This window comes from Anser anser, assembly GCF_964211835.1.
Source record: "Anser anser genome assembly, chromosome: 1".
In the NCBI taxonomy this organism is placed as follows: Eukaryota; Metazoa; Chordata; class Aves; order Anseriformes; family Anatidae; genus Anser; species Anser anser.
Window position 1 is genome coordinate 21,389,930 of NC_139720.1, and position 60,948 is coordinate 21,450,877.

General features: G+C 38.5%; 3 long non-coding RNA genes across 3 annotated transcripts; 1 reads left to right on the forward strand and 2 right to left on the reverse strand.

The window, feature by feature from the left end:
* The first annotated feature begins 13,558 nt into the window (after positions 1-13,558).
* LOC310892205 lies at positions 13,559-17,929 on the forward strand. Its single transcript, XR_014577944.1, has 3 exons — positions 13,559-14,359; positions 14,439-14,485; positions 17,001-17,929. It is a non-coding gene; the product is annotated as an uncharacterized lncRNA (long non-coding RNA).
* Positions 17,930-19,508: 1,579 nt separating this feature from the next.
* On the reverse strand, positions 19,509-46,640 carry LOC310892195. Its single transcript, XR_014577934.1, has 3 exons — positions 46,555-46,640; positions 42,611-42,789; positions 19,509-21,379 (listed from the first exon to the last, which is right to left on the reverse strand). It is a non-coding gene; the product is annotated as an uncharacterized lncRNA (long non-coding RNA).
* Positions 46,641-49,176: 2,536 nt separating this feature from the next.
* On the reverse strand, positions 49,177-56,821 carry LOC310894033. The gene is made up of 5 exons (XR_014579512.1): positions 56,701-56,821; positions 55,572-55,665; positions 55,281-55,374; positions 52,094-52,298; positions 49,177-49,416 (listed from the first exon to the last, which is right to left on the reverse strand). It is a non-coding gene; the product is annotated as an uncharacterized lncRNA (long non-coding RNA).
* Between the last annotated feature and the right edge of the window lie 4,127 nt (positions 56,822-60,948).

Genomic DNA, 60,948 nt, shown 5'->3' on the forward strand with positions numbered 1-60,948 from the left:
TTCAAGGCTTACTTAAAAAGTACAGACATTAAAAAGAAAACTCAATAAAAGAAAACAGTCACTATAACAGCTCTGTATTCAATATACTGATATGTTGTAAACTGCGACAGAATTAAGGGAAAAACTGAGAATAAGCATGTTATATAGGAGGTGGCGTACAGTAATTTGGGTGGTTATAAGTACACATTAGAGTAATTGCAATGGAGGAAGAAACTAATTATTTACAATATTCTCTTCTCAAGCTAGTTGATTCTGTGGTTTAAGATGCCAGAGTTAATTTCAACTGAATATCTGATGAACAGCTCATCACTGGGCTGTATGTATGACACGTACTGTACAGTGATAAGACACAGGATAAGTTAATTAGCAACTACTGACATGACCAAATGACATGCATACTCTGCAGTCATCTTATTTCTATCCCTTCTTTCATCTTTGATATTCTGCTTGTGTATAATGATGACAAAGTTATAAAAATGTTGTGACGGTCTGATTGAAGAGACTGGGACAAAGAGACAGAAAGATAGAATATGTAATAATGAGGCATGTTAGGTCTCTGTTTCCCTTTGTCTTTTAAATTTTTTTTTCTGAATACATTCAGGAGGAGTGCACATTGACTTCTTTTAACACAGAAAACAAACACTCCATACAATTCACACATGGATATGTCAACCTTTTGTGTATCTGCTTGGCTTGCTGTCTCATAACCTCTACATCAATTACCATACAAGTGTTATCTTTGAATGACTTCCAACTTATGGTTTAATAAAAAGATCAGCTTTTTCCTTTTCTCTTTTGATTGTGTCTTTTTCTGTAGAATATCCAATTCTGAAGAAAAAAAATGTTTTAAATTATATTCTGCTAATAATAAATATGTATACGGCTTATTTTCTTTGTCATTAATAGAAGTAATGATTTTTAATTACATTACCCACTGTGAATTATGAGACAGTGCATAGTCATTTCTAAATCTTGACAGTCTGCATTGTGTTTTCTGATATCTGATGATCTGTTCATAGAACAAAACAAAAATGGAGTGAGTTTGCATTGTGTTTGTGGTTTCAAAATATCTATTAGTTGCACTCATTATCCACTAATGTGTAATACACAGAGCATCTAATAGTGTGTAACTTAATTTGCTTACCTCTCTGTCATCCAGCTCTTTTTTATACTTATAGTGGCTATAGATTTATCTGAAACTGTCACATAGAAGCTCCCCACATGCCTTTATTTTTACTTTCTGAAATTTCTGGTGAGGAATAATAGTGTTATATCTCTGCCAAATGAGTTAGTTATGTCATAGACAAAATAATATGACAAAATACTAATATAGAATAGCAGACAGAGTAATGTCCTTAAGCCTTCCTTGGCCTGAAGCTAACTAGCTTATTAAGGAAATTTATATTTTCTGTGAGATGCAATTGGGTTTTTTACTTCTTTGACAAGAGCTTCTGCTCTGAATTCCACCTTGTCTGAAGAATGTCATTACAAACATGATCCATTGCCAGTGTCAAGACTTTCAACACTAACAATGCTAAGGTTGTGATATTTGTCCTTTCCATTAAAATAGGTCTTTTTCTCCCCAAGCAACTAATGTTAGAACAAATAATCTACAATTGCCTGTATAAATTCTATGCCCAGTACTGATCCCAGCTTTTCAGTTTCATGACAGAGCCGGTCACTTTAATGTTGCCATGCAATTGCTTTTTAATTAAGATAGGATGCCCACTTTCATGTTATTTTCATATTTTTTGTTCCATATATTTTCCTAGCACACAGAAACAAAACTTTTTCAGTAATTTTCATTACTAAAATCAAGAAGTATTCTAGAACAAGGATGCACACAGATTCTCAAGGAGTAATCCTTAGCTGCATACTCAAACATGCCATCTACACAAAATGCACTCTAAGTACATTACAGTATTTTGCTTTAACAACTCTGCATCTATCTATTGTTTTTATAACAATATCAGCTAATATGTAAAAAAAAAAAAAAGTTCATTTTCAAAGTATATTGCAGCCTTTGAAGAAATATTATATTGAGTCTTGAGACAATTTTGCAAGCGGCAATGTTGCTTTTTACCCTATTGACTACATTTACATGACTCTGTCATAAAGTTGACATCAGTAACCATTTTCAGTTATGCAAAATTTGTGTCTACTATCATACCACAGCACTTGTTATAAACCATCTTCTGGATGGGTGATCCATAGAATAGTTATTATGTGGCTTTTTTTTTTCTTCGTTGATATGTACAGAGCTATAATAAACAGTCAATCTGTCACATTTTTATCAGGAAGCAGAGAAATAGCCTTCAGAGCTATATAATTCCAGCAACTATGTCATGAAATAAATTGTGAAGAGTTAGGATGAAAGTCATTTTAATCAATAGTATAAAATAGACCTTCATGCTCAGTTCAGTTGTCTACACATAGGTAGTCCTGTTTGAAATGCTTGTGTCTGGCAGATATGACACAGTAGCAACAGAAGACCCATGCCCTTCTGGTGCAGTGTCTGGATACTAGATAAGAAACCCTTAGGCACCTCAAGCATCTGAATACCTGTGGATGAGCAGCAAGATCAAGCCTTTGGTCTGAGACAGCCTAAAATAGGGGTCAACAGCCTATTTTGGGAATGAGAACATCCTTCTACAAGACCGATCACTCCCCGTTGATAGCAAAGAGAAATCAGGTCATAGTTTAGGCTGAGCATCCAGAATGAGATTCATTTCAGTTAACTGAGATTTAGTCTATGCTCTCAGCTCACTCTAAAACAGAAACTGTCAGGTCAGCTGGTCAGTTGTATTGCTCTTGAGGTTCCCTGGATTATTTTGAGTAGTTCTCTATTAACTCTAATGAAAGCCTTGATATCTCACCCAAGTGGAGACACCTGAACATTGATGTTTTAATTAGCAACCTTGACTCTATTCTTCACCTTTATAGAGCAAGGTCTATCCACCCTTCATGACTGCTAGGAAAGCTTTTTCTTTTTTTTTTTTTTTTTCATATTTTGTCACAGAATCATAGAATGGTTTGGGCTGGGAGGGACTTAAAGATCATCTAGTTCCTACCCCCCTGCCATGGGCAGGGACACCTCCCTCTAGACCAGGTTGCTCAAAGCCCCATCCAACCCGGATGAACACTTCCAGGGATGGTCATGTGTACAGTACTGTTCTCCATTGTGAACTCCAAGCTATTACTCAAATACTCAAACTTGCAGTCATATTCTTAGCTTTCTCCTAACACCACTTAGCTTTTTATACCTTTGTTTCATACCTATTCCTTCCAGACACTCAGCAATTCCATCACCATTGCTGGCTCCTTCGTGCAACAGCCTGGTTTCATTCTGCAACATGCTCCTTCATGTCCCAGCAATGTGCAGCTCTCGTCCCATAGAGACACTTTTTCATGGAGAAAACAGAAATCGTTTCTTCTTTTCTTTAACCTCCATTATGAGGTCAGCTTTGAAGAGCTAGGTGAAGACAACAACTGCAAAACTCTATGGAGAAAGGAAAAGACAAATAGTTTAGAAGTAGCGTAACTCTGGAAAAATTCAGGGCATCATTATTTTGTTTGACATTTAATAGGTTTGTCTTTTAAATACATGAACAAAGGAGTATAAGGAGTGGAAGAAAATATTTTTTGTTCACAGGGTTTTGGTTCCTGTCTCTGACTTTCACATGTTTAGGGTACTGAGTACTTAGCTAGTTATTGTATCCATGAACCAGAAAGATGTATGACGGCACTCTGATCTGAACCTGGGCCTGATATTCCTGGAAGATCAAAACTCCACTACAGAACTCATTTTTTTGAGAAAGGTTTGAGATTTTTACATGTAGTGGCCAGATGAGTTCATTTAGAGAACAATTTAGGCTGTTCAGATAGTCATGGTTAGTGTCTCTACCCTCATTCCTGGGGCTGAGCTGCTTCAACATAATTACTGAGACTCCTGAAAACAAGAACTGCCAACAAGTTGTGTGTAACTCTCTCTGGGAACCGGAAAACATAATTGAAATGAGAAGGTAAAAAGACTCTGAGTCATTGATTTTTTTTCACCACCAACAGGAAACTAATTTGACCTGCTAGTCCCTGCCATCTGCTACTATTTGGAGAAGTAACATTATGCTTTTTAATCCCTTTATTCACCTTCTTCCACATGGTGCAGCTTCACTGAATCTTGTGCCTATGTGTATGGTTCCAACAGAGAGATTTTACTGCTGTAAACTCTGATATGCCTTTACTTGATGCACTAAATGGAGAAAATCCCTACCAGCTAGTGTGCCCGAGAAAAGGAGGAGGAGGGCGGATCCATCAATTCAGAACTATAGAGACATAGGAGAGAAGAGTCCTTAGGTACCAGTATGTCATGTCTGTGGTACTTTGAATATTCACCTGCAATCAAGCAGAATTGCATTTCGCTCCTTCTTGTTGAACATTTCTCTGCTGGGAGAGAACAAAACCAGGCAGGAATGAGAAAGGCACAGCCTTACTTTCCCAGAACTCTGCCTCAGGAAACATGAGGGAAGAAACACAGTTAGAAAATTATTATTTTACAAAACTTACAAAAAATATGTCTGTGTTTCAAATATATTCTTTAAAAAAAATTTTTAAAAAAATCTATCCTCTCACAGAAAAATGGAGAAATATCATCGAAAGATATGACACATATGGTTTAGCTGATTTTTGCCTGATCCACATGTAGCTTCCTGCTTGAAATTCTAAACAAAGGATGTGCCTATTTAAATACACTTGTCATCCAGCTTAGTTTAATTTTGTCATACTATATGATTTCTTCTCAACTGAATTATTTGTGTAATCATTAGAGTTTACATCTACTATGAACATTCTGCTGCCCTACTTTTCCTTTAGCCCACTTCCTTTTCCTAAATTAATTATATGCAAGTCATGCACAGGCTCATGCAGCTAAAGGAAAGAGATTGCACCTTTTTTATGAAGATCATACCCCCCAAAGTAGGATTCACACAGGGAAGCAAGATGCACTATTTATAGTCTTGGTCAGATGAAGCACTCAGCATCTTCACCTAATTCTTGCTGATATTAGCAATATGTAGAATGCCAGGGTTAGATACTCTTTTCTAAAAATGGAAAAGCAATTTCTATCAACATGGAGAACTGGATTCAGTGGTCCCAGTCTACATAAGTCTGGCATTTCTCTAGGGAGCACACAAATTACCCAGATTATCCATTTGTTGTATGAATTGCCACCTTGTGCCAGTTAGTACCCTGTGGATTTTGTCTCCTACATCATACTTCGCTTAATTCAAACATTAACAGCTTACATCTCCAGAAGAAGAGGAAAAGATTTCTAGTCTACTCTTCCTTAAGAGGAGAAAATATATAAAATAGCAGCAGGAATAACATTCAGCCTATACCACAATTTGTTCTCAACAACTTTAGCAGTGATCTCATCAAAAAAACAGTCAAGCATTTTCTGGAAAGTAATCAAAGGTCTGCTGCAAATGAATCAAATATTTCATCTGCTATTTGCTTGCAAGTGTTGAACACATGGTGCTCAAAAGCATTTTTCCTCCATTGGAATGCAATAAAAGCCTCAAACATTTTGATTAAAGCATTGATCCAGTCCACTGTCCCATCTTCACAAGTGACTGCATTGCAATCCGTCTAGGTCTCTTTTTAAACTTACTGTGCAGTGGCAAATGAGATAGGCTCTTAAAAATTTATATGTATATCTATCTTGTTGTAGCTACAGTCTCTAAATTCTGACACATGTAAAGGCCAGAAAAATCACTTGATGTACCTGATGGCTGAGTTCTGCCAGAAGGGGAAGGGCGATGCCTGGCGATGCATGTAATGAGGCACAGTTTTCTCCCACAATTGTGCCATAGCTCCTTAAAACTTCATACACACACTTGTCTAAATTCGTAAGGAGAGCTCCATGTTTGCTACTGTTGTTCAGTCCGCTGTAGGACTTAGATCTCCTGTGCACTGGATTTCATTGTTGAGGGCTCGTCAATATCCTGCCCTGTTCTCTGGGGATATAGGCCAATACTCAAGCTCTGAAAAGAGCCGGACTTAGCTCATATTGCAAAGTATATCACATGGTCAAGTGAACAGCACCAATCCTCAAGTCACGGCTAAATTCTCTTCCACTTACACTGTTCTAGCTGTAGCACAATTAGGTCAATAAGCCATCACACACACTCCATAATCAGGCTCACGGGGTGGGATAAAGTCACTGGCAAACTTTCGAACAGCAATGCACTGCTCTGTAGTTTCTCTATTTTGTAAACAATAAACAGAGAACAGAAGCAATGCATGCATGTGAAATGCCCAGGTAGTGCAGCTTCAGTTCTGCCCCGAGCACAAGAAAGAGGACAGGGTGTTAGCAGACTGCTTCACACTGTGCTGTAATCCTGTGCTTGCTGAGGTGTGAAGAATTACAAGGTTATGCAAGGTTAAAATTAGTGGCCAAGTTCTCTATCTCTATGCAATTAGGCTACCCTAAAACACGTTCTTTGAGCAGGTTGACTGACATACAGGAGGGAACGGACTCATTTGAAGTTTTCTGTGCTAATATTTGGTATTGAATGCAATGAAGAATAAAGTTTATTTAAGGGTTGTAGTAGAAACCATGGGAGAAAAACTTCAGCCTAAAATAATAGACCACGGCAACTTACTGCTTCAAATTTCAAAAGGTGTAATGGCTTGAAGGTGACTGAATTGAGCCTTTGACATAATATTCTTTGTCCACTTAAACCCATGGAAAGTCTAATAGTTCAATTTTATACTTCAGTAGTTTTAAATTAAAAAATACTTTAGCCTTTTGTTCAATAACATTAACATAAAATCCTGGCAGCACTGCAAAATTAGCATCCACAGTAATCGGCAGCTTAAGCCAGCTACCTTGAATGCCTCTACACAACATTATTGGTTCTTCCATTTAAGATTATATTTTCCAGGTTCCTTGAATAAAAAGGCATGGCAGACCTATTATCAGCTAGCTTAGGCTAGACGCTATTTCAAATGTAATGCCAATACTTTCTTCTCGGAAGGGATACTAGAGCTACCTGCACTAACTGAACACAACAATATATATCAGATGGCCAAACTTGAAAACATTTCTCTGTATTCTGTATGTGCCTATTTTTGAAACTAAATAAAACATCTGATTATTCGTGGTTAGAATACCTGATTACTATTAAACTGCTGAAACATGTTCATACTTATCTCGCAAGTTCCATCAAAAGTTTCAATTATTTTGGACAAGTTAATATTTGTTGTTGATTTTATAGGTGAAATCTGAAGGTTACCAAGGCTCCCTGAGAAAATCCAGAATAAAGACTCCTTCCCAGTTCTTTTTAACTTTGATATCCATACATATATCTGTCTGGAGGGAAGGGGAGCTGTCACTGGCTCTGCAGTTTGTTGTCTGTGGAACAACTTCAGGAAGTCGTCACCTCACTGATGAAGTCTAGTCTTTTTCCCCCTTTAGGTCAGTGATCCATGAAAGTTATTTGTTTGTGAAGTTTGTGAATTGTCAGAGGCATTTTAAAGGGAGCATAAAAGATTTTTCTAAGTTAAAATTCTTGAAAATTTTCACAAAAGAAGCTGTAGAAGCAGACACAAAAGAATCTAGAGGCTGTAAGAAATTCTTCTTCTGTAATGAGTCTAGAGGCTGGACAATAGTACCATTGTCCTTGGAGGTTTTCCAGCCAAGATCTGCCATAAAGAATTTCTCTTTGGTCATGTGAGGAAAAAACATATGTCAATTAAAGAGTTATCTTGGACACCTTACTGAAGTGTTTTAACTAAAAGGAGATTATCCAGACAGAAATATTTTTTGATCATTTATGATGACATCTATAAAGACTTACCTAGGATATGGTAGCATCTAATTGTGTAGTTGACACAGGCTTGTTCTGGCAACATACTGCTAAGTGTGTGTCAACAGTCAACAAAAAATAAGAACGCAAGCATGTTTGATATTATGCCACAAAGATGCATTGCTGTTCTAAGTGCCCACAGAATAACACTTCCAATAAGTTCTGTTCCCAGTCAGAAGTTATTCCATACAAGGAAGTCCATCCCCCTCCTCAGCTGCAGCCTTTTTAGTCACGTCTCACATATTTCTCCACTCTTTCATACTTTCCATAAGATATAAAAATGCCTGGTTTTACACATAACCCTGGGTCAGCTCTCCTGGCTTGTTGGACATCAGCCTTTGTGCTAAAGGCATGCTGGAACTGCCACAGAGTCAGCCCAATATTTGCCAGACCTGGGTGGGAAGCATTTATCCCACCCCAGCTCCCAGGTCTGGGTGGTAGGATTCCAACACAGCAGGGGCAGGAAAGCCAGACACACACACCTATGAGCAACATATCGTAGCTTGCCTGCTTCTCAGGAGTTTTTCTTTGAATCACATAAAGCTTTAGAATTTCAAAATTGCCTTGCTGCAAGAAAACCCAGGACTTGACATGTCAGAATCAATCCTTTAAAAATTCATATATAGAGATATGTGGGAAAACATATCAGTTTCTCTTTCCAGCAAGACCTGCTGTATCTTGCTTTTTCCTGTTACACCTACCTGCAATCAAAGGAACTCTCAAGCTGCTGTCTAGAAAAGTTGGTATTGTAATCAATACAATATCAATAGAACAGATGCTGCAAAAAATATCTGGTCCTGCCAATATATCAAATTCAATGTGAAAAAAAATGGGCTTCTCTCTTCATGACAACTTAACTTCAAACTTGCCTATCTTGGGGCCACAGTAGGAGGGACAATTTCATTACCCAGGAAAGCATATAACATCTGGAGTGCACTGACTGGTCTATGACGAGAACTTTCAGTAGCGTGTATAACACAGAAAAGTTGGGGATTAACAGAAAAATGTGATCATAATCTTGGAAAACAAACAAACAAACAAGAAGAAAAAAAAAACACATTTCTGTGAAGGCAAGATCACTGCAGGAGGCAATTCATGTGAGAAGAGAATTACAGAGACCACCAGCACAGTGTTCTGATAGCAACAAAACATCCAATTTCAGCCAAACTCAGCAGCTTCATTAAAGCACTGATTTCAGACACCTTTTATTTCTGCTCATAAAACTGCTCACATTTTACCATGCCTTTACAGGATCATACGTGTATGCACTAAGGAACAATATCTCCCATTGCTAATCTTAGCTACTCATTCTTTCCATGTACTGCTCGCAAATGCATGTTTGTTTACATTTTGCTCTCTTTTCATGACAATAGGTATGTATTGTTTATCAGAAGTCTTGGTCTCACATCTTCCTGTATGCTCCATATTTCTAACCTATTCCTGTAGAATATAAGCTACTTAAAATGGAAAATCCATTTTAACACTTAGAAGAGAATGCAATACTTTGCCAGAAATGTCCAGGTGGCATTGAATCGTCAAAAAAGTAAGACAGCGTTGTGCATTGCTGAAGTAAACCAATGTATTTGTTCTTAAAATCAAAGGGGTTATGGTTTCATTTAATATTTATATAGACAGGGATAAAAAAGATATAAAGGAGAACACTGTTTTAAGGAATGCATCAAACTCAATGCAGAAAATAAAGATTAAATATATATACTGGAAAAACAACATTGAAATGGCTTTTTTTTAATATAGTTTGATTAGCCACAACTTGACTTTAGCAAGCTTTATATTTCTCACCCCTTACTTATATTAAAGTTAATTCCTCTAAGACAATGGCAGTGTTTAATTGAAAGAATGTCCACATTAAGAGTCCAAACTTTTCTGCTGTCTGCCAAATGTGTCAATGTTTACCTACCTCTTGGGCTTCTGGCTAAAATTTATTATGGGATTGGTTATGAGTGAATATATTGCGTGCTTGCAAGAGTGAGGAAAACAGATTCACCGATCTCTGACTCCTGTGATTAATTGATTCCTTTAGGGAAGGTAAATATATTTATCACCTTTACACTGCAAGGTGTGTACAAAAATTGTCATATCATTATAATGTACAAGGGAATATACTACAAATACACTGTGCTCTGATCTTGAACAACACTGGGAAAAGCCTAGAAAGGAAAGATTAATATAAGACTAGCAGGTGAAAAATTATGAATGGCTAGAAGTGCACGCCTACCTGTTCAGCTTACTCACACACTCACCATTCCCTTTTCCCTACAGTATTTATGAGTGAGTAATTTGTAGCACCTGAGCACCAACAGTTTCAGTGAGTAGACAGCAAAATGAGTGGAAGCTGCTTAGCTCTGTGCCAGGTTTTCTATATCCATTACTTTTCAGGGGAAAAAATATAAAAATAAAAATATTGACATTTCACCAGAAATTTTATAGCTGACCAGAAGAAAATGTTTCTCTACACACCTGTAATGAATGCAGTTGGTTTACAGAAATTCAAACATTTGAAATTTTATCATCATGCAACGTTCAAAAAACATCTAGCAAATTAAAGAGGACAGATGTTTCATGTATATATTTAATCAAACCTTTTTTTCTCTTACTTTGAATTTATAAAGCTAATGACCATCTCAAATCACAGAATCACAGAATGGTTAGGGTTTGAAGGGACCTCTGGAGACCATCTGGTCCAACCCACCTGTTCAAGCAGAGGCACCCAAAGAAGATTGCCCAGGACCACATCCAGGTGGCTTTGGAACATCTCCAAGAAGGAGACTCCACAACCTCTCTGGGCAACATGTGCCAGTGCTCAGTCACCCACACAGCACAGAAATGCTTCCTGATGTTCAGACAGAACCTCCTGTGTTTCATTTAGTACCTGCTGCCTCTCCCTGGCACTGGGCATAACTGGGAAAAAAAAAAAAAAAAAAAAGAAAGAAAAAAAGCTCCATCTTCTTTGCACCCTCCCTTCAAATGTACATTATTGTGTGAATGTACATATACGCTCATCAAGTTGTCTAACTCTGTTTTGACATCTAAGGAGTAGATGTCTAAATGAAACTCATTACATTCCCCTACAGTTTGCAGAGAAAAATAGCTAAATGCCCCCACCTCTAAAGTGCCATTTATTACATCTGAAACACTAATCTAAGACAAATCAGGTGAATTACCCTCTAAGGATACCCATGTCTTTCCATTTGTTACAAAAGGAGCATAGGGCAACCTGTTAAGCCTTTTCATTCAGCTTTCAACAACTAAAGGTGACTGAGGTGAAACACACTCACAAAGTCATATAACATAGATATTTTCCTTTACAGAAATGCAGATCTGAGAACAGGCACACACTGGAAAGCGTCAATCATGTGGCTGGCAGCCACACTTCCACAATGACTTTCCAGGGTCCTGCTCAGCTTCACACACCAAGCGTTTTAACTGCTGAATGGAAAATAGTTAAACTGTTATTTATTGGAACAGACTATGATATAATGTGATCATAAAATGCTCCACACAAGGAAAATTCCTTGTTTTTCTTTTGAATTTAAATGAATTAAGAGGACATAAAAAACTAATAGTTTTGAACCTCAATCCTTGTTAGGGAAAATGTCCCTATTTGAGAGAATATTTAAACAGATGTTTAATATTAGGTCTGTGTTTAAATCCCATTGAAATCAATAGGATTTAAATACATGCTTAAATTTAGTCTTGTGCATAGGATCTTCCTGAATAGATATTGATTCAGTGTGTACTGAAGAGTTTTCCTGAACTGTAGCCTTAGAGATTAACTTAAATATGTTTTCAGCTGCCCAACCACAGGCACCCTAGCGGGAAAATTTAGTTATAAGCTTTATCTTGGTATAGCTTAATGCATGTTGTTTATCTCCTTGCTGGACTCACGCTGTTCTTGTAGAACTATATTTTGTGAATCTGTTGAGGTTTGGGTTTTCTTTCTAATAACTGTGGCCACATTTGCTTTCAGCCAAAATATCACAGGAATGAATTTTATTCCAAGTGAGAAGCAACTCAACCATTTTCTCCAATGCAGCTTCATACAGCTTTTCCATTCTGAATAGAAGTATAACACTTAGCTTTGCTTTTCTTATCCATGCTCCAGGGAACAGCTTTCACTTTCTTTCTCTAGGCAATCTGTACTGCTATTTTGACATGTAGGTTATTAAGGTTTTATTTAATTAATATAATATGGATAACACCAGCATTCAATCATTAGGGCAATCTGTTGCTCTTAGTTCCATGCCCACTTTGTGCTCAGTATCTTGGCAAACTCAAAAAGGAGTGTGTATTCCCATTTAAAAGTGTTTTTTGCTCTGGATCAAGGATCCTAAATGATAAGTTTATTAAAAGAGACCAGAAAAACACATGAAAACAGAATTTTTACTATTAGAGATATTCATTTACACAAAAACAAAGCTCTGTGGTTCACATTACACTTGTCTACTTCAGGCACAAATTCTAGAAATCCAGTGGGGTTTTTATATGTTCCATACCCAGAAATAGCCCAGCTTGTTCAAATTTCCTAAGAAAAAAAAATGACTTAATTGGTACTGTTCTCGTCTTAAAATAAATAAATAAATAATAATAATAATAATAATTCTTACGCATAACATTCTCTATTACAAATAAAGTAGATTCTTTGGGGCTTTTTCCTCCTAGTTATCTCTATAAGTGACAGTGAGGTACAACCAAAAATATTTCTGATGTATCATGACCACAACTGTTTATTAAACTTAGAAGACTGGTGAAATGAAATCTATACCAACTCTTTGAAGGCTTCAAGATTTGCATGTTAACTGATGGTAGCAGAATCTTACTGCAAAGCTTTCATTGAGGATGCTGCAAAATATCACTGGGATAATTGTGACTTAAGGTTTAATTTTGGAAAATAAACTCAGCAAGTGTTTTAGTCCCATATAAATTACTGGAACTTGATATAAACAAGTTTTAAGGACACACATGAAATATTTTCATGAATCATATCAGATCATTGGAATTTGATTCAAAGCCCTTCCAGCTTGGTCACTGAAGTTTGAACCAGGATGTTAGACTGTGACAGGTGCTAAAATCTTAACAAAAAGCATGAAGAAACTAAATACTCAGAGAGGGTTTCATAGAGATAAAAACTATTTCAGTAAAGCACATGAATGAGAATATGACTGTTTATGGGATGATTACAAACCTAGTGAATTAATGTATCTGAAGGTTAAGCAGTTTTGTTTATAATGTAATGGTCATTTTCAAAGCATTTTAAAACCTCATTTATGGCTGTGCCTTTGAGTAGTGAGTTCATGATATTTAGATAGCCTTATTGTTCCAATATTTTGCCTTGCTCCTCCACTAAACCCATCCTGTTTAGCAGATCTTTTGTTTTTACTTAGAATTATAAAAGCATTCTATAATATAAGGGTTCTGATTTATTTACTGGAAGATGGCAAACACTGCAACATGCAGTATTCTTAATTCTTTTAATGGCACTGATACAAGAAAATAATATGAACACACTACAACTGTATACATTCCAGAATATGTCTAGGGCAGCCATGGTCCTGTTTTTTGTTGTAAGATAATTTGTGTAAATTTTCCTAGCGAGGTATGAAAATCACTGATATTCCACTACAATTACTGTATGGTTAAGCTACTAACAAAACAGCTATTTTCATTGGAATGTATCCAAGTGCCTTTTCTAAACAGATTACATCTCTTTTCCTAATCCTTTATACTGAAAGTCTTTACAGAACTGAAAGGGTGACAGAATTCATGCAGAATGTATAGTAGCAAGGTGAACCATAAGATATGTGAGCCACTTTTTTACTTGATGAATAGATAGGATTCATGTAATAGAAAAATTTAAACCGCTAAGAAAAATCCAATAATGTAACCATTGAAGATGATGGAGTTGAAAACCTGTTCCTTCAATGACATTTAAACTAATGCTAAGATGATATAAGATTTCATATTTATCAGGTTACCTTGTATATTTTAAATATGCCATGTACAGTATTCACAGAAAGCACTTGCAAAAATAAAGTAACAGTAAGGAAATTTAAATATATAATCTTTTTCTTAAATATAATAATAATAATTCCATTCTTTAATGTGTATTGTTCTCAGCAATCATCTTAAATTTCTTCCTGCACAGTTAAAATAAATTAAAACACTATCACCCTAACGGCCTTCTGGTTCAGCCAGCTAGGCTTGAGTGCATTTCTGCCTTTAATTAAGTATGGATAGATAATGTCCTTTGTTCTTTTTCTGCTGTGTTTGACACCTGCTGTCTTGTAATCAGGGAAATGAGTCAGGAAGTTCCAGCAGAGAGGCTTTTAGTCAGAAGCAACACCTGGGTCCCCATCTATGCCTTCACTTCACAGTGCACCATCCTACACTGACACAAGAGATGAAAAGCTGAGCAAGTGGTGAGCTTTCAGCTCCAGATATAATATAGGTTCAATGGACTGCTGCTGAAATCGATGGTAAGACTCAGGCCATATGCTAACCCCTTCTTTTGCTCAAGTGATGGAAAGATGGTTGTTTTTTTTTCATTTATTTTAGGACAATTTATGAAGGAAATGTTGCTGTATTGCAGTTAACACAAGAAGGTAGGGTCAAATCTACCATTTTTTTAGCCAGGTCTGTCACAATTCCTTATAATGTGATTCTTGCCAAAATCACCATTTCTGTGGACTGCCTTCACTTCTTGAGTTATAATTGTCCCTACTTCAAGTTTCTTCCATATAGTAAATTCCTCAGCCTGGTGAGATAGTTAAAAAGTGTGTTAAATGAGTGTGTTAAAAGTGTAACACAAGCTTTCTCTCCACAGAGGGTATAGGCTAGAACTGAAAGATTGAGATGTCAGATCTTTAAGAAGTTACTTCTGCCTGATCATTTTTCAGTCAGCCCCTATGTTCACCATGCAAATTCAGATGGGATGCACATATCAGAGCCACAGGGCACAGGGAAATAACCTTTAGAGTAACTCAGTGTATGGCATCTGAGAACAGCCATGGGATATACCAACAGGTCCCAGAGGCTTCATACACTAGTGGCTGTAGTCCCGCTATGAAAGTAGGTAGTATTTCACACTGACAGTGTTTGTTTTCACTCAGACTATTTTTTACTTGAGAGAAACTGTTCATTTGTGAGTAAATTTAAGCTAACTACAGTAAATGTACACCCAACAACTGCATTAAGCTCCTGAGCAGAAGTAAAACAGGTGATAATGAGGAGAAGGTTCCTTTCAGAATCATTAGCTTCAATTACAAGGTCATCCAACTTCATAAAACATTTCATTTCTCAGTTTTCCTTTTATTCCTGTCCACCCTGTGTGTACTCATGTGAGCAAGTAAAACTTTCATTTTGCACTCTCACAGACTTCTTGAGAGAGGAGGTCTGTGTCCTTGGCACCATAGCAGGTCTAAAGCTCAAAATCAGTCTCATCCCTTCAGCCTACATCTCAGAGATTCCCTTTTCTCAGATCTAGCCCAGTCCTCCATGGTGGTCTTTCCCCAATGTTCAGAGGCTGGCAACAGAGGTTTCCCCATCTTCCCATTAGCACTTCATAAAGAGAGGAATGGAATGAAAGAGACATCCCCAAAACCCACTGAAAATAACAGTAAGTGGGCTAAGATGTTCAAAACTGCTGTTTTTTTTGTTCGGTTGGTTGGTTGGTTTTTGGTAAAACTTTCCTCCTACCTTTTTCTCCAATGTACTAGCTGATTTTGAACATCCTTGATTAGCTGTTGGACTCCCATGAAGCAGGCAAGTGATGCAGGCAGCTGATCAGAGGACAGATAAGACTATAGCTGAACTGGAGAGACAAAGTTTTTTCCCTTATCAAGCCACTGTACAAAATCCCACCAATCACAAAATCTCTATGAGCTCGCAGCCATGACATAGAGGCTAAGGCTAAGGTTATTCATTATTGTTTAGAAAACATTAAGAGAAAACTGTCTAAGGAAAGATGCCACTCTATATGAGTGGTGTCATCAGTGCCTAGCCTCCAGTTTGTGGTGTTTCTTGGCTTGATTTAGACCCTTGTACACTCTCAGACCTCAAAAAGAAAAAAAAAAAAAGCTATCTCATTGAGATTCACAGTATGTTTTCATGTCTCATCAGGATGAAAGTAAAAAAAAAAAAAAAAAGGCTTGAGGTGAGAATATTCTTCTGAGAGTAAATTAAAGTCAAGTAATGGGTCTAAGCCAGTCTGAACACTGGCCTCTGGGTACAAGTGCAAATGCAGCCAGTGCAAGCATAATGCTAACCACGTACAAGTACCGAGGAATTAGAAAGCATAGTTGGTTTGGAGAAGGGGTTAACAGAGGTTCCCCTGTAACCTTAATTTGTGAACAACACGCTAAAATGTTGTTAGCACAAAGCATTTTTCAACACATTTTACAGATATTAACTAATTAGTCCTTTTAGTGTTGAAAGCATTACAGTATTATCTCCTTTTCTTCGGAACTGATGAGAATGAGGCAGAGAAGGTTAATAACTTATAGGAAATGACAGTGAAATAGCATGTTACAGTGAGGGTTAGAATTAATGTTTCCACTTCATGCTCCCGTGCCCCAATTTGTATATCATGGATTTCCTTGTTAAAAATAATTTAAAAAAAAATCTGTTGTATAGGCAAATAAAATTATATTATTTTTCTAATTTGACATTTTCAGATTTAAGGCACTTTTAGATATTTGCAGTGTAATTCCTCTCTTTCCCTATTTCCTAAATTTATTTTACAACCAGTAGCTCATAAATACTCCTAATTACTGAAGATCTCCATGAACAGCTTAGATATTATTGTGCATGTATTGTAAACACAGGGTTATCACTGCTTGCTTTGATGTTCCTACGCACTGACTATTCTTTAAATATAGCATTTTATTTATATTTACTTTTTTTTTGTCTTTAAAAGAATTATCTGCTCATGCATCCTCTTTCAGCTCTGGATACAGCTGATTTCAGCATGCAAAATTTTCCAGTGTTTCCCCTTCAAAATGTAGACCCTGCTTTTCATAGCTTTCTAGATTACCCTGAGTGAAATTATGGCAACTTTAGAAAGCTGCTGTAATGCTACAATGCCACCAACTGGTTAGAGTCAATGATCTGATCTTGCAGGTGGTGAAGGCACTGAGCCTCAAAGAATTCAGCGAGACGCCACCGACAATATAGACGGGATATGGAACAGATGTATGCACCAAGTTGGTCTTGTTTATTGAGGGATTTTGATTAGCTAGAGATTAAGAGTAGTATTAAAGAGCAAGTAAAGCATCTGCTTTTCCTGTCTTACTCTTTATTTGCCACATCAGTTCTGCCTAAGAGGCTCTGAATCCCAAATAAATCATACATATATGTGTGATTGCGCATAGTATTTAAAGAGCAGTTTGCATCCTTCAGATGCCCAGGCAACCTTCCGCAGGGATTCCCAGGGGCTCAGTGCTGGGGGTGGTCTGGGAACTGAGGGCAGCCCTCCCTCTGCTCTGGGCCCTGCGTTTGTGAAATCCTATGCTGAAAACCAACAGCATTACCAAGGACATTCCAAATATTTCAATCACTGTGAACTTTCTTTAGAAATAATATCATGGGAAGTAATGTCACTCTTCTTGGAGCACAGTGCTGTGTTTTCATGCTTTGGAAACATTTGAGCAAGTGGGAAAGAGAAGAAGCTGGTGTGGGAGCATAACGAGAAAGAAAACCAAGATAAATATGAAACTACATATTCTTTGAATAACAGTCACAGCCAAAAGGGGTGTCTTGCTTCAGTATCTAAACCTGACTAGCTGGAGCTTGATCTTACATATGTTGACTACAGGCAGCATTGCAACATTTCTGCTCAGTTCTTGCACTATCATAAAATGCTGATCGGGAGAGGAATGCCAAGCAGCCACATTTCTCTCCTTGCAAAAGAGAGAAAAGACATTAAACTGGTTTGGAAACATATATTCTAATTTGTTTCTGCACTACTATTCTGAGTGCTGATCTTAAATCAAAACCATTTGGGACTGCTTAAACTGATTTCTGCTGAATATAAGTAAAATGTGAGATACAGTGGAATAATAAGCAGCAGAAGCAAATCGTAAGTCAAAGGGCAGTTTCTTATTGCAACCCATTTTCATGGGCTAAATAAAACAGAACAATAATGTTAAGAACATAAAGGGAAAGAGAAGAGTTAACAGTGGTGTCTCAGAAAAATATATTTTCAAATACATTTTGGAAGATTAAGTCATAAAACCATCTGCTCATGATAATCATCAAGGCAGAATTATTTGTATTCCATATTTTTTTGTTGGAGTATCAGTCTAGAGAGCAGAGTATGTAGGACCTGGCACGTGATATATCAGGACCAGGAAATTACATCCTACAAAAAAGTAAAAACAGGAGATGAAGGGGGTGGGGAGGGATCTCATTTTTCTATCAAAGTTAGCAAAGGACAGAGAAGTTGTTTGTTCAGATTCATATCTAAAACACATGGTTATTACTGGTATCTAGGTAAACTTGCTATAACTAGATGTATATTACAACATCAGCAAAATATACATTTACATTCAAAATATTAAACAGCCGCTGGCAAAATTGGCCTAGGATCCTTGCTATATGAGCTCAAATTGTAGTAATTGCTAAAATTCTGTCCATAAGATAATGTTAGTAGGAAACCCAACAATGACCTAGGAGGAAATATAAAGCTGTGGATAATTATGTGCTTTAACTTCCATTACAACTAGAAGGTGAGGGGTTGTCATGGAATATCCTAAAAGTGCAGTTGATCGTTGCTTTGTACCTTATGCAAACATGAACATCTAAGCAACAAAGGCATAAAAACATAGCTCTTTGAATGTAGCATTGTTTGCACCATGTAGATGAGAATATTTGAGCCAATCGTTTCTTGAACAAATAGATGTGTTGGATTCATACCTATTGCCTTACCAAAACATGTGACATGTTTAGCTTTTTTGTTGTTTCAGAGGCTGTGTTAATCCCTCTCTCTCACAGCAGCACCTATTTATGCAGGCATTGTAGACCCAGTGACTTTCAGGACCACTGAGGTAAATCAGCTGCACAAAGCAGCTGCATGGAAATATCCTTGCCTTGTGAAAGAGTTTGGTTCTGAAAGAGGTCATCAAACTACTCAGTAAGTCTGCTGTCAGTGATCCACTTCTTCTGGGCAATTTGAGAGTGGACTCTGATGAAGTCCTTTGGCAATAGCCCACCTTGGATTCATCACTTGAGCTTGCCCTACTACATGACCTGCACTCTTCTGTAAACACCTACACAGGAAATCCTTACTCCTATAGTTGTTTTGTGTTGATGTGTGCATTTTAACACAAAGTGAAATCAGAATATACTTTTTAAAAAATTGCTTGCAGAAACGTTTTTGATATGATTGTTTCCACGTTCAGCATTTCTGAACAAACAACTTAATTGCCTGACACAGACATACTGCACCATATGAGATACCCTAGCTGCCTTTCCAGTACAGGTATTATCTCATAGTTATTAATGGCACCCACCAACCCCATGTGGCTAACTCAGGGTATCTTAAATAGAAACCTATCTTTAGGTGATTGAATAAAGCCCTGAATATTTCAGAACAAAAATTGTTGTTGTGCAAACACAGATAGGTAGTATATTCAGAAGACAGTACTGCCTAATTGCTTAGATAATTCATTTAAAAATAAAATTAAATTAAAATTAAAAAATAAAAATATAAAATAAAATAAAAAATAATAAAATAAAATAAAATAAAATAATAAATAACCACCTGAACCACCATATTTTTGCTATATGAAGTTTGGTGAGTTTAATTATCTCCATGCAGCTTTAATTCAGGCAAGAACACAAACTGCTGGAGTAGAGATTCCTTTCATATCTTTCTTGAACCAAATGCAGTCATAAAACAGAAAGACACAAAATCCAACTGCTAGCAATAATTACAAATGATTACTATTTACAGAGTATTCATCAGCACACACTTCATCAAGACAGTTACCACAGCTTTCACTTGGAATAAGAGATTGAATTATGGTATTTCTGATGACACAAATCTAGTTTCAAGTCCTTATCATGCAGCAAACAAATGCCTTATTTTCTGCTTTCTGGGTTTCTACATTCTGCTAAATATTTGTTTTCTAGACTACTTTTTTCTTGTATTCTTTCAGTCTCATGTTATAGCTTTTGTTTGGTTTTGTTGGTGGTGTTTTTTGTTGTTTTTTTTTTTTATATATATATTTCTAGTATCTTTCTATGCAGACTTTTTTGTATTACCTAACCGATGCTAGTTTTTCTAATAACTCTCAGTCTGGTACTTAAAGAATTTTATTGTCAAAGCACTGTCTATTTTGCTTTTATTGTTAAAATCTTTGTTAAATGGCCTGGCACTGAAAATCCTAGCTAGACAACAGTCCTTATGTATATGCCTACTAAAATTAACTATGTGATTAAAGACTTCATAGTGAAGCTACAGTTTCCTAAGTGAAAAATACTTAGTGCTGACTACATGGTGTCCACCAGACATTCTCCCATCATAAGTCATTAATCGTTATATAATTTGTTGTAAAATAGCTTGAAATAAGAAATAGTGTGAAGATGTTTGAATCTCTCTTGATTTCAATTAATGCCAGAAACAGTGTTTTATGAGTTCTTAAATCATTTACCACAACCTAAATCATGCAACTACATTTTCATATCAGATAAGTCTATATACTTCCACCTATATTGTAATGCACATTTTAATTTACTGGTAATCCTGTCATCCTATCTAAATGGGATAGGTAGGACAGAAGTACCATCCTAGGATATGCTTCCAGAACAAGGGAAAAATAGCAATCCAGTGACAGGAATTTTCAGGGGAAAAAAGCATGGGACTAAGTATAACATGAGCCTCTATTTAGAGGCAGACGCCCATGGAACACCTATGGAAGGGAAGCAGGTAGAGGGTAGCTAAAATCAGGATCAATAAAAGCTGAGCTCTGAACAACACAACCAGGGAAGAGCAAGCAGAGGCACCAGGTAAATAATATGTACTGATGAGGGCCCTTCCAGGCAAAAGAGGGATGTGGTATGAGCAGGAGGCCACAAACTCTGACACTGAACAGCAGCTGAGTAGTACCTTGAAAATGTCTTGTCCCTTTGAGCAGGGATCCATGAAATCACATCCTTCATGCCTTCCTGGAGCTGTTATGTGTTGAAGTGCTAAAAGAAGAGGAACTGAGATCACCAAACAACCTGCATCTAGCCATGAAAGGCTTCACAAAGCAGTCCAAGGGCAGGAAGGAGAAGCCACGTAGGGCTAAGTTACTGATACTATGTGCTGATCTATAAACTATCTTCTATTGCTGTCTTGCTCACTGATTTTCAGCCTTCTGTCTGCCAGTTGGCTCTCCAGTGAAGGGTCTTTCTACACTTCTTAATTCCTCCAAGGCGGTCTTTCTCAGCTTGTAGTTTGCAGACTGTTAGCGTTCAGAAAGGCAGAACAGTAGCCCACAAATAACTGGTACCTACTTCATATGCATGGGAAAATGAGCAAACACAAAAGAGAGGTAAATCAACTTTAAAAAAATGTTATTTTCAGGGCTTAAATAACATTTGCTGATAAATGAAAACATATATAGTAAAGGATTTTACCTGCACAATTCAAACCTCCAAAAGTTAACTGAAAAAATCTGATCCCTCATAGGAAAAAAAAAAAAAATGATTATAGCCCTAAAAATAATTATTAAATTCTTCCTCCTCTTTTTGAAAGGCTAACTCGTGAAACTGCTCATAGATCTCTATTTTATAAAAGTACATAAATATATGTTTATTCAAATGTTCTAGTTCTGGACAGGGAGGAAAAAATTCCTGTCTATTTATTTATCTATTTTCAAACTCAGCCCAAATCCTTTATTCTGTTTTATCAAATTAGGTCCCTGCATCAAGACAGAATAACATGAAGCATTAGAGGCTCATTATTCGAAGCAAAACCTCTCTTATTCTGTAAAGTCAAGGCATTTTTTTATTATTTTATTTAAAAAAAAAAAAGACTGTCTAGTGGAATAACATGTTCTGATGCCATTTAACTGCAACTACATTTTTCCTATTCTGGGAGCACATACTGCTACTGTAGTTAACAGAATTTCTGTCCACTACAAGACAATAAAGATAGCAGATGTGGAGTCACAAGACCCAGGGACCTCTACCAATTAAAGGTCAAAATCTGTCTCACTTCACAGAATGTAGCATTTGAGAGTGAGGTCTTGTGTATATTTGTCATCTTGTTCAATCACAAAGATATGACAACAAATAGCTGGTCAAAAGCTGTCAGGGTCAAACCAAGCTTGATAGAGTGCCCTAGGTCACCTCTGTGATTCCAATCGGAGACTGCACCCTGGTGTCAGTTTGTATTGTAGTCAAATAGTACGTGGCATACAATACAACTGTATTCCTCCACTAATTGCTTCTTTGACCTTTCTTGTTAACCAAGCATTTTGATTAAGAATATGTACTGCGTTATCATGTTCCATGGCAATGTAAAAGCTGCTTTATAATTGATTTGTAGTATTGAACATCTCACACCCAGAGACACCACAGTTAAGGCTGTGTTAGAGTTTTTGTTTGAAGCGACAATGCAAGAAAATAATAAAACATTCTGTATGAAGGAGGGCATACTCCAGAGATTCTTCACATTTAAGTGTCCTCTTGGCAGAATAGGAACAGATTTCACATTTTTTACAGTTTTCAATTATTTTTTTAATATTGATTTGGCCTGTAGCTAGGCAAGAAAAAAGAGAGATGATTGGGTAAACATTTCAACATTTTCTAGCCAAACGAGTTTCTCACTTCTAGAAAAAAATTAAGATCTGCAATTTTTAGCATGTCCACAGACATGAACACTGGGGAGATAAAAAAAAAAAAAAAAAAAAAGTCACTTGCTACTGCTTTGGAATTCAGAAATGTGATTTGCTAATTATTCCAGTAATCACGACTGCAAAGAAGATAGCTTGGACTTATAACACTCCAGGCTTGTCCAAGAGGACTTTTTCTTCAAAGAAGTAGAATTCTCTTAATCCAAATTACAGTTTCCATTCATCTCTTTCCCTTCCCTATTCTACAGCTAGCATTAGCCAACTACAGTTTAATAATTTCAGAGTAATAACCCTGCACACTTCTTTTTATGAGAAATTATTTTTTTCTGTGCATGCAATAGCATGTACATATTAATGCATGAAACTTTGAGACTTTTAATACAAATTTCATCTTTACTTATCTTTTGAAAAAAAAAGAAAATCAATTTGGGCATAGTTTAATTAGAAGGTAAGATATACAATTTAAAATCAGCATTTTTTAATTTTCTTCACTTGTTATTGAGTGTACTGACAAAAAGCGTATTTGAGCAGCCTCAATTCCACAACTCATGTTGTGGAAGCATTGACAGCAAGCCAGTAGGACTGAAGCTCATTTACACTGAAAATTGTCACATTTTTTGAATGTTTTTCTCTTATTCCACTATTTTTCTTTAATTTTTCTTAGCAGTTGCATTTTGTAGAGGTAGCCATATTTTGCTTGGTTGTGCTGTTGTGAATATTTCCAAAGCATGCAAAAAAACAGAGGCTACCTGTTCAGCAGAATATATGTTTCATTTTGAAAATGTATGTAATTGGAAAATGGAAGAAAACTTATATATGGAGTGGCAAGTACAAGAAGACTGATAGAGATTTTCCCCACAGCATCCTTTGTGCAAGTAATGCATTTGGCTCTGGTAGTGCATACCCATGGAATGAAGCATTGCTCCAGATTCCAACTGCTCTAACTATGGCAGCACCCTCATGGGAAAGACCTTGAGCAGGAGACAATTGTTCTGCCATCCTAGCCTTGGGAAGAGGTGCAAAAAGCTGCCAGAGACTGCTGAAAGCATTGAACCATTGTGCCATTATGGTTCAAGTGTGCAACTCTCTTTTTGCTATGGTGACCTCATTATTCCATGCACAGTGAAGAAAATATTTTAGCAACCCTGTTTCAGAACCACTGGGGAACATTTTATTAATTTCCTTTGAGCAAAATGTTTACCTCTGTGCCTTCACAAATTGCTTTCTTGGCCCCAGGAACCTTTGCAATTTTAATGAAGGAGCTTCATCTATCTATCTAAGTGCATTGTCTTTTTACAGATCCCAAAGAAGAAAAATTATGAAACTGTAAACACTTTGATTATTTCCCTTTACAAAAAGCATATACTATTGGGATGCTCTTTTGGTTGCTGTTTTACAAATTACAAACAGTGAAAGTCAAGCTGTGGATAATAGTTCTTGGAATTGCTACTTGTGTATGAGCATAACCCTCATTTTCATAATTCTGATGCTAAGTGAACTTGCAACATAGGAAAAAGATAGAATTATTTAAAAAAAAAAGAGAAGAAAAAAAAAACCACAGTAAATCCTTGGTTCTGAAAAGATTTTCAGACATATTTAACTTTATACATCTAATTAGTGCCATAATAAAAACACTTTGATACCATTAATTTGCTATAAATAGAAATCCAATATACCTCAAAAACAACCTACTATACTAAAATAAGCACAAAATCAATCATTCACGCTTTTTTACTGGAGCCTTGTTATCAGACACAAATTATTCTACCAGTTCAGAAGTAGCCAGTGCAATTAAGACACGCTGCAAGATGTATAAATTTTGTAATGAGTGGAAAGAAAAGGTAAGATGGTAAATGGAAGAAGGGATTATCCAGGTCTTGCTTCAGGGAGCATTAACATGATGTTGTGTTAAAATATATACTTACATAAAATCTCCCTTTAGAACACTTCTGGACTACCACAACGGGAATACGTAATAGCAATGATGCTTATCAGGGTAGTACAGGACAAGCAAGTAAGGGAACTAAAGGGAGATGACAGTTCAGAAATATACACAGACAAGATCCAGAGTGATTAATGAAGCTTATGTATCTGGAGGTATATTGCTACACAGCTATACAGCTGTGGAGGTGTATTATCTGGAGGTATATTGCTATACAGCTACATTTTAAATGATGAGCCCTGAGTGGCTTACAGTGGGAAATGTTAAACTGAAGTTCTTCCTCTGCTGTCCCCATCTGCTTAAACTTGATCCTGGGCAACCAGTGCATGAGGCCATGTTCTGCATTTTCTGTTCGTTCAGCAGACACTTAAAAGGGCATGAAAACAGAGGAAGCCACTTGGCCACAGGACAACACAAGTAACTTGGGAAATCCAGGGAGAATCCAGATCATTTATAGGATGAAGGATTACACAGAAAGGTAGCACATAGGGATTATTCATTCTGTAGAAACTGAAATCCTCATAATGTGACAAAATAGATAGGCTCTAAGGAGCTTAATTTTGTCCTTGTCCAGCAGTGTTTAATAACCTGTGGTAACTGAAGTTAAAACATTATTATTAAGGTGACTATAATTTAAGTATTTACGTACTTAAATAATCTTACATGCAAATTGCTGGTGAATTCTTACCAACTTCTTGTATCTTCCACTTGTACTTAGAGGAAAGCCAAAGACTTAAGGTGAAGTCTTCAAAAATAAAATGTGCAGCACTGAGCTAGTTGTAAAAGTTTTCTTTCCTAATATTACTAATATATGTTAATCTGTATTTCAGTTAAATAACCAGGATAACTTTCTAAAACTTTCAGGATCTTGCCAATGAAGATAAATTCAGAAGATATAGTGTCCTGGAGAAATCACTATATCTAAGAATTATCCCCATTAGAGAGCTAGAGTTGTCATTAATAATAAAATGTATTGTGGTGGGAGCAATACGCTGAAGAGCCATTGTTTTAATGGTCTTTAATCCCACCCATTTATCAATACACTGAAGTTACTTAGCAAACCATCTTTTTTAAAATCTCACTCTGATGCAAAATGTACCATGCTGCACATAAAATGAAAGTCACTCTCATGCAGATTAAAAGAAAATTAACATGATCTTTTGACGTACAGCTTGTTAATAATTTACAACTTTTGCCCTAATAATGAAATCACTGGTCTTGCACCAGCCCTGTTTAAGGCACAGTGGTTTACAAAAACTAAAAAGAATATCTTTCAGGACAGTTGGATAAGAGGGTCTACTACACTGAAACTGCAAAATCAGAAAGTGTTATCTGCAAAGAGCCATTGCACACATGATGTTTTCTAAAGCACAGAAAAATTTCTTCCTTAGTACTTTGGAAACCTACAGATCAGTTCTCATGCTCTAGCACCAGTATGGTTCTTTCACTTAACATTCGGTGTGAGATCGTTAGCTGTTTTATGAAAAATCCTACATTACTTAGATAAACTGTCCGTTAAATCTGCCTGCTTTTTCATGATTCAAGCGATGGCTGTGTCAGGATAATAAATGCAAAAATAATAATTTCTGTTAAAAACAAAGCAGTTGTAGAACATAAACCTGTAATGGAAAACAGCAGCAAATAGCTTTTATTTCATAAAATGTCTCCCTGTTGGCTTCTCAGCCAGACTACACAGTTCAATTGTTACTCCCCATTAGCTCGTTTTCTAGCACCAGTTGCACCACACCGTTTTTCTTCCCAAACAATTTCTTCTCCCTGGTTCTACCATCTTACCCTAGCTTTTCTGCACCATAGTTGTGCCTGACTCCATATCATAACTAAATCAATGCAGCCATTAATAGAATCTAGACTTTAATCCTCATACTAGTAGTCAAGGCATATATCCAGCTGATTAACCATGTCCATCCACCAAAAGCAGACATCTCTCTAGTCAACAGATTCTAACACCTTTTTCACATTAATCACTTCCAAGTCACTGGCACATCTCAGCCAAGACAGTCAGTTACCTCAGTCAAAATCAGACTGCAAAACAAATTCCATGGAATTGATAGAATTTAGACAAATAAACAGGAACATACTGTTTGCATATAGAGGCCAGGAATTGTAAATTTCCTATGAAGATGCAGAAAATTTACTCTTTAATATTTAATACAAGTATTTATAATGCCTATTTTACAGAAGATGAAATTTATTACAAACATTTTGTGCTTTATTATAGTTCATATTTATGTATGATATGAAAGAAGAAAACTATGGCAGGTGAAGTTGCAGCTTAAAGTTCTTCCACCTTAGCAATATGAGCGAATGTGTTTTGCAACAAAAGGAATTGCAAAGTGCATGTATTTCTCCTGCTTCTCCCTCAGCTGGAATCTGAGGAACAATGTTATTTTATTTTTCAGGTACACCCAAGCTTGTTTCTTCCACTTACGCCATTTGTCTGATTTCCACAGCTGAAGTCAGCTTGAGCTGAATTTGAAAAAGTTTGAATATTCAGAATTAAGAAATCATTCATAGTTTACTAACAGACTACAGAATAACCTTTTTCACATTGATGTGCTTTCTCATATTAATAATAACTCACTAAGCCTCTCATTAAAACACACCTTGTCAATCAATAGTTCTGTACTGTATGTAAGAAGAAGGTTTACAGGATATTTAATGTAATAAAAATAGGCTTGGCTAACTTTAAATTAATTATCTTGTCCATCAATGTCCTGGTTCCAGTTAGGACAGAGTTAATTTTTCCTCATAGTAGCTGGTAGGGTGCTATGTTTTGGATTAGGATGAGAAGAGCGCTGATAACATGCTGATGTTTTAATTGTTGCAGAGCAGTGTTTACACCAGGCCAAGGACTTTTCGGCTTCTCGCTCTGTCCTGCCAGCGAGCAGGCTGGGGGTGCAGCAGGAGCTGGGAGGGGACAGACCCAGGACAGCTGACCCAAACTGGCCAAAGGGGTATTCCATACCATCTGACGTCATGCTGAACAATATATAGGGGTGGCTGGCCGGGGTGGGGGGGCCGGCTGCTCGGGGATAGGCTGGGCATCGGTCAGCGGGTGGTGAGCAATTGCATTGTGCATCACTTGTTTCTTACACATTATTATTATTAATACTATTGTCATTATCACTATTATTATTATTGTTATTATTATATTCCTGTCTTAATAAACTGTCTTTATCTCAACTCACAGGCTTCACTTTCCCGTTTCTCTCCCCCATCCCAGAGAGGGAGGGGGGAGGGTGAGCGAACAGCTGTGTGGTGTTTAGCTGCCAGCCGGGTTAAACCACAACAATCAATTACACTTATCAGTATTTGATGTACACACTAATAATCTATGAATATGTTAGGTCTTTAACACAAAAAACAATGTCATTTTAATTAAACTACAGAGCAGCTCACTGCTTTACATATTTTCTTTTCATTCCTCTGCTAAATGAATGTTAATTAGTATATGAAAGTATAGGATAACATAACATTGACCTTTAATCCATTTTCAGAAATGAATGTTGGTTCAGTGGCAAGTTCAGCTGCAGTAGAATTTGTGTGAATCATCTAAACTAGTGAACAAAATCAGTTCATTAATCCTTCCTGACAGGTTAATTTCATTCCATTTCTAAGTTGTCAAGTTAGAACATGGAACAAATAATCAAAAACCTTTAAATCAAATATACCAAATCAAGACTAATTGAATATGCTTCAAGTATGTCAATAACTAGATTCATTTTTCAAACTCTAATAGGAAAGCTTGTTAAACTATAAAAATACATGCCCTGCTAAGTCTGGGAGAGCAGAAAAAAATGTTTTTGTTAACTGTATTCCCTAAATTCATGACACAATTTTCATACTGCAAATATATATACACCTCTTACACATCCCTTTCAAATGAACATTGTGTTTGTATCAAATACCCATGTAAAGTATTGAAGTAAAATACAATTGTTTCATGAATTAAGAGCTCTTGAACTTCACATTCTGTATAATTACACTGTTCTACAAAATCACATTTTTCTGCTCAGACCATTAATTCGTCTAGAATTTGGACTGTCTTTACAAGGAAATGGGACTGGCTTTCAAATTACACTGAAGATTAATGACTATTAGTAAATTGAATAGGGCATAAATTTCCAAGTATTTGATCTCCATTCTTAGATCTGATGTAAAAATTCCTTTTCCATTTAATCACTAATAACAGAAGTTTAAGAAAAAGGCCTGCTCAAGACATTTGCCAAATATTCCCAATGTTGCTTATACTATATCAGGTTTATTTATATTAGTATTGGTAGCAGTCATACTGCTGGATGAGAGTTGTCAACAATCACATGCATTTGAAGAAGTGAATGGAGCAGTTTTAAATAAAGACTCCTAAATACACGAATCTATGGAGGAGCCATTTTCACATGAGGTATAAGTTTTCATTCTGTTGCCCACACACATTCCTGTAGCCAGGAAATTATTCCTTGCTGTTCATAGGCTGCAAGAACTTATTCTCCTCCTTCTAGCTGAAAAGCAGTCAAGTTACTACAGTCTGAATCCTGTTGTCACCACCCCAGCACCGCTCGCACCACTTGGGGCAGCACCTGTCAATGAGGCCACAGCCTGTGATGGGCTCACCTGGGGCACCCTCCTTATCCCCCCTCCTCAAAGGTTAAATCCTATATATTAATTTCATTGTTAACTTCATCCCCATAAATTATTTTAATCAAACAGTGTGTATTATTGGTGGATGGGTGTCATTTAAATGACAGAACACATTACAGAATCGTCTAGGTTGGAAGAGACCTCCAAGATCATCTAGTCCAACCTCTGTCCTAACACTAACAAGTCCTACACTAAACCATATCACTAAGGGCTACATCTAAACGTCTTTTAAAGACCTCCAGGGATGACGACTCAACCACTTCCCTGGGCAGTCCATTCCAATGCCTAACAACCCTTTTGATAAAGAATTCTTCCTAATATCCAACCTAAACCTCCCCTGGCGCAACTTTAGCCCATTCCCCCTTGTCCTGTCACCAGGCACGTGGGAGAATAGACCAACCCCCACCTCTCTACAGCCTCCTTTAAGGTACCTATAGAGAGCAATGAGGTTGCCCCTGAGCCTCCTCTTCTCCAGGCTAAACAACCCCAGCTCCCTCAGCCGCTCCTCGTAAGACTTGTTCTCCAGACCCCTCACCAGCTTTGTTGCCCTTCTCTGGACTCTCTCGAGCACCTCCATGTCCTTCTTGTAGCGAGGGGCCCAAAACTGAACACAGTACTCGAGGTGCGGCCTCACCAGAGCCGTGTACAGGGAGACAATCACTTCCCTAACCTGCTGGCCACACTGCTTCTTATGCAAACCAGGATGCTGTTGGCCTTCTTGGCCACCTGAGCACACTGCTGGCTCATATTCAGCCGACTATCAACCAGTACTCCCAGGTCCTTCTCTGCCAGGCAGCTTTCCAACCACTCATCTCCCAGCCTGTAGCGTTGCTTGGGGTTGTTGCACCCCAGGTGCAGGACCCGGCACTTGGCCTTGTTGAACTTCATACAGTTGGCCTCAGCCCATCGGTCCAGCCTATCCAGATCCTCCTGCAGAGCCTTCCTTCCCTCAAGCAGATACTATTAGAGTGCCCAGCCTTCCTGGACTCCTTTGCCCTTCAGAACCTCCTTCCAAGGGACTCTGCCAACCAGTGTCCTGAACAGCTCAAAGTCAGCCCTCCGGAAGTCCAAGACAGTGGTTTTACTGGTCCCCTTCCTGACTTCGCCAAGAATAGAGACCTGAACCATTTCGTGGTCACTCTGCCCAAGACCGCTCTCAACCACCACATCTCCCACCAGTCTGTCACTGTGTGAACAGAAGGTCTAGCGGGGCACCTCCCCTGGTAGGCTCTCTAACCAGCTGCATCAGGAAGCTATCTTCCACGCTTTCCAGAAACCTCTTAGACGGCTTTCTCTGGGCTGTGTTGTGCTTCCAGGATATGCCTGGGAAGTTGAAGTCCCCCACGAGAACAAGCGCTGACGATTTCACGGCTTCTGCCAGCTGCCTGTAGAACTCCTCATCCGTCTCCTCATCCTGGTTCGGTGGTCTATAACAGACCCCCACCAGGATGCTTGCCTTGTTGGCCTTCCCACTGATCCTAACCCATAGAGACTCAACCTTATCATTCCCAGCCTCAAGTTCCTCAACATCAAAACACTCTCTAATATAGAGAGCCACACCACCACCCCTTCTGTGCTGCCTGTCCCTTCTGAAGAGCCTACAGCCAGACATTGCAGCACTCCAGTCATGAGAGTGGTCCCACCACATTTCCGTGATGGCAACCAAGTCATAGCCTTCCTGTTGCACGATGGCTTCCAGTTCCTCTTGTTTGTTACCTATGCTGCGTGCATTAGTGTAGATGCACTTCAGCTGGGCCATTGCCTTCTCCCCCGGCTTTGCCATTGTTCCCCCGGTACAGTTCCAACAAGCCTAATTTCAGCCCCATCCCCCTTCTTTCCTAGTTTAAAGCCCTCTCAATGAGCCCTGCCAGCCCCTGGGCTAGCATCCGTTTTCCCCTTATAGATAGGGACCCGTCTGCGGTCACCAGGCCAGGTGCCGAGTAAAGCGCCCCATGGTCAAAAAACCCAAAATTTCTGTGTTGGCACCAGCCTCTGAGCCACATGTTAATCAGGTGGGCTTTCCGTGTCCTCTCGGTACCCCTCCCTGCCACTGCAGGGATAGACGAAAACACCACCTGTACTCCCACTCCATCCAGTAACCATCCCAGTCCCCTAAAGTCCCGTTTGATAGCCTTCAGGCTTCTCTCTTCAATATCATCACTGCCAGCCTGGACTATCAAAAGAGGGTAGTAGTCAGAGGGGCGGACCAGGTTGGGAACCTTTCTGGCAACATCCCTGACCCTGGCCCCAGGGAGGCAGCAGACTTCCCTACGGGTATGGTCAGGTTGACAAATAGGGCCCTCTGTCCACCTGAGAAGGGAGTCGCCTACAACGATCACCCTTCTGTCTTTCTTGGTGGAGGCAGTCTTGAGGCGTGGAGTTGGCTTCCTCACCCTAGGCATCCTCCTGGGTAGACTTTCTACCTCGTCCTTACCCACCGGTCTCTCAAGCTCCAGGGCCTCAAATCTGTTATGTAAGGGCACCTGGGAAGGTGGGGCCGGTAGGGGGGGGGCATTGCCTGCGAGGTCGAGCAGGGACCTGTCTCCACTCCTCCTCAACTCCTAGGTCGCCTCCCTCTGCCCGACAGCGACAGGGCAGGGGGTCCATCCCCATTAGGGGTGTCTCACCCCGGTACCTCTCCTTCAGGCCCTGCAGGGAGTCGCTCGACCAGTCTATCTCCTGCTCACACTCCCTGATAGCCCTCAACCTATCCACCTCCTCTTTGAGTTCTGCCACCAGGCAGACCAGGTCATCCACCTGCTCGCACCTCACACACACGGTGCCTCTGCCTCCCTCAGATGGCAGCAACAGGCTCAGACACTCCCTGCACCCAGAGACCTGAACTGCCGCATTGTTGAGCACGCGGTCAGTCTGGGTGGTTACAGACTTTCTAGAGAGAGCGCTCTGCCTGGTGTAGACCATTGCAGCCTAGCTAGCAGTTGACAGCCGTTAAAGGTGTTGTTCTTATGGGCGGGGGGGGGGAACTCTGCCCTATCCGCCCTCCCTGCACAACCGCGCAAACTGCCGTGCCACGCCCTGTTTGCCCGCCCTGGTCGCCTCGCTCCTGGTCGCTCGCTCCCTAGGGGCTGCTTTTGAACGGCCAGGGAGGGGGCGCTGCTGGCTCCTCCTACACCTCGTCAGCCTCCCTCGCGAGGGCTGCCGGGTCCTGGCGGCTCCCTTGAGCGGCGTCGATGTCGGAAAAAAAGCCCTGCCTGTCCCGATCCCCCGCTCCGCTGCAGAACGTGCCTGCCCCAGAGCACCGGGACTAGAAATGGACTAGCATCTGCTTTCATCCTATTTTACTTGGACTGGTAATAAATTCTTGGATTCATATACAGAACGTGCTCCTTTTTTGCATGTCATAAGGCATTTAAGATACCCCAAGACATTCAGTAGCACCATACCACATGGGACTGACTAGCAGACATGAGATGGGAACTATAGAAGGCCTTCTGGATCCTTCTGGAGTGTCAAGAGAAAGCCAGGCAAGATACCCTAAGGTATCTCGAGCTGCTCTAGGTATCTGTTTGTGGAGAAAGAATGCAATACCAACTGTATTTCAGCATGACCGAAATAAATTTTTAGACTCAACTGATAGCCATACACAGGCTAGAGTGAGAGCTCAGATAGCCAACCCACATGCAAATACCATGTAGACTCCTGCTTTTTCTTGCCTTCATCTGCAGCAGAATCCTCCCCTTTGAATCTATGATACTTGCATTGACACAAACTGTGAGATACAAAGGCCAAGAATACATCTGTCAGTTACTTTTCCCATTGTGCTCCAAATAACATAACAGACACAGACCTGAACTGGCGTCAGCAGAGGTGAAAACTTCCTTGGTTCCATTTGCGTCTGTTCCCTGTCTCCAGAGATTTCTTCCAGTGTGTCTACACCACAGCATTTTAATGAGTTTAAATGAGGCTGCAGACTTTTCTTGGGCTCTATATACAGGAGTCTGTTTCATGGCAACTAAATAATTAATGAGTGCTACTCTGCAATTAACCAAATAATCTCAGATATTACAGTAAAATTAATGAACTTATTTCAGAATGTATTTTATTTTATGGGAAACCAGACAGTTAAATTTCTGTTTCTCTAAGTACTTATGTTTTTAAATAAAAACAAATCTTCTAAATCACTTGTCGAATTGAGTTATTCCAGGAAGCTCACTGACTTATTTCTTTGATACTTCTGTTTCACTTTGCACATTTTTTTTTTTACTTTCTTTCTTACCAAAACAGTTTATTTACAGCATCCATTTTAGGGAGCTACAAGAACTTTAAAATATTATAATGGCCAATTTACTCTGTGCAGTTCTTCATATATTCTAGATTTCACTTCATCTTACTTCTAGCTTCCCTCATTAGTATAATTGAAATGGTAATATGTTATGTAAATAAATTGAGTAAAATGAGTTGTATTTATTCTATATTTTATTCAAAAAGAAAATCACAAATATGAAACTATACATAGGCATTATTTAAACTAGCATTGCATGACTGAAAAGCAGACATCTAAGCTAGACATCTGACCCAATCACCCTCAGCTTGCAGTCAGTACTTCTTCAGAGGTACTAGACATCATTGTAAAGTGGGCTAGCTAAAGTAGATTTCATGAATCCCAGGCACGCATGTTGTGATTTGAATAGCTCTCAGCTCCACTGACCAGAAAGGCTGAGGCTTACTTCTGTTACCTATACAAGGGATCATGCAGGTTGGAAGGCACCTAAGTCAGTCATATCATACTGCTCGGGGCTTTATCCACTAGGGTCTTGAAAAAACACGGGATGAAGAAAGACTGCACAGACTCTCTCTCTGGGCAGCTTCTTCCAATGCTGAACAACTGTCATGGTGAAGAAGTTTCTCCTTACAGTCCAAACATCTCTTTTGAAATCTCATGCCTGTTGTCTTTCACCCTCTGTGAAAAGCCTGGCTCCATCTTCTGGATGACCTTTAGTTAGGTGCTTGGGGCTGCTGTTCAGGCTTCCTAAAGCTGACTTTTCTGTAGACTGACCAAGCCTACCTCCTCACAGAGCACGTACGTGCTCTGTGAGCATCTCCTCACAGAGCACGTACTTCAGTCACCAACCGTTGTGGTGGCACCACACTGAAATCACTGCAGTTAGTCAATAGATATCTAGTGCCTTTGAAATGCCTTTCAAGGCACACCAAGCTGACAGATATGAAATGGGACCTATAAGTAACCTGAATCCTTCTATAGGAGCAGCTGGAGGTAAAGTAGATTAAATTATCTTAAATGGTACCAGACACCCACAAATGGGAAATTGTATTTGGCCCTACATTTCCCTTGAATTAAATAGAAGTTTATGCACTCAAGTTATAGATAGATACATGTATACTTCTAAATTCAAGTGACAACCTGTGAGTGGACTGCAATCCCAAACTTACAAAATCATATAATAATTGCAAGTGCAGCTGCTAATATTGGTAAACTATTGGGCATAAAATTATGAACAGTAATCTTCAGCCATCCCACACTACTTGCTATCTCAAGATTTCCATGGACTTATATTAATTAATACAACCTTAAAACAGTTATTTGTCAAAAGTATTTAAAAATAGGGAAGCAGAGTCCTATTTCACATAAATTTGAAATAGAGATACAGATAGAATTTAGATTGCTTTGCTCTTATTTCTGGACCTTAAAACAAAGAATTTATTCCCTTCCAAATCCTACTGCATAACAAATCAACTTAAAAAATAAGTTTTTATCCGTTGCAGGTGGAGTTATTATTATTTAAAATCTGTAATTTGCTCTAAGTGTCCCTGCTTGTGATTCTGTGAAAGCTGATACTGAGTTTTCTGAAAACTAAAAAAAAATAAAAATAAAAATCTATTAATCTATAATAAATCTATAATCTGAGAAAAATAGTGCAGACGTCAAGTCATCACTGAGTTTTAATCTCAGTTTTGTGTAAATTTCACTACTCTGTTACAGGTAACTTTTAAGGGGAACACTTACTTGAAGTATTTTTATAACTTTTAGTTAAATAGTAATTTTTTATCCAAAACAAACTTAATGTCTTAATTCATAAGAAAACTCAGCAATATAACCATAGCATAGTTTATGCAACCTTTTAAACAAAACATTACCAGAAACAGTGAACTGCAAAAGTCCTTTTCTTCCCTGCACATTTATGTTTCTATTAGAAATCAGCTTTTGAGAAAGTTGCTACACCTTCCACTTCCATTTAATTAAGATAATTAATATCTTTGGCTAATATCTGGTACCAAGATATCTGCATCATTACTCTTAGTTCTTATTTCAGCTCAAATTTTTATAAAGCATAGGGATTAAGTCTTCCTTCTGAACTGGAGAACTTGAGATTTTCATTTATGATCTCTAGTCTTACAGGTTTATAGTTGCACCTGAAACCAGAAAAAGCATATCTATGTAACTTAATTTTTATCTTGAAAAGTAAAAACATACATAGCAGATATCTTTCACTATTTTGAATACATAGTAAGACATGGAACTTAGAAAATATGCTTAAGTATTTCCATAAACACTTATGTGCTAAAAAATTTAAATCAAGCCCTTTACTTCTAATACATAGAAATTTAATCATCTAATATATATGGTTTTAAAACCATTTTTAAAACTATTGCTTGTGGCAATACCCACACACTGTGGGATACTGTGTCGGTATATTTCCCATGCCATGGTGGCTGGCTGGGTGCTGGTATAGTGTACCACCACACTTAACACAGTAGACAACTAAGGCTCAGGATGTTTTAGAGGTTTATAAGGTTCTAGTGGCTTCCAGTGTCATAACTATACCTGTTTTCACCTTTCAGGTATAGAACCATAGAAACATAGAATATCCCAAGTTGGAAGGGACCCATAAGGATCATCAAGTCCAACTCCTGGCTTCACATAGGACCACACAAAAATTCAGACCATGTGACTGAGAGCACAGTCCAAACGCTTCTTAAACTCCGACAGGCTTGGTGCCATGACTACATCCCTGGGGAGCCTGTTCCAGTGTGACACCACCCTCTCGGTGAAGAACTTCTCCCTGATGTCCAGCCTGAACCTCCCCTGTCGCAGCTTGACACCATTCCCATGGGTCCTATCACTGGTCACTAAAGAGAATAGATCGGCACCTTCCCTTCCACTCCCCCTCGTGAGGAAGCTGTAGACCACGATAAGGTCCCCCCTCAGCCTCCTCTTCTCCAGGCTGAACAGGTCAAGTGAACTCAGCCGTTCCTCGTACATCTTCCCCTCTAGGCCTTTCACCATCTTCATTGCCCTCCTCTGGACATTCTCCAGTAGTTTCACGTTCTTTTTGTACTGTGGTGCCCAGAACTGTGCACAGTGCTCGAGGTGAGGCCGCACCAGCACAGAGCAGAGTGGGACAATCCCTTGTCTTCCCTTGATTGACTAGATGGGTGATCTTATAAAAGGAAATCAAATTTGTTAAACAAGACCTGCCCCTCATGAACCCATGTTGGCCATGACCTATGACTGCACTGTCCCCCAGGTGCGCTTCAGTAACTCCCAGGATAATTTTCTCCATAATTTTACCAGGCACTGACGTGAGACTGACAAGCCTGTAGTTGCCAAGGTCTTTGTTCTTTCCCTCCTTGAAAATTGGCACAACATTTGCCAGCTTCCAGTCAACTGGGACCTCTCCAGATTCCCAAGACCGTTGAAAAACAACTGTGAGAAGTCCCACAAATAGGGAATATAAGGTTATGATATACTTTTGCTGGGCGCTCCTGCATGCAGGATGCTCAACACTGCAATAGCAAATAAAATAGCTTCACAGAAGATCCTGTCTGAAAAAATTACTTAGATTTTTCCTCACAGGCATGGGAGGAACGAGCATCCCACAATGCTGGGCACCTCCCCTCCCGCACAGCCTCATCCCTGTTCAGAAATGTCTCCTCTGAAGCACTGCGCCAGCACTGCAGGCACACGGATCTGGCCTGGGAGAGGCCCCATCCCACCACCGGCTTGGCCACCAGCACCCAGCTGCCACTGTCACAGAGGCACCGAGGCCAGCACCAAGGGAGCTGGCCTGTCTCACCGGGTGGCACACGAGAAGCACAGCGTCCATGGGCTACCTCACCCAAATTTCTTTCCGCAGATGGCCCTGGGGGCTCCCACAGGCCGTGCAAAGGGAGCCCAAGGAGCTCCGTCCAGCCACATGCCTCCAAACTTGGGCAACCCCAAGGCCTGTGTGGAGACTGAGGGCAGGGCTGGGGGGCCTGTGGTGGGGTGGGGGCACAGGTGACACCACAGAGGACGTGTCACAATGTGGGGGCTGCTTTTAGGGCAGCAGCAGACAGCGCTGCTGCAGTTTGGCCTGAGCCATTGGCGAGGTGAGTGAAGCAGTGGGGGGAAGGGTGGGCTGAGCCAGGGCTGGGGCACAAATGCCAGCCCCCCGAGGGCTTGCTAAGCCTGCATCGAGGGCCCAGCCACTCAGGGAAGGGCTCACAGCTGTCGCCACCGGCTCTGGCCGCAGTCCCTGCTGCCTCCCACTTCCCTCACTCCTCTCCTACCTGACCCCAGGGGCCTGCGGCTCCTGCCCAAGCTCCCTCTGCCACCAGCCACCTCCCACCCAGACCCACTGACCCCCTTCTCTCTCAACTCTTTCAGACCATGGTTTTGGCAATTTTCTTTGCCTTGACGTTCCTGGGTTTAATCCATAGCCCACAGAAGGTCGGCGAAGACAGTTGTCATGCACCTCCTGACCACCACCCTTGTGGCAAGCATGCACAGGAGGAATTTCCAGCCCCACACCAGCGATGATTACGGTGGCTGACTGACTGACACCCTGCTTTCCACATGCCCCAGAGCTGAGCACGCTGGCCATGGAGAAGATGCTGCTCAGCGGACAATGGGAATAGCTCCTGTGTCCTCTCCACAGCAAAACCAGAACTGGGGGAGGCACACCCCATGCAGCTGAAGAGGCCGCTGCAGGGAGGCTTAAAGCAGAGACTCCTCTTTCCAGCTGGATAGTGACCACTTGGGCTCCTGGGGACTGTCCATTCACTCCAGGAGCTCTGACCTCTGCAAAAATTGCAATATATATTGCTTACTTGAACAAATGCTTTGTATGTGAGTGTCTGTACCAAACTTGGTCAGGAAATGTGGGCATGAGGTGCTGACAGCTTGGCTGCCACAGCATCGGGGAGCATTTTGCTGAGGAGCTGATTCCCTGGGCTCCAGCTGTGCTCATTCTGGAGCTACAGCTCTGCTGCCTGCCCTTGCTCCTCCAGCAGGGCAATGAGAATAGCTCAGCATCCTCCACAGCGCTGCCTGTTGCCGGTGTGCTGTATGGAGTCTTGCACAACCTGAGGCAAACCATGCCTTGGGAGCCCAACGGCATTGTCCAGGATGACTGCGGGGAGGCAGAGGTCATGCGCTCCATGTGGGGATCCCCCTGCACAGGGGTGAGTGCCATCAGGGAACACCGGGGCTCTGCCTGCACTGGCTGCTGCACCAGCATGAGCCTCAGGCACAAGCCAACGCAGAGCAGCGGCTCCAAGAGCTGGAGGTACCAGCAGGGGTAACAGCCCTATGGACTGGGAGCAACGTTCAGCAGAACATTATACCCGGTTCACCATTTGGGTCCAGTTCAGACTTATCTAACCATTGCTAACACCGCAAATTAAAGGCATCCCAGAATGGATGTCAGAACGAAATGAATAAACATTAAGATTTCTTTCTAGAATCATTACAGCCTTCTTACAATGTTTACACCCTAAAGTTTCCAATATATATTCTAATATTTAAATTCAGCTTTACAATCTGTATCTGGAAATAAAGTATGTATGGATAATTGTATGCAGATGCACATGAAATACTTGCACAGAAGTGAGCATAAGGATATACATTTAATAATGCTAGATTATGGAAACTTCATTTCTTCAAATGAGAATTTTGTCTAATGAACAGATTTAGGGTTAATGACATTTCATTTTCATGGTCTCACTTCAGAGTATCAGGTGTATTACAGCACATTTCTGATGGAGTGTGTTATCTTTCAACTTGTTGCAATTTGCACAGCACAGAGTAGCTTTTGATTGAAAACTGCATAAAGGCATTCAAGCAAAAATTTGTCAAGTCAAATACCAAAAATAGCATTTTGTCTCTAAAAATGAATAACGGCTTATCATCAGCAATCTGCTATAACAGAACCTTACTGAGAGTAGCAATTCCTACTACATGTAATTAAGAACATATTTCCAATTTTTGTCATTCTAAATCTACTCATATGATAATCACCATAAAATTCAAAGGCCAAAAAAAAAACCCAACTTTATAATTCATAAACATAAATAATGAAAAATCTTTGTAAGTAAAGGATTTTTTAATGAAATAATATGCAGTTATAACTATGTATCTGACAGTTACAGATAAGAATAGTTTTTGCTCAAAGAAAACTTTCATAATCTCTTTAGAAAGAACATAAAGCTAAGTGGAGCTCACATTTCATGTATGTCATACTAGAAAGTCAAAGCTATGGCATATTTTGGTATTTATGTCTCTATTTTATGTTTTGAAATCTTCTTGGTTCTTCAGCCCTGAAGTTCCTAGCCCAGAAAGAAAGAAAATTAAACATTCTATGACCTTTCAGTTGTTTTGCCATAAAAAGGGATGAAAAGGGGTGAAAACTCAAATAGGATCTGGTTTGTTTGGATAATCAGCTATAAACATTTATTTGTGAAATACCAGGATACCCTGAGCCTGTACAATTATATTGGCATACTCATGAAGAGATCACGGAATCATAGAATATCCCAAGTTGGAAGGGACCCACAAGGATCATCAAGTTCAACTCCTGGGTCCCTGAAGGACCACCCAAAACATCAAACCACGTATCTAAGAGTGTTGTCCAAACGCTTCTTGAACGCCAGCAGTCTTGGAGGCTGGGACTTCTCCAGATTAATCTTACAAGACAACCATCCAACACAAGAGTTACAAATACTAGCACAAAGAAAGCAGTTCCATTCTCATTCTACTTTACCTTGGATGACTTCAGAATTCAGTGTAATTATAGCTTTCCCCATAGTGCTTAAGATACCCATACTCTTCACAACAGTCCAAACAGTTCTGTACCTCTAATGTTTGATGAGTTCAGCATACATTCCCTACAGTGAAGCCTAGTCACTTGAGTTCATTTCTTTACTCAGTAAAGTACTGCTGCAAAAACAATGATATCCATCCTTAACACCCTAAGGACAATATTGTATGATAAGATATACCTGTGATCTGTATCTATGGATGAGTGAATGATAACAGGACATGATGCTGCTGAAGTCCAGCTGCAGAACTATCTCACTTGGCTTTGAAGAACTGTGGTTTTATTTTCAGTATTTAGATGAAAAAAAAATAATAATAATATAAATCTCTAGTCACACAACACTCCCTATTCAAAGGATAAAATAGGCTTTCCTCTTCAATAATAAACTCCTTAATTACAGAGAAGCAAAGACTCATACTGCATACCCAGAAGGATCAGGACAGGTTCTTAAAATACTATTTCACTTCCCTATGCCAAGGCAAAGCCTCCACTAAAAGGAACTTTAAATAAATCACACTGCAGTAACTAGAGTGAAGCCAGATATTTTGAACAAAAAGTACTTAATTGCTAAACATTTTTTTATGTTTTCCTGAGTAAGTGGCAGAACAGAAAAACATCTTCCTACAATATGCTCTATTGTTTGTGTAAAGCAATTTTGGTATAAGAGTCAAGGGAACTATTTTCAGCAAATAATTTATTCAGCTAACGTAGCTCCTTTTTGTTCATGAACAAGCTGATTTTTGCAAATCTGTTTCACTTAGGTATTTATGCAGCCTCCATTACAACAGTATCATAGCAAGTCACAGTCTTTTAATACGCATTTATCCTCATAACACACTAATCTACAAAACTCTACATTTGAAACTATTCTAACACTTTACCAGTGTTAATAGTATGTAGTATCCCTAGTGATGGACAACAACTCCATTGTACTATATGCTATATAAATAGAGAGCAAAGTAATAGTCCAATGTATCTCTTTTAGGGTGAGCTGAGCCATTCATAGTTTCCCCTTGTACAATACTGACTAGGTGCTATATTCAATTACCGAGACATAGGGGTCTAATTTCATTTAGATGGCATGAATTATTTTGCTTGACCTATAGCACCTGTTCCACTAAAGTGCAGCTTCTCACAAGTAACATCTGCATGTGGTCTCTACTGACTGTAATGGAAGTTGTAACACCTTGCTTACATATAGACTCCTACAGACATGCATGCAGTATCCTAATCTTAACCTCTCTATCCCATGTAGGTATGGGGCATGTTTCCATATACATATGGCTAGCAAACTAGTCCTAGGTCAAGTGTCATTTCCTTATATTTGTTTGTTTAAGAAACTGCTGAGTTTGTCTGGAAATTAAGCCATTAGGGAAGTCTAAAATGGAGACATCTAAAATCAGACCTTTGATCCTTAACTATGTTATCTCCTACACACATTGAACAACTGGTTATCTAAATCTCATTATTTCCATTTAAGCCAGACTAGAATAGAGTCCATTGCAAATGAGATAAAAACTCACTGTATATTTCTTCTTTCCCAATCAGTTAAAATATTTTAGGCTGCTGAGGACATTATCAAATTTGATATGGCTGCATTTCAGATACATTTGAAATACCAATGTCTAAATTTTAATCTAGTTCAAGATAATTAAGTAAATTAATTAAAATATATATGTATTTATGAACGTTTAACCAAGATTAATGCTGGACTTTTTTTTACCATTTTTTTATTACGCCAAGTCTGCCTGAGTGCTAGTAATCATCAGATAACATAGGTCAAATTACAGTACTTGACAGGCAAAGAGTGCAAGAAATCCAGGCTCTTGGACAAATTCAAGGAGACAAGAAGTGGTTTGGGAGAGTCTCTGAAGTTTTAGGAGGTAAGTTTCATTGAAATCCCCAAGAAATTTGGTTCTGAAATCTGAAATTATCTGAATTTTTTTTCTGGATGTCTGCCCAGTCAATATCAATGGACACACACTCATATTCCCAGTATGTGCAAAAGAAGAAATAAATTTGAAGATGGTAAAGAATTAATATTAGAAAATGCCATGTTAGGAAAACATCATGAAGTAAAGAAAGCTTAGACAATGAGGCTTTTAATAAAAAATGAAAAAGAAGGACAAAAGAAAATATATAGCTTTACATCTGAAAGAACCCCAAACAAAGTATAAGCTCACAGGAGCCTTAATTCTGTGATTTTCTCTGGAATTTATGCTTTACCTGAAACAGAATTTTATCCCATGTGAAAGGGGAGGATCTGTCCTTTCTCACTTCAGTTTTAGCTATGGTAACCTTGCCATTGAGATAATTCAAATGTTCCACCATTTCTGAAGGACTTTAGGAAGATACAAGACACACATGTTGCAACCTGCAGTCCAGATAAGGTCTTCCATACTCACCTCAGGAAAAAAAAAAAAAAAATCTTGAGAAAGCAGCTTTCCAGAAGACCTGATAAGTGTGTGCTGGTCTTAAACCTAACTCAGCTGTGCATGTGCTTAAATTGTTGACAATACAAACCAGTCTAGGAAATGTCTCTGCTTTATTCATAGCTGACTAGTGAATTCTGGTAGTGGATTCTGTTGCGAACAGCTGAGGGTTAATAGTGTGCATCTTTTGAGATTGTAACCAGTGAAAAGAAAATAAGAACATTACTAAGAGATAAAATAGTAGGGAAATGTAATATCTTTTGTACAAAGATTCCACTGACAACCATTAGCATTATTATCTGTACCAACCAGGAAATGACTATTATTTTAGATACTGTTTGACAGCTCTGATTTATTCCTGGAGAACTCTACTTCATTCTCACCAATTAACACAGCAGATCCATAACCAGCCTCAGACATGCCACATCTATTCACAAGGGTTTATCTATAAACTATTTATTCCATGTCTGTCCATCTAAAGTAGCAGTGTTTTCTGCAAGATTACTGCCTCTTAACATTATTCTAAAACCAGTCACCAAATACTAAAGCCATTCTTCCCTGTTGAAAAACTTATAGAAAAGAGAACATCATTTATTTAGCAAGTATACCTTTCACCAGCTGCAAATATATCTTCCATACAGCAGATAGTCTCAGATCTCTTAAGGGAAGGTATTTCCCTTCACTTTCTCCTTCTGCCTCTCCCTATTCTCCCCCCCAACTCACAAAACACACACACACACCATTATAAAAACAATACCAAAGCAATTTGTGGGCAGTAATAGAAAAATGTGAATCACTGCAATTAACAGTAATGATTTGCATTTATATCATCTTTCATCCTGAACAAGTCTATGGTACTTCAAAAAGCCCTTTTCTGTATTAATAAGTTGTCTCACCTAACAAGCCCTGCTTTGATATGGTTCTTGGCTGATTCAGGATTCAGAGATATCAACTCTGTAATACTGAAAGTAGAGAAAATGAAATTCTATCTGCTTGAAACTTTAGGTAGATAGATTTTATTTAGCTTCATTGGCATTTCAGGAAGTCATTTATAGGGCCATAACATAGTTTATGTCCACTATCCTTTGCTGTTGCACCCCATAACATTTATAACAGTGGTCCTGCCCACAGAAGCAAAGGCTGATACCCTTACTCCCTGTGTAGCAAACATTTCCTGATGTTTCGTACAGAAACCCCAAGCAAAATTTGATAACATTGTCTATTGTCTATTACCTCTCCTTGGAATAATGCCCCTCTCTTGAGTGGCCATAATTTGGTAGTGAGACTCCAAAAGAGAGTTTGGAGCAATTGCAGATGTCTGCGTGGGATCTGTCACACTGCTTTCCACTTCATGGTTTGGCTGTTCCCTCTGTTCACTACATCTGACAAGCAGTTTGGAAATCTAGTAAAGTGGCTGGCCTGTGATGACATCAAGTTGTGCCAAGGGAGGTTTAGGTTGGATATTAGGATAAATGTATTTACTGAAAGGGTTGTGAAGCATTGGAATAAGTTGCCCAGGGAAGTGGTTGAGTCACCATCCTGCAGGTCTTCAAGAAACATGTAGATGTAGAATTTAGTAGCATGGTTTAGTGATGGACTTGTCAGTACTAGGTTAAAGGTTGGACCAGATGGTCATAGAGGTCTTTTCCAACTTGAATGATTCTGTGATTCTATGATTCTATTTCAGTTTTCTCTGTGTTTGGCCAAAGTAAGGAGGAGGTGCCACTGACAAATTATGCATGCAAATAATGTGTATGTCATTTTGGTAACCAAACTGAGAAAAATGCAGTGTTTGGAGCTGACAAATCTGGTAGCCCAATAGAGCCAAGCCGATGATATCTCCATGTACCCAAGTCTAGCCACTAGCAAGATTGGGCATGTATTCCCACACATATACCCATACACACATCATATACATATGTCCAGCAGCATAGATAACACAGAAAGAAAACGGCACTCATACAAATATAACCTCACCCTGTTTCCTTTCACATCCAGAGAAATGATGATAACACATCTGACTACAGCAGAAAAAGGACAGAGGGTTGTTGAACCCATAAGGACAGAGGACCTCAAAGAGCTGTGCTTATAAAAAAATAAGCAACTCTTTGTTATTCAAGCACTTGTTTTTATGTTCCATTCTAGTTACTACACAGCCACTTGTTAAAAGAAGACAGGCATGCACTCACAGCTTATTTGGGAAAGCAATCGTAAGACACTTATTCCAAATCAAGCATCCAAACACCTACTTCATATTCAATAAATGTCCCTATTACAGAAACCACTACATTTATTTATAGATTAAACATATTAGCAGCAAAGGAACATGGAAATAACTAGAAGAGAACTCCTGAAAATTCACTACAGAGATCTGTTTTGCACCATTTGGTGTTTTGCAACTTTAAATGTGGCAGTTCTTCTACAGCAACTTATTGCATATCCAACACAGTCAGTGGGGAGTAGGCAAAATAGAGCCATTGAAGGCCTCTAAAGGAAGATTTCTCTAAGACAACAATCACCAAAAAAATCTCTTTTTTTTTTAATGAACATTTTTTTGAAATGAACATGATTTTTTTCATATTTCCACAGATCCACTGTTAGTAGGAAGAGGGATGACAATCAGTCAGGCTCTTTCCCAAGAGACTGAAAAAGAGAAGGAACAGAAAAAGAGGAGATCATGCTTTTGTTTTAAAATATCTACACAGGACAAACAGGGACGAGAGAAATGAATGGTGAAGAAAAGAATAACTAAATCAAACTATTCTTACTTCAGGAAGGTTAAAAATTAAAATTATTGCTAAATACATAGCTTAAAGCTGAAGTTAGTGCTGAGATATATCATTCCAGAGCTGAATCTCAAAAGGCCAGATGTCTGGGTTTATGTATTGTTTTTTGAAGACAAGCCAAATGTACTTCTGTTTCAAGTCACTTTCTACTGTAAATGGTCATCTAGGGAGCTATACACATCAGCCTGTTGTGATTCCATGAGATGAGCAAGGTCTGGAGAGGTGTCTCTCTTTTGGATCTCAGCTATAGGCAACCAGAATGTCACAACTGTTTCAATGATATTTTAATTCATAGGTGACAAACCTTATAATCATCCACCTTTTATCACCATTATACCTGACCAAGAATCATCACCTCACTTAAAATATGACCTTGAAATATCCTGACTGCAATTGCTACTAAAATCTGTAATAAAAAAGTCCAATCACTTAGCTTTTTCAGCTTTCAAGGTAACACAAGCACTACACGTACTATAGCAAGTTAGTGTTCAAGACTGCATGATAGCATACTTGGAGCTCTACAGCTACTTTTGTCTAGTTACTGAAATACACTACACAATAAATCCATTAGGCACAAACACTGAAGCTTCTTGGAAAACTATAAACATCAATTATACAACACATAAAAATGACAAAAGATTATCAAACAAAATTGAACCTCTGTGTTAAAGTTATGATTACTTCAAGTTACAGTCTAGACCAGACAAAATAATTGATGTATTTCTAGCATAACAAATAGATATTTTTAGGCAAGTTTGTTCTAACAGCTTCAGCAAAGTACTGAAGTGGAATATGTTAGTCTTACTCCTTTTAAAAGTAAAATTTAGTATTTAGCAATATTTAGTAGTAGTAAGAGCTATTTTTTTCATAACATTAATGAAGATTGTTAATATAACTAATAAAAAGGTGCCTGAGTAAGTACATCAAAAAGCCACTATAAAGAGGAACTCACTTCAGTTTCTCATATGAGTAGTACTGTTGACTTAAATGGAAATAACCAAGCATGTAGTTCAGAAGTGTTTAATCTAAATACATTGCATCTAAATTTTCAGTGGTGGTTTGAAAGGAAATAAATAAATAAATAAATCACATTGATCTTACCTGGACTGAAGTTTGTTCCTAATTCATTGATTATCTTAAAAGACTCTCTCAAGCCATCTGCAGCTGGTGAATTCAGGTGATCCTAATAGTCATTGCTGAGACTTGAAAATCACTCAGCAAGCTAAAACAGACTTCCTACTGCAGAGACATTCTTTAACATGTCTGTCCAGTTAGTGTGTAGTAACATATGGAGTCATTTTCTGTTTGCTCTCTTGCTTTTGGTAGCTACCAGAAAGAAGGATGTCTATACACCTGACATAAACTCTATTGGTTATGACCATGTGATTAGCAGAATACTGACAAGATTACTTCTGTATATTGGTTGGTATCAATGAAGGGAAGAGGAATGTCACAACAGTGGGCACACGCTGCCTATTCACCTGTAACCTAGGATTTCAGTGGAAACTTCACACATTGACAGTCTTCGAAGCTGTCGTGAATACTCTACAACACATTCTCTTGCTGGCCCTGGACTACACAGGAGAGCATTCACCAAAGCATACAGCACATCAGTTCCTGCAGCCACCACTAGGATTTCAAAGAAGGCAAAACAAGGTGTGTATATGCATACACAGGGTCCATTTCACAGAAACTAGGAGAGAATGGAAGAATCTGCATTTCTCCATTTCACATCTTTACATACCTCTCTCTACTCATTGCTACACTGAAAGCAATGATCTCATAAAGGAAGATGGTGAGGAAGCCTCTGTATAAAACAAAATTTCATAAGCCTGTTTTACTTGTTGGAGTACTCAGTACTTAGTACTTGAGGCTAAATCAAAGGTGTAATTTTCTGGAAAAGTGTGAATGGAACAGCAGTTGGCAGCTTTTCTGATTCAAACAACTGGAGCATGTCAAAGCCTTGTAGGCAATGCTCCTTGAAACCCAGAAAACTGAGATTTCATACCTTCAGGTAATATGTAGGCACTAGCATACATACTGCATAACCTAATCCTCCTGGGTAGAGTGTAAAAATATACACCCTACTTTTCTCTTCAGCAAAAGATATTAGAAGGGCTTGCAGAACCTTCTGTCCAAATTTTGACCCAGAGATCTTTTAGCATTGATTGTATATGTCTGTGGTTTAGGGAAAAGCAAAACTGGTATTATTTCTTGAGCTGAGACATGCAGTAAAGAATATATTGTTTTCCACATGGAATAGAGTTAAATTTTGGAACCCTTTGTTACAGGATGGCTAAAAGTACAAGGGAATTCTTCATCATTGAAGAAATTCAGAGAAAACAGCACTATCAGCAATTATTAAGAATGATGTTTCAGCAGCAGCCTTTGGCACAAGGAAACCCTATACTGCGGCTGCACCAGAATCTCAGGGCAAGGCCCCTGTCATGGTTTTGGCTGGGATAGAGTTAATTTTCTCCTTAGTAGCTGGTATGGTGATGTGTTTTGGATTTAGGATGAAAATAATGTTAATAACGCACCAATGTTTTAGTTGTTGCAGAGCAGTGCTTACACCAAGTCAAGGACTTTTGTTGCTCACACTACCCTGCCACTGGGAAGGCTGGGGTTGCACAAGAAGCTGGGAGAGAGCAGAACCAAGACAGATGACCCAAATGGACCAAAGGGTTATTCCATACCATATGACATCATGCTCAGCTATAAAACTGGGGGGAGTTGGAAAGGGAGCTGCTGCTGCTCAGAGATTGGCTGGGTATCCGTCAGTTCATGGTAAGTAACTGCATTGCCCATCACTTGCTTTGTGTAGTCTTTTATGGTGTTGTTTTTCCACTTTTTTTTTCTTATTATACTATCTTTATTCCAACTCATGAGTTTTCCTTTTTTCCCAATTCTCTCCCCCATCCCACTGTGAGGGGAGTGAGTGAACAGCTGTGTAGTGTTTTGCTGCCTGCTGGATTAAACCACAACAGCCCTTCAGCTACTTTTTATGTTCTTGTATAGACATTGATGAATATGAAAACCTGTAAAATGTTTTTATAGAAAAGATTGTTTAAAAAGGTATATCTACCTTCAAAAGGTCTTCATGAAGTAAGAAAAATCACCAAAATACAAAAGATAGTAAAAGATGGCATACATAGTGCTAAGATTCTTTTTTAATCTAATAAAAGCAAGCCATGAATGGACACTGATTTGTTGTCAATTGATATATGAAATGGAAATTTAACTGACATTTGTACTTTCAGTGATCATAATAATATTGTGACCTCAAGCAATACTTACAGAAAACTGGGACTGGAGATTTTAAAAGTTCTGTTCTATTCCTTTTTGTTTACAGAAATATTTTCACATTCCTTGCTGCAATATTATTCAATGTGATCTATTTCTAGGATCTGTCAAGTGTTTTTTTAGACTATGAGAAAATAATTATAGCAGTTTCCTGACAGATTTGGAAGCATTACACAAGTAACTACCTACAACTTCACCTCTACTCCACCATTCAATGTATTATTACTTTGGAAGAGTCCTTTTAAAACTCAGTGCGGGGGGGGGGGGGGGGGGAAGAGTGATTTCTGTTAGGCTTCAGGGAAACTGAATGCTTGAATGAATCCACTCCATGAATCCATCAGGAGATCTATTTCTACTGATTTTTGAGACAACTCAAAGTTTTCTTGGGTTTTACATGTTGAAAATAGCACATCAAAGACTAACACATAGTAATGTTTTTATTGATTAATAATACCTGTTTCTTCTTAGTACAGGTAAACATGAATGCCTCCTCTTCTTCAGTGAGCTAGTACTAGGAAAAAGAAAAAAAAACACTTTGTAACTATTACAGATCCATAAGAAAATGTAGGACAGTGTTGTGCTGATGAGTTTTCATTGCAGTAATATGATATTATCTACAGTGAAATTGTCTTATGAAAATTGATTACAGAAAGCTTTTTAAAACAATTTTCCAAGGAATAAAGGGATATTATGAAGTCCCGGGTCATCAGCTGGAAAAAATAAATAAAGAAATTTAACCCATGGTTTTAGACAATGGTTATCATTGTTTTTAGGCATCATGAAGTTTCTTCAGTACAGCTCTTTCCCTTTACATTTCTCCAAGACTTCGTGTAAACCTAGACAAGATCATAAGTTTTAATTTCAACCAATCGGTATGACAGGGATTTCATGTTCAGAAAGAAGGAAAGAACTTTGAAGAAAAGAAATAATTTCAGATCATTTGAACTACTTCTATGAAATAATTCTTTAAATTATTGTATTCATAAAAGATAAAATTCTTGAAGTATTAACATTACTTTTGAATATGCTATAAAACATTAAGAATGCCTGAGCCAAGGCTACAGCAAATATAGCCTTGACTCACAGTTTGGTTATAATTTGAATTATAATATTGAGATAAGAGAAAGTTACAAAGGTAGAAGAAGTCCCATGGTAGCCTAGTTAATGACTTAGAGAGATCATTTAAAACACCCTGGAATATTCCAAATGCAGAAGAGCTCCAAGAACTGTGACGGTTCTATTCACTTTTCCACTTCAGTACTTCAGTAGAGAGCAGAAAGTATGAGAAATATGAGCATTTCTGTAAGCCAAGCAAGGCAGAACAATTTAATTCCTCACAGCAGTCTGGAAAATGTGGTAGCAAAAAATTATATAAAGTGCCCTTTTGATCAAATTCTCTATTTGTGTTGGCTTTGTTCATTATACTACAGTGGCATAATTATATACACCCAGACTAGTTTGTTATGATACCACTGACCACTGTGCTAATAACTGGTAGCAAACAACATTTACTCGCAGATTGATTCTGAGCAAGTTACAGTAAATCAGTGATATAAATCATGTTGCAGTGCTCTGAATGCATAAAGCCAAGGCACTCCAGAAGACTACTTATACTTTGCCTAAGTTACAGTTGATAGACTCTGTAATTATAAGATGGAAATGTACCTCATGCAGGGCTGCAGGTGCATTAGTGTGTCTTTTACTAAGAGAAAGATTCTGAAACACTATAGCAGAAGTAAAGTACATTGGCAGAACTCATACTGGCATGCTCTTTTTGATAAGAAACAAGCTAGTTAAATTCTGGGTGGATAGTATAGTATTCCTGTGTCTGTCTCCTTCCAGATGTATACAGAGCTGTTCTCTGCAAGCAGCTTTCACCAAAAGGTTGCAGTCACTCAAAAAAAAAAAAAAAAAAAAAAAAAACACAGAAGCAGAACTATTATTATTTTAAACTATTTAAGCTACCCTAGCTCATTTTCCTTGGAAAAAGGTTGGGGAGAACTTATATAAGCAGTCTGCAGGCAGATCTAAGGGGGCAATCATCTCTGACAGCAAAATAAGGAGCGGGGGGTAGTAACCTTTTCCACCAGCAAAGCCATACGGTATATCCATGTCAAAAGGCTACAGAAAGCTCTAGTGCTCCAGGAATGCAAACCTTCAAACCTTCAGTGAGTAACTTTGAGCAGTCAGGAGAAAAAAAACAAACAAATACCACCACTGCTACTGACAAGCAGTAGTCATAATTCATCCTAGCATCAAAAAGGCAGATGGTTCATCTAACAAAAAAAAACAATAGTATTTGTCTTACTTAATGTTGACATTTTTTAAACTTCTCTATATTTGCAGGGCAAAGGCCATCTAAGCTATGCATATTTCATCTACTGGAAGATATGATGACCTTACCATCTTGCCCTTTTTCAACCCTGACCTTTTAAGACTACAGTGAAGGAGTAATCATTATTAAAGAAGGAATAGATATTCACATGAGAGATAAACTCATTTTTTCTCCAATCTGTTACATAATTCTTCCATATATGTATTAATCAGATTTTGGCTCAGTTTCCACCACCTAAAAAGCACTTTTATATTTGCTTGTTCTTTTATAAATTTGCCAACCTGTCAGTCTAAGTTGCATTCCTTACACAACCAAGGTTATTCCTGAAAAGCTGTAGTTTGTGCATCTCTTTTGCCAAATTAATTACTCAGGTTTGGTGCAAGTGATCATAAAACAATATCCTCTGACAACTGTTAATTGGCCCGTGTGGAGTTAATTAATTCAGACCAGGGATCTGTGGAGTTGATGTGATTTGCAGTTTTAGTGGTGAGGCCAGTCTCTTACTATGACTGGAGACAAATTTTGACGATTCAGTTACTATTCAGTTACTATTTCTCCATTTTTTATTTGCAATACATGGTATAAGCTCATTCCGTTTTTCCTCTATTCTTGCAACCACCTGAATCTCATTCAATCAACCACTTCTGTTTTCCTTAATTTTCCTCCTCTGGGTTCATTTTTCCACTAATTTTACTCAGCCACCAACCACTTAACATCCCTCACACACACACACACACACACACACACAGACAGACACACACACACACACACACACCCACACCCACCCACACACCCACCCACCCTTTGATGTGTTCTAAATAAAAGAAGAAGAAAAAAAAAGAGTCTTCAGCACCTTTTTTTGTGATCTGCTGGGAATTCTTGATTTCATTCAGAAACGTGCAGCACAAAGCAAGGTTTTGTCATAGCTGTTTTCACATCAGTTTTGGTAGCTGGGGACTGGTTCTACTAAATGTACAGTGCTGTTTGTTCACATTAATCTCAGAGTGATCTGAAACTCTCAGCATCCAAAGGCTCAGGTATCGACATGACAAATGCCTCTGCAAAAAAAGGGCAATAACAAAATCCTGATCCTCATTGAAGTCAATAGTTGAGTTTTGCTTGTTTCTTAACCTAAAGCTCACTCAAATTTTTATTTGCTGAGAAAGTCTCATCTACGATATAAATAGTGACATGAAGACAGAGCATGAATTATACTGTTGACTCTTACATACCACAGCTATTAAACTACAGAATTCAGTGAAAAGATGTCCATAGAAAATGAGCTGCTTCATTACCAAACCTTACTGAAGGGCATAATCAATAATGAATTTAGCATGTTTACTTTATGTATCCCTTTAAGACTAACCTACTAACTCAGATTTTGGCAATTTAAAAAGATTAAGCATAGTAGTGTATTTGATAGCCAGTATAAAGAAGCATTTTTAAAGTGTTCCAGAAATGAACACAATAACTATTTGTACTACTGTAAGTCATTTTGTCTTAGTGCCTGGATTCAAAATAGATCTAAACTATCACAGTTGGTTTTCTTTTGGTTTGGTGGGATTTTGTGATATTTAAAATGCTCTATGGGCATGTTCTGACCAAATAACACATATACTCTCTTCTCTAAAAATATCTCAAATTTATGTCATTCTTTTATGAATGTGATTAGTCCTGTAATAATTACTGAAACAAAAAGCAATTGACCATGACTTAAGGTCATTCATAATACATTCCCTTTGTGAGCCATGCATAAATCCAAGTCCTTAATTTTGCTTGTCTGTTGTCTATTCTTTTAATTTATTTTAAAACAGCTTTCTGTGTCAAGATATTGACCATGAAAAGTTCATATATCAGTTGATCTATTCACAATGATTTCCTTCTTATAAACAAGGTCTCACAGAAGTGAATAATACTATAGCTAATGTGAGCTAGTTAATCCATGCTTAGACTATTCAGGAATGCATATAATAAGAAGTGACTGTCTTTCTGTATGTGGATTTCTTGGAGTACCATTTTATTTAGTGTTTACAGTGCACGGTAATAATAAAATGCATTAGGCATGATTAATTTCCAATACTTTCATCTACATTTTAATAGGTCTCAGAATTACAGAAAAGAAAAATGACAAAGACTTATGAGTTAATACAAATTTCAATCTATACATTTCATTTTAAACAATACTCCAGGCTGTTAACAAGGAGTAAAAAGGGTTTGTAAGAACAAGCTCAATGAAAAAGAACAAGGCAAAAAAAGGCTGGTGCCACGTGAAATATATAGGTATAACTGACAGAAAGGTACTCTCAGTTCACTAAAAATGGCAATGAAAGCTAATGAATGGCATGAGATATACTTGTCCATACACAGAAAACGCTCGCTCTCTGGTTGATATCAAAGGTAGAACTCTCTCACCTAGTCCTACTTAAAATGTTTGGGAGAGAGTGTCTGGCCTCTCCAGAGAGTGCTTTAAGCCTTCTTAGGTTGGACATGTAAGCCCAGTAGGTTGAATCACCGTAGGGAGGTACCAATTACATCTCCACTGACTGCCGAAGGAGTCAACAAGCTTAGATGAGACAGCTAACTCTCAGAGAGCACATTAGAAGAAATGAATGTCTCCCAGCAAAGGTTTATCTGCATTGCAGATGAGGCTGCTTTTGAATACAGGAAGACATATCTGCTCCAAGTTTAAGTTTACTAGCACAAGATAATAGTAATGAAAAGTTGCCAGTACAGGCTTCCACGCAAGGTACCCTTGCTGGTTGCTGGCCTGCATTCAAGGCAAGGTACCACACTGGGCTGATGAGATTAAAGATGGAGCAGGGTTTTTTACATGTCATATAATTATATCTTTATTCATTCCAGAGACTTGCCTCAAGCACACGAGTGACCTTTTCACCTCAGATTAGCACAGACAAAAATTTCTTCACATATGCAGGTACAGTGGCAACTGTTTCTACCTCTTAGACAAGGAAAATATCAGCCTATAGAAAATCCTGAATTTTACCATCTAGTTCCACCCCATACAGGGATGAAAGTATCAGAATTAATATAACAGGGACTGAAGCAGATTCCTATTTAAATTTACATCCTGAAACAATACAGACACAATAGAGCTACCTAATATCCTCTTAATATGTTTTATTGCAATTTGGGAATAGATGGAATTATTTGAGTCTGCTGTAATATACCTGTACGCAGCATTTGATGGGTAAGAAGACACTAACTAAGAGGTAACTAGAGGAATATGCATCTAGAATATAGACAAAATTCTTTGCTATACGTTTTTCCTCTGTCCTCAAGCTAAGAATCATGTGTTCTTGCAGTTTAATTGATACAAGTAAATAATCTTGCTTCAAGGAAGTGAAGCAGCCCAATCATATGCCTTTTACTCCTATTCCTCTTATTTTAAATCATCCTGAGTTACTCTCTGATGCTTTCCTCTTTTCAGTCAGAATTTCTTCTGTGTCTCATGTCTGACTGGCATGTATGCAGGTCAAAGCAATTATGTTCCTTTGTTAAGCAAGCTAACTTGAAACAAGGGAAGCCATCTCCCTGTTGCATAGCCTTAAGCAAAAATAAGCCATTCAAGCTGAAAAATTTCCTGGAGAAAGACCCAGAAAGGAGATGAGGACACGGATTATGCTTGTAGGAAGCAAAAAACAACAAAAATATCAGAAATGCTAGAAAATCATTTCCTAGAATGAGCTTGGGAAAGAATACAAGTAAAGTATCATGACTGAGAGCTGCATGAAGGGATTGGAGTTTCTGACCAAAAATAATTGCTTTCTCCTTGTTCCTACTGCATTCGCAGAAAGAAAAGTGTATGCGCTCTTTGTCTAGCAATGTGATTGCAATAAGAAATGCTAGACTCGGGGTGTGTCCATTATTTTTTTTTACAGACAGTAGGTTTACGGGTCGATTTGCTCTCCACTGGTCCTAGGACCTTATGTCCACACTATGTATTAACCAGAAAATAAGTCCAGCTGTTGGTCCTAGATGCACACCATGCATGGGCAGAGAGAAGCTCTAGAAGACCATACCTTCATACTGGAAGTGGGGCACAGTAGATGGTGCCCTAGTGTATGCTGTTTGCATTGCTTCCTCCAAGAGAGAAACTGGTGGGTGCTTGAGTATCTACCACAAAACACAAAATATAGACATTCTAGTGCTTTAAAATACTGAAGTGTGATGTGTGAAACACTGAGGCCCCTCCATTGTTAATAGCAATGGCAAGAATCCGATAGGATTGTAACAGAACATTACTATATTTTCTATTAATTCCTCTAATTACTATTACAATAGCACATCAACTGATCCATTTTCATACCCACCCATTTCTACAGTCAGAGCTTTTGCTGAATTGCTGTAGGGTAGTTTGCTGGTGGAAGATCTCATCCCACCAACTTTGTGTCATTTTGGAGTTTCCTGTAAAAGAAAATTTTTCTGCTGCAAGTCTCTGCCAGAACTCTGCTGTTTTACATGAATTTGACAAACACAAAAGGCTGGAAATGCCTGAAAATAGCTCTTTGACTTCAAGAAGTGATTTATCCTTTTTTCTAAGCTAGCTTCTACAATGCACAACAAGGTAAATTGGAAGTTAAATTACAGTGGCAGTAGTGAGAAGGACGACTGTGAGTAGTCCACTATCTGAGCAAAAACAAAAGATCATGAAAGCAATATATTGGTCAGTGGGTATGTAAGTAGGATCAATATGCTCAGATGCTTTTCCACTGAAGGAGTAAAATGCAATTTTTCCATGCCAAAAGATTGCTTTCAAGAAAATAATCAATTTAGCCAGCTACTACAACTATATCTTCATGTAAATGTTCATCTTTCCCTATTTCTTCTTTTGTAACCTAATGAGTCTCACATAATCAAGCCCGTCAGCCAGGTAAGCAAAGGAACTACACCTGACTTTCACCACTGTGACCAGCAACAACACATCTCTCCTGATCTGCTCCCCACTGAGACAGAGGCACTAAGTCACCTGGTAATGGTCCTGAGGTACCTTTTTTAGCGTGAAAGCAATCAAACACTGGAATAGATTTTCTAGAGAGGCTGTGGACTATCCATGGAGATATTCAAAAAGCCATTGCACAAGCTGTTGGCAACCTGTTCTAGATGACACTGCTTTGAGCAGGGTGGTTGGACTAGAGATCTCCAGAGGTCCCTGCTAACTTCAGAGATAATGTGATTCTGTGAAGGGTCAGACTCTAGCTGCAGGTAGCGCCTTGTCCAGTACTTCTGGAAAAAGTAGGAAGGATGCAGCAATACAGTCTCTACAATATAACCTTGCATACAAGCAGTTTAAGAGGTTGCAGACAAGGTCAGCTAGCTGTGTATAGCGGACATGTATATTCCAGTCTCAAAATAGCAGGAGTACCACAGCACTAAAGATTCAAAATTCTTATTTAAGTGACCATGTTGTGACAGCATGCTCTCCCCTACCCTTCTTCTCACCTTCAGTCTGGCCATTGCCTCGCTCAAATGCTGCCAGGTGCACCACAGGCCTTGCTCAGGCAGATTGTGGCCAATGTGCTGGCTACACCCAAGGCCTTGCTCAGGCAGTGCAAGGAGGAGCAAGGCAGAGCTTCAGGCAGGCCAGGAGGCCTCTGAGCTCTTATGCACAGCAGCTGGCTGCATGGCAGGATCTCCCCTTGAGTTGGGATGCTTGTCAAGGTCAAGCCTGCTGCAAAGATCCCTTACTCCTCACAAGAGATTCCTTGATGCAACAGAACCCTGGTAAGTGATTAATAGCTTGCTAAACTTTGAAAGCTTCCTTAAGGTTATATCCTAGATTGTACACAAATAATGCTTAGACATAAACCATTGACCAAGTCTGGGACTAGGAGTGGATTCAACCATACCTTGACTCCTTACCTCTTTGTTTCAAGGAGTTTAGGAAGCAAGGAAATCCACTCTGAACCTCGTGACTCAATAAGAAGGTCTCCCTGACACATCTGACTTGCCCTCTCCTCAGTGCAGTAAATAACCAAGTGTACCTTTCTATCTGAAATCTTAAGTCGCTGTCTTATTTATGATTAAGCTTTGTTAGATCACTACTTTATATCAATAAATATATTGTTTTATCTCTCTTACGAGTGAAGTATTTAAATTCATCCACAACACATGTCCGTGACTGCAAATATTAGCTGCTATATCTAATTTCTTAAAATAGTATTACATTTTAGCTGCCCATTTGGGGGATAGAACACCTATAGGAATTATTCCAGAAAGTCCTCTTCCTTCAAAGAATACATGTAAAACAAAACTCTGTATTTTCAGTGTTATTTCTAACAGTCATGAGATGCAATATTGCTTGCTTATGAAGGATATAAAAACTTTTATGCCTTCAAGCGCTTGTAAAAAGCCAAACCATAAAGTTTTCTTGCTCACAGTTCAACATTTCCCAGATTCTTTCAAACAGGACAACAACCAGGCAGCTAATTGTGTCTCATTCATTCTCTTTGCCTCTCACAAAGCATTCTTATATATGAAAATGAGAGGAGTGTTTCATTTACCAGATGTTTGTGCTACCGATCAGAAGGACTTTGACAGGCTGGAGAAAAGTGCAGATGGAAATCTCATTAAGTTCAATAAAGGGAAAATCCAAGTCCTGCATACAGGAAGGAATTACCCCTTGCACCAGTACAGGCTGGGGGCTTATCCATGCATACAAATACACGATAGGGCTCAGTAAAGTTGATGGAGCCAGACTCTGTGGTATGCAGTAATAAGACAAGAGGCAACGGGACTTAAGTAAGGGTCCTTACTTAAAATACATGATATTTAAATGCAAGAAAAAAGCCTCCTTTTAGTGTAAGGGCTGTAGAATTTCCATCCTTGGAAATATTCAAAATATGACTGGGTAAGATCTTGAGCAACCTGCTTTAGGTCACCATAATTTGAGCTGGAAGGTTGGACTAGACAATCTCCAGAAGTCCCAGTCAAACCTAGCAATACTGTGAATCTATGATTCTCTAGATATGTGTTTTTATATGCCTGTGTCCTCACTTTCTTCTTCTTTTTGTGACATTCTTTCTTGATTACTAGTGCATTGGGTGTCCATGTCCAGGTTTTGGTAGCTAGGGGGCTGCAGGAAGGCCTCTGTGATGGGAGGCCAGGGCTGCCCTCCAGGGGGAGGTAAAAGAGGCAAGAACAAAGGACTGAAGTTGAACATGGGAAAAAATAGGGGATTAGAGTAAAGGTGTTTTAATTTTTGTCTTTTGTTTCTTACCATTCAAACATATTTTAATTGGCAATAAATTAAATTAATGTTACCCAGGTCAAGTCTGTTTTGCTGTGATGCTAACTGGTAAGTGACCTGCCTGTATTTATCTCAGCCCAGGAGTGTTTCCATCTTCTTTCCTTCCTCCGTCCTTTTGAGGAGGGGCACTGGGAAAGCAGCTGGGTGGGTGTCTGACCACTAGCCAAGGTCAACCCATGACAACCAGGCAGTCTCTTAAATTGAAAGAATAATTTAGAAAATCCTCTAACTATATAATGCAAAGTATTCATCAGTCTTTCACTTGCCTTCATATATGACAATGTCCATCTGTTTTGATTAGACTTCCCTATCGTGTCAAATACCTTTTGCACTTTTTCAATGAAGTGAGGTCAACAGCTTTTTAGAATTATCATTTAAAAAAAAAAAAAAGACAAGGAAAACTACAGTCATGTTTTTTAGAAGTGTTTTCTAAGGTGTGCACCTTGACCTTCCATCTCTCTTTATGTACAGCTTAAAACCAAAATTAGGCAATAACTACTTCAAATAGCCTTTGGTAATCCTCTAATATACTTTTATAGTTCTAAAAGCTTTTCCAATAACACAATTACTCTTTTATCCAATTACTAAATTCAGAAAAACAGGTAGGTCCTTTCAGAGTACATTTCTCACACCCTAGATAGATTCAGCTTCTTAGAAAGCACTTTTCTTTCAAAATATAACTGCTAGTGCATTGATGCTACTTCAGTTATAGGCTGCAGTCTTTGGAGCAAGACCTGGGACCTACTGCTTTTCTATCATAGACAACTTTACTGACAACTCGATTCAGAGCCAGGTGGCCTTTTGCACAAGCATTCACTTTCTTCCTCTGCCATGCATCTTACCTTCTTTTCTTCAAACACTAATTCCAAGAGAGGAGCAGGCTGAAACCCCCAAGAACAGATTGTTAGCAAGTTTAGAGCTGACTCCTGAAAGACAAGAGAGTAGGGTTTGAAAGCTTTAGGGCAAAAGATCAAATATGGGTTTCCCACCTTCCGCATGAGTATTTTGAGGACAAAGCCATTGTATAAAAAGGCTCTGCCACACAGTTCATTGCTGGCTGTTATAAAACTAAAAATCTTGGGTTTTGAACTGCATGATTTCTGAATGATTTACTCGTTCACTTGATTAGGAATAATATTCCAAATAACTTCTTTATTTGTAGTTCTGGTAAATTGCAGTGGAGCAACACTTGGGTTTCCAAAAACTGATGAACTGGAAATACAGAAAGAATTCTCTGTCTTAGGCTCCATTTTGTGCAAGGGTTATATAAATGTATGATTCCACTGCTTGTAGATTTATGCTATGCCAATATATAACTTTAAACTCTTTACAGATGCTTCAGTCTGTAACGAGTTTCTACATTTTTCTACAGAACTGCGGATATACCAAGATGCCAGACACATCAAGTACTCCAAAAGCTGCTTTGATCTCTACTGATAGAATATTTACTGCTCTGTTCCACATACCATACTGAAGTGGAAAATAAGTAAAGCCACAGTAATGGCATTTAACACTATAATGCAAAGTGAATTTATAAGAAACGACAAACCACATAGCAATGTTGCTACTATGGACTCATATATATCATTCTGGAAAAATACCATTAGCACCATTCCAATTTTGAATGCTGTAATTTCATCATGGAGTCAAGGAAGTTCCAAAATTAATCTGCCTTTTCTCAAAGACATCAACTTGATGCCTTTTCCAGATTCTGTTCCATATTGTTCACATTTCTAATCTCCATGTAAGAGAGCAGATGTGTATTGGACTAGTACTCAAATACCCTGCAGAGGGAGAACTGAATAAATATGTTCTTGGAAGTGAATTTATTACTCGTATGGTGCTTCTAAAGATCAAGACTTTGAATGAGCATCTTGACAGATGAAACAGATGAACAGCTCCACAGAGTAAACAATTTCCAGAGGAACATCCCTGGCTTTCCAGCTTACTCCCCTGTTTCAAAGTATTCAGATGTTCAGCTGAGTGATTTATATTAAATGCCATACAAATAAATGACAATAGAGCATTTGGGGGGCATGTATGAGCACTCTAACTTTAAAATACTATTTGCAGTTCACCAGGGTTTTATATTTAATATGTACAGCTTCATGCTCTGTTTATTGAGTGAAAAATAGGACAAGTATTGCTTTGTTGATTGCATTGTACATACAGGTTGCATAATATCAGAAGATCTGATGAATTTTATTATTTACATGCACTGACATGCCTAATTATTCTGCTGTATTTATCTAGATGCTTCTATCTGCATCTGTACACCAAGAAATAAAGACAATGATACTTGTTTGAATGTGCAGCTATGCTAAAAATAAAAAAAGCGCTTTTTCTCTCACACTAGCAGCATGTAAATTGACTGAACTTTTTTTAATGGATTTGTGAAAAAGCTCCAATTTCTTCTAGAAGAATAACAACTATTAAAAAGT